This window comes from Sciurus carolinensis, chromosome 14 (assembly GCF_902686445.1).
Source record: "Sciurus carolinensis chromosome 14, mSciCar1.2, whole genome shotgun sequence".
In the NCBI taxonomy this organism is placed as follows: domain Eukaryota; kingdom Metazoa; phylum Chordata; class Mammalia; order Rodentia; family Sciuridae; genus Sciurus; species Sciurus carolinensis.
Window position 1 is genome coordinate 39,476,140 of NC_062226.1, and position 55,968 is coordinate 39,532,107.

General features: G+C 37.5%; 3 protein-coding genes and 1 pseudogene across 3 annotated transcripts; 3 read left to right on the forward strand and 1 right to left on the reverse strand.

The window, feature by feature from the left end:
- The first annotated feature begins 15,610 nt into the window (after window positions 1–15,610).
- Window positions 15,611–18,061, forward strand: LOC124964093 (26S proteasome non-ATPase regulatory subunit 7-like; annotated as a pseudogene).
- Window positions 18,062–23,044: 4,983 nt separating this feature from the next.
- Window positions 23,045–34,980, forward strand: Ndufb6 (NADH:ubiquinone oxidoreductase subunit B6). Its single transcript, XM_047524820.1, has 4 exons — window positions 23,045–23,329; window positions 25,220–25,312; window positions 31,614–31,658; window positions 34,802–34,980. Exons 1-4 carry the CDS (start codon window positions 23,150–23,152, stop codon window positions 34,868–34,870), a joined length of 387 nt encoding a protein of 128 aa, XP_047380776.1. The 5' UTR covers window positions 23,045–23,149; the 3' UTR covers window positions 34,871–34,980.
- A 529-nt stretch (window positions 34,981–35,509) lies between these two features.
- On the reverse strand, window positions 35,510–36,233 carry Smim27 (small integral membrane protein 27). The gene is made up of 2 exons (XM_047524821.1): window positions 36,069–36,233; window positions 35,510–35,736 (listed from the first exon to the last, which is right to left on the reverse strand). Exons 1-2 carry the CDS (start codon window positions 36,111–36,113, stop codon window positions 35,623–35,625), a joined length of 159 nt encoding a protein of 52 aa, XP_047380777.1. The 5' UTR covers window positions 36,114–36,233; the 3' UTR covers window positions 35,510–35,622.
- Topors (TOP1 binding arginine/serine rich protein, E3 ubiquitin ligase) lies at window positions 35,919–45,985 on the forward strand. Its single transcript, XM_047524818.1, has 3 exons — window positions 35,919–36,114; window positions 37,553–37,747; window positions 42,837–45,985. Exons 1-3 carry the CDS (start codon window positions 36,112–36,114, stop codon window positions 45,753–45,755), a joined length of 3,117 nt encoding a protein of 1,038 aa, XP_047380774.1. The 5' UTR covers window positions 35,919–36,111; the 3' UTR covers window positions 45,756–45,985.
- The last annotated feature ends 9,983 nt before the right edge of the window (window positions 45,986–55,968 follow it).

Here is a 55,968-nt window from a genome sequence, read left to right on the forward strand (position 1 = left end):
TTGCTACTCTGATGTGTCCAGTAGGTCTAATTAAGGGGTCAGTGCTCAATCCCAGACTTTCTTCCCTCATCTCTCTATGCCTTCCTCCAAAGTAGTGTCATCCATAAGTGACTTCAGTGATTATAACTATGCATATGATCCACAAATTTATATCTTACATACAGACTTCTCTTCCAAATTCATCTCACTCTACCTACTAAATATTCCTTTTTGAAACAACATTCAAGAACTCCTTTAAATCTTCATAAAAATATGGTATAAGCACTTTTATTATTCTCATTTTAAAAACTAGAAAACTGATGCTCAGAAAAGCAAAATATATTGTGTACATACACAAAACTGATTAATCTTGAAGGAAATCTCGACATAGGAATCTGCCGTTAAATCTTATGCTTTTATCCCTCGTGTCATTACTGCCTCTTAAATATTTTTATCAGAGAAACTGAGATTGCTTGCTTGACATACTAATAGTACTATTAATAATAATATTATTATTGTTAAGAAATGAAACAAATATATTTTAATATGAATAAACCCATATTCTGGACAATTCTAAAACTTGCAGCATAACAGAACCTTAGGGTTCGATGGGATCATAGAGGTCATTGAACCCATCCATCTTTCTTTTTTACTTGACTATGGAGCCTACTGGAAGTCATAGATATTTGTTGTTGTTTGTGTTTATTTTGAAAGATAATATTCTTATTTTTCAAAGATAATATTCTTATTTTCATTTGGATGGGCTAATACCACTTTTTCTGAGCAATGGGTAAATAAAATGAGTCACGTAAATTTTTTTCAGCTCTGTCTCACCTGTATCTAATGACCTACATCTGTGATTTTTTTTTTTTACTTTTAACTTTGTGAACAATTAATACAGCACTTTCCCATGTCCCCCTTCTGTTTTGAGTTATGGCTCTCTCACTTACTTGACAATGTCTTTTTGATGTTAAGAACCATTTTAAATTACACAGGTCAAATACTAATATTTTTGACCTCTTCCAAATTGGTCTTCAGGTATTTCCCATTCCAGGGATTGGTACCACCCCTGGTCCAGTTGTGCTAGTCAGAAACTTAGGAGTCATTCTCTATCCACCTCTCTCTCACCTCCCACATCCAACTACCTCACTGCCTGGCCTATTTGCCTTCAAATTAGCTCTTGACTGTGTTCTTGTCTCTCCATTTTCACTGCCACCACTTTAGTCAAAGCTACCATTTAACTTACGCCAAATAACTAACTGATCCTTGTGTGTCCATTTCTTCCTCCTTCCAAATTGTGCTCTCCAGAGCAGAATTGTCTTTTTGACATACAGATACAGTTATGTTGCCATGTGCTTGACATACATGATGGTTTTCCATTGTTCTTGAAATAATCTGCTAGGACACTGAGGTCGGACCTGGCACTGAGCCCCCGCAGCCCGCCCCCACACCGAGGATGGAGGTCAGTAACTGAGCCTGCCCACCTGCCCCCCTCCTGCTGAGGGACACTGTGCCCACCTCTGTGTTGACTCCATGCACCCTTGCTGGAGCTCCCCAGCTTCTTTGGAGGCTGGTGTAGGCATTTTGAATTATTCCTGAGGGCGTGGCCATCATCATTGGAAGGGCGGCTCCCTTCCTGAGACGCCTACAGGAGACTGGAGGCCCTTTGACAGGTACCTCTATTTATTCACTTACATCCTACACCTGTCCCCATCCTCTTGTTCACAACTAGAAATACTGTAAATAGTAATCGAACTCATCCTGTTCATTACAATAATGTTGAAGTTTTTATAGGGGCTATCTGGTTCAGGGCTACCTATTCTCTATATTGGGTGCTACTGGTATTGATCTCCCCTTCAAAGGAGAGGTAGTGGAAAATCGCAGGGTCATAATAAGCCTGCAAGGGGGGAACTTCAGTATCTCTGATCTTCACTGCAAGAGGGGAATATATAGAAACAATATGAAAAAAACAGGGGAAGAAAGTGTCCCTAACAAACCAAGATGCTATTGTGATAGAATCCAATGACAGCATGGCAGTAGAAATGACAGAAAAAGAGTTTAGAATCTGCATAAGTAAAATGATCTCTGAAGCAAAAGATGAGATCAGAGAGCAAATGCAGGCAATACATGACCTTTCCAGTAAACAGTTAAAAGAGCAAATGCAGGAAGCAAAAGAACACTTCAATAAAGAGATAGAGATTCTGAAAAAAAACAAACAGAAATACTTGAAATGAAAGAAACAATAAACCAAATTAAAAACTCAATAGAAAGTATCACCAACAGAATAGATCTTGTGGAAGACAGAATCTCAGAGAATGAAGACAAAATATTTAATCTTGAAAATAAAGTTGAACAAACTGAGAAGATGTTAAGAAGTCATGAATGGAACTGCCAAGAATTATGGGACATCATGAAAAGACCAAATTTAAGAATTATTGGGATTGGGAAGGCACAGAGACACAAACCAAAGGCACGAACAACCTGTTCAACAAAATAATATCAGAAAATTTCCCAAACCTGAAAAATGAAATGGAAAATCAAATACAAGAGGCTTACAGAACACCAGGTGCACAAAATTACAACAGTTCCACACCAAGATGCATTATAATGAAAATACCTAACATACAAAATAAAGATAGGATTTTAAAGGCTGTGAGAGAAAAGCATCAGATTACATATAATGGGAAACCAATATGGATATCAGCAGATTTCTCAGCCCACACTCTAAAAGCAAGAAGGACCTGGAACAATATATTTCAAGCTCTGAAAGAACATGGGTGCCAACCAAGAATCCTATACCCAGCAAAACTAACCTTCAGATTTGATGATGAAATAAAATTCTTTCCATGATAAACAAAAGTTAAATGATTTTACAAATAGAAAGCCTGCCCTACAGAACATTCTCAGCAAAATATTTTGTGAAGAGGAAGTGAAAAGCAACAATACAAGTCAGCAAAGGGAGGAACTACCCTAAAGAAAAATCCACTCAAAGGAGAAACCAAGTCAAGTTAAAAACCAAAAATAAGCCAAAATGACCAGGAATACAAATCATATTACATTAATAACCCTGAATGTCAATGGCCTAAACTCAATAATCAAAATACATAGACTGGCAGATTGGATTAAAAAGAAAGACCCAACAATATGCTGCCTTTAAGAGACTCATCTCAGAAAAAGACATCCACAGACTAAAGGTGAAAGGATGGGGAAAAACATACCATGCACATGGACCCAGTAAAAAAAGCAGGGGTCTCCATCCTCATGTCAGATAAAGTTGAATTCAAGCCTAAGTTAGTCAGAAGGGATAAAGAAGGACATCTCATACTGCTTAAAGGAAGCATAAAACAGCATGATATAACAATTTTAAATATTTATGCCCCAAACAATGGAGCATCTATGTATATCAAACAAACCCTTCTCAATTTTAAGAATCAAATAGACCAAAACACATTAATAGTGGGGGACTTTAACACAGCACTCTCACCACTGGATAGATCCTCCAAACCAAAACTGGACAAAGAAACTGTGGAACTAAATAAAGCAATCAATGATATAAACTTAATGGATATTTACAGAGTATTTCATCCATCATCGAGCGAATATACTTTCTTCTCAGCAGCTCATAGATCCTTCTCCAAAATAGACCATATGCTATGCCACAAAGAAGCCATTAGTAAATAAAAAAATAGAGATACTACCTTGTATCCTATCAGACCATAATGGAATGCAATTAGAAATCAATGATAAAATAACAAACAAAAACTACTCATACACCTGGAGACTAAATAATATGCTATTGAATGATGCAATGATAACAGAAGACATCAGGGAAGAAATAAAAAAATTCTTAGAGGTAAATGAGAACGATGACACAACATATCAAAACCTCTGGGACACTCTGACAGCAGTACTAAGAGAAAGGTCATTGCATTGAGCTCATACATTAAAAAAATAAAAAGTCAACAACCAAATGACCTAACATTACACCTCAAAGCCCTAGAAAAAGAAGAACAGATCAACAACAAAAATAGTAGAAGACAGGAAATAATTAAAATCAGAGCTGAAATCAATGAAATTGAAATGAGAAACAATTCAAAAAATTCACAAAACGAAAATTGTTTCTTTGAAAAAGTAAACAAAATTGATAAACCCCTAGCCACATAACAAAGAGGAGAGAGAAAACGCAAATTACTAGAATTCGTGATGAAAGAGGAAAGATCACGACAGACACCATTGAAATACATAACATAATTAGAAGTTACTTTGAAAATCTATACTCCACCAAAATAGAAAATATCAAAGACATTGACAAATTTTTAGAGACATATGATCCTCCCAAACTGGATCAGGAAGATGTACACAATCTAAACCGATCAATTTCAAGCACTGAAATAGAAGAAGCCATCAAAAGTCTATCAACCAAGAAAATCCCAGGACCAGATGGATTCTCAGTCGAATTCTACAAGACCTTTAAAGAAGAACTGATACCAATACTCCTCAAAGTATTCCAGGAAATAGAAAAGGAGGGAACCCTTCCAAATTCATTCTATGAGGCTAGTATCACTCTGATAGCAAAACCAGACAAAGACACGTCAAGGAAAGAAAACTTTAGACCAATATCCCTGATGAACATAGATGCAAAAATCCTTAACAAAATACTGGCAAATTGCGTACAAAAATATATTAAAAAGATAGTGCACCATGATCAGGTGGGGTTTATTCCAGAGATGCAAGGTTGGTTCAATATCCAGAAATCAATAAATGTAATTCATCACATCAATAGGCTTAAAATTAACAATCATGATTATTTCAATAGGTGCAGAGAAAGTGTTTGATAAAATACAGCACCCCTTCATGCTTAAAACACTATAAAAAATAGGAATAGTAGGAACATACCTCAACATTGTAAAGGCTATCTGTGCTAACCCCACAACCAACATCATTCTTAATGGAGATAAACTGAAAACATTCCCTCTAAAAACTGGAAAAAGACAGGGATGTCCTCTTTCACCACTTCTATTCAACATTGTCCTTGAAACACTTGCCAGAGCAATTAGACAGAACAAACAAATTAAAGGGATACAAATAGGAAAAGAAGAACTAAAGCTGTCACTATTTGCTGATGACATTGATCCTATATTTAGAAGATCCAAAAACTCCACTAGAAAACTTCTAGAACTGATAAATGAATTCAGCAAAGTAGCAGGATATAAAATCAATATATGTAAATCCATTGCTTATCTATTCATAAGTGATGAATCCTCTGAAAGAGAAATTAGGAAAACCACTCCATTCACAATAGACTCAAAAAAAAAAAAAAAAAAAAAAAAAAACCTTGGGAATTAATGTAACAAAAGAGGTGAAAGACCTCTACAATGAAAACTACAGAACACTAAAGAAAGAAATTGAAGAAAACCTTCGAAGATGGAAAGATCTCCCATGTTCTTGGATAGGCCGAATTAACATTGTCAAAATGGCCATTCTACCAAAGGCGCTATACAGATTCAATGCAATTCCAATTAAAATCCCAAAGACATTCTTCATAGAAATAGAGAAAGCCATCATGAACTTCATCTGGAAGAACAAGGGACCTCGAATAGACAAAAATTCCTGAGTTAAAAAAGTGAAGCAGGAGGTATCACAATACCAGACATTAAACTATATACTACAGAGCAATAATAACAAAAACTGCATGGTATTGGCACCAAAATAGACAGGCAGACCAATGGTACAGAATAGAAGACACAGAGACAAAACCACATAAATACAGTCACTTCATACTAGACAAAGGAGCCAAAAACATACAGTGGAGAAAAGATAGCCTGTTCAACAAATGGTGCTGGCAAAACTGGAATTCCATATGCAGTAAAATTAAATTAAACCTCTATCACTCATCCTGCACAAAACTCAACTCAAAATGGATTAAGGACATAGGAATTAGATCAGAGACCCTGCACCTAATAGAAGACAAAGTAGGCCCGAATCTTCATCATGTTGGCTTAGGATCAGACTTCCTCAACAAGATTCTCAAAGCATAAGAAATCAAAGCAAGAATCAATAAATGGAATGGACTCAAACTAAAAAGCTTTTTCTCAGCAAAGGATACAATCAAGAATGTGAAGAGAGCGCCTACAGAATGGGAGAAAATCTTTTCCACATGCACTTCAGATAGAGCACTTACCCCCAAAATTTATAAAGAACTTATAAAACTTTACACCAAAAATACAAAGAACCCCATCAATAAATGGGCCAAGGAACTAGACAGACACTTTACAGAAGAAGACATACAGGCAATTAATAAATAAATGAAAAAGTGTTCAACATCTCTAGTGATTAGAGAAATGTAATTAAAACAACTCTAAGATTCCATCTTACTCTAATTAGAATGGCTATTATCAAGAACACAAACAATGATGGATGTTGGGGTGGATGTGGGGAAAAAGGCACAATTTTACATTGCTGGTAGAGTTCCAAATTTGTGTAACCACTCTGGAAAGCAGTGTGGAGAATCCTCAGAAAACTTGGAATAGACCCACCTTTTGACCCAGTTATCCCACTCTTCGGTTTATACCCAAAGGACTTAAAATCAGCATACTACAGAAACACAGCCACATCGATGTTTATAGCAGCTCAGTTCATAATAACTAGATTGTGGAACCAACCTAGATACCCTTCAACAGAGGAATGAATAAAGAAACTGTGGTATATATACACAATGGAATATTATTCAGCCATAAAGAAGAATATATGGCATTTGCAAATAAATGGATGGAATTAGAGAATATCATGTTAAGTGAAATAAGCCAATCCCAAAAAACCAAAGGCTGAATGTTTTCCCTGATAAGTGGAGAAAGATATATAACGGGGGGGCGGTGGGGGGAGAGAAGAATGGGGAAGCTTTAGATTATGTAGAAGGAAATGAAAGGGAGGGAGGTATAAAAAATGGTGGAATGACATAAATCTAAGGCATTTTTATACATAAGTGATGAATCTTCAGAAAGAGAAATTAGGAAAACTACCCCATTCACAATAGCATCGAAAAAAATAAAATACTTGGGAATCAATTTAACCAAAGAGGTAAAAGATCTCTACAATGAAAACTACAAAACATTGAAGAAAGAAATTGAGGAAGACCTTAGAAGATGGAAAGATCTCCCATGTTCTTGGATAGGCAGAATTAATATTGTCAAAATGGTCATACTACCAAAAGTGCTATACAGATTCAATGCAATTCCAATTAAAATCCCAATGACGTACCTTACAGAAATAGAGCAAGAAATTATGAAATTCATCTGGAAGAATAAAAAACCCAGAATAGCTAAAGCAATCCTTGGCAGAAAGAGTGAAGCAGGGGGTATCGCAATACCAGATCTTCAACTCTACTATAAAGCAATAGTAACAAAAACGGCATGGTATTGGTACCAAAATAGAAAGGTAGATCAATGGTACAGAATAGAGGACTAGACAAAGGGGTCAAAAATATGCAATGGAGAAAAGATAGCCTCTTCAACAAATGGTGCTGGGAGAATTGGAAATCCATATGCAACAGAATGAAACTAAACCCATATCTCTCACCATGCACGAAACTAAACTCAAAATGGATTAAGGACCTCGGAATCAGACCAGAGACCATGCATCTTATAGAAGAAAAAGTAGGTCCAGAGCTTCAACATGTCAGCTTAGGACCAGACTTCCTCAACAGGACTCCCATAGCACAAGAAATAAAAGCAAGAATCAATAACTGGGATAGATTCAAACTAAAAAGTTTTCTCTCAGCAAAGGAAACTATCAGCAATGCAAAGAAAGAGCCTACAGAGTAGGAGAAAATCTTTGCCAATCATACTTCAGATAGAGCACTAATCTCCAGAATCTATAAAGAACTCAAAAAACTCTACACCAAGAAGGCAAATAATCCAATCGACAAATGGGCTAAGGAAATGAATAGACACTTCACAGAAGAAGATGTACAAGCAATCAACAAACATATGGAAAAATGTTCAACATCTCTAGTAATAATAGAAATGCAAATCAAAACCATCCTAAGATTCCATCTCACCCCAATTAGAATGGCGATTATCAAGAATACAAGCAACAATAGGTGTTGGCGAGGATGTGGGGAGAAAGGTACACTCATACATTGCTGGTGGGGCTGCAAATTAGTGCAGCCACTCTGGAAAGCAGTGTGGAGACTCCTTAGAAAACTTGGAATGGAACCACCATTTGACCCAGCTATCCCACTCCTTGGCCTATCAAAGGACTTAAAATCAGCATACTACAGAGATACAGCCACATCAATGTTCATAGCTGCTCAGTTCGCAATAGCCAGATTGTGGAACCAACCTAGATGTCCTTCAATTGATGAATGGATAAAGAAACTGTGGTATATATATACAATGGAATATTACTCAGCCATAAAGAATGATAAAATTATGGCATTTGCAGGCAAATGGATGAAATTGGAGAATATCATGCTAAATGAGATAAGCCAATCTCAAAAAACCAAAGGACGAATGATATCGCTAATAAGAGGACGATGACACATAATGGGGGGTGGGAGGGGTTAGTGTTAGGGTTAGAGTTAGGTTTAGGGAGGGGGGCAAGAATGGAGGAAGGAAGGACTGTATAGAGGGAAAAGAGGGGTGGGAGGAGTGGGGGGAAGGGAAAAAATAACAGAATGAATCAAACAACATTACCCTATGTAAATTTATGATTACACAAATGGTATGCCTTTACGCCATGTACAAACAGAGAAACAACATGTATCCCATTTGTTTACAATAAAAAAAATGGTGGAATGAGACAGACATCATTACCCTATTTACATGTATGATTACATGAATGGTATGAATCTACATCGTGTACAACCATAGAAACGAAATGATGTACCCCGTTTGTGTATAATGAATCAAAATGCAGTCTGTAAAAAATTAAAAGATAAATAATCTGGCTAGTTATTTATGATTTACTTTTATATCTTTTCAAAGAACCAGTGGTTGGTTTCATTGGTTTTTCTGTATATTTCCTCTTTCATTGATTTCTGTTCTTAACTTTTTTTCCTTTACTTATTTTATGTTTCATTTGCTGATGCTTTTTTAGTTTCTTAAAGTGGAAGTTAAATCCTTGATTTGAGGTCCTCCTCTACCTTCTTCTTTTTTCAACACTATCATTTAATTTGTAACTTTCCCTTTGAGCCCTGTTTTTACTGTATCCCACAAAGTTCAATTTGTTTTGCTTTTATTTTACTATCAGCTAAGAATATTTTCTAATTTTTGTATGATTTCTTCTTTGACCAGTGAGAATGTAGATGTGTGCTGCCTAATATCCAACTAGTTGAGTATTTTCCAGTGTCTCTTTTCTGTTGTTAATCAGTTTAGTTTTGTTGTGGTTAAACAACATATTTATATTATTTTAATTTTCTTAAATTTGGAGCTTAGTTTTGTTACCAAGAATATGGTCATCTTGGTGAATGTTCTGCAAGAATTTGAGAAGAATGTGTCTTCTATTGCTATTGTGTGGTATGTACTATAAATATCAATTAGATTAATTAAGTTGGTAGTGTTATTTAATCTCCTATGTTCTTACTTATTTTTTGCTTCTTATTCTATCAATTACTGACAAGAGAATTTTGAAGTCTCTAAATTGTAGATTCATCTGTTTTTTCTTTTTATTTCTATGAATTTTTTCTTTATACATCAGAAGCTGTTATTATATACATACACAATTATCATTACCAGTGTCCCTCTTTGTCCCAGGTAGTGTTCCTTGTTCTGAAATGTACTTTGTCTGAAAATATTAATGTTTGCATGATATATCTTTTTTATCCTTTCAGTTTTAACCTATCTGCATCTTTATATTCATGATATATTATAATGTCTCTGACACCAATTTCACATCTTGATATTGTTCCCAAGTCACTGATACTGTATTTGTCTCCTTTTCTCAGTCTTTTCTTTCTGTGCTGTTCACTTAGGATAGTTTCTATTGTTCTTCCTCAAGTTCACTAATGTTTATTCTACAGTATTTAAGCTGCACTAATATCAATAATTGTATTATTCATTTCAGAGGTCATATTCTTATTTTACAAGGGTTCCATGGATCTCTTTCTTGTTATTCATTTCTCTGCTGATCATACTCATGTTTTTCTCTAACTCCTTGAATATATGGGGCATGTTTATAATAGCTTTTTAAACTACGCTTGTCTAGTAATCCCTGTATCTGTCCTTTCTCTTTATCTCCATTGATTGACCTTTTCCCTTAGTATTTTGCATGCCTAGCCTAGGGGTGTACTTATTTCTTGAACACTTTTTTCCAAACTCAAGATTTTTTCTCTTACACATGTCCAGATCATTACTCAGCTGAAGACTTCAGAGCTCTCTCTATGTATTCCCCTCCTCTCTCAGAGAAATTCTAGCTACTTTGACCTCCTCAAACTTCACTATATATCTCCTTAACTTAGTGGAACTTGCTTGCTCTGTTTAGGATTTCTTTTCATGTACTGCAACCTAGAAATTTTCTCTAGCAGAGGACTGGGACAGTTGTGGAGTTTACCTCATTTATTTACTTTATGTCTAAGATCACAGTCCCACATTGCCTATTCTCCAGTATCTTATAATCATTGCTTCATATAGTGTGTCTGATTTTCTAGTTGTTTAAGAAGGAAAGGTAAATCCTATCCCTGACATTTCATCATAGCCAGAGGTGGAATTATATACACATTAGCCCAGCCAACCCTAATCCTTTGACTCTAGGCTCCTTACTTTAACTCCCTACCCAGGCAAAAGCACATAGAATTGTGCAATTTTTCTTTGGTCTGTGTTTTAGTGGATAAGAAAGTATATGGCCTTCCATACATTTGGAATTGGGATGGAAAGTATTTTTCCAACATATTATCCAAGATAATTCAGATGACCATAATACTGGTGGGAAGTATCATATCCTGAGTATAGGGCTCTAATTTGTCATTTACAATTGTGAGTGTGATTAGAACTATTCAGTAAGGTTCAGTGTAGTGTGGGGGCTCCATTTAAAATACAAGAAGAATCCGGAGGGATGGTAGGAGTGGAGGTTCTTGTGTTGGCTTCCTTTGTTTCTGGGAATAAACCAATGTTACTACTATCACACTTATTGGAGGGATGATCAGTGCAGAAGTGATTGGAGGTCTCACCATTGATCTCCTTTGAGTAGGAACAAGGAAGCAAAGATAAAGTAGGGTCCACAATCTAGTTCCTTGACTTTCTTTACCTGTACTCACATGAACTCCTTTTATGCTTTGAGAGCCAACACCTGATACCAAAAAATGGCAATATTAATGGGTGCTGGATAGAAAAGAGACAGTAGTGCCCTCTGTTTTGTCTCATCAGCAATTCTGTAATTGCCTTACAATGGCAAACACCAGGATCTGGGTACTAAATACGGAGTTTAAAACTTTTTTTATTATAATCATCTCATATCATCTCATTTCCGTTTCAGAGAATATTTTAATTGGGTGGTTTGGACTTATTTGGAGTTGTCAGAATTCACATAACGTAGCAGAATAACCTTAGGGATTTTATAATGTGTGTCTCAAAATAGAGCTGGGAAAAATAGAGGTAGAATCTATGTTGGCTTTAAAATCCACTTGGAGCAAGGGAAAATTACAGCTTGGTCTGCTTTCTGAACTCTTAGAAGACTACTGCTGATTCTGCATTTTGGGGAATGACATTTCTGCGCAGTTTTTTCATTTTAAATGATTTGTTCAAATCAAAATACTCTCTGTTAAGAAAACTTTGAGCTAAATGATTTTACCGAAACATTTTCCATGTCGTATTAAAAGATGAAATTTGCCACATCAATAGTATTTTAGGAAACACAGCTACAATTGGTAATGAAGTGCCCTAAATACTTGAAAAAGTCTGAGTTGCAGTTCATCAGAAAGCAGCTTATCTCCAGCTTTGTAATGTTTTAAAACAGGGCCATCTAGTGGAATTTCCCTAACTGTGAAACCATGAGCAAACCTAAGACCTACTTTTGAGTCTTTAAAATAGCATTCTAATCCCTCTAAACCCAACATAACTGTCCCTGATACAAATAAGCCTTCTCATAAATAAACATATTTCCACTCAAATTCCTGCACTAATGGGGTAATACCACGTTCTGTGGGTTCACATTCAATTAAGTTTCCAGAAGTTCTAATTTGTTCAGTTTTCCCCCCTTCTATGAAAACAGTCTTTCTAGTCTGCCTCCTATCATTATCACCCCTTCAACTATGAAATATCATTGATGTATTAAGGCGTGTCTACATAAGACAGGAGAATTGCAAGTTTGAGGTCAGCCTCAGCAATTTAGTGAGACCCTAAGCAACTTAGTAAGACCTTGTCTCAAAAAATAAAAAGGGCTTGGGATGTGACTCGGTGGTTTAGCATCCTTGTTTCAATACCTGGTACTCCCCTCCCCCAGAAAAAAAAAGTATACGATAAAGGATTCAGATGTTACAGAAGTAACTGAACTATATATGACCCATCAAATACATGGTTGGCATCCTGTGAGGTGTGTTTCCATAGGCTGGAGAGCACATTCCTCTGAGGAAGAGTATATGTAAATCTCCCCATAACTAATAGAGATGGAGACTTTGCTCACCAAATTCCTTTTATTATCTTTCTGGAAACAGCTAAATTCCCTTTCCCAGCATCCCCTGCAGTTACACAGGGTCTTGTGATGGAGTTCTGGCAAATGGAATATTGGTAGAAGTGTTACATATTCCTTGCAGTCCTGGCTCCTGAAATGTCCTGCATCATCAAAATTTCTTTGTCCCTCCCCTGCCCCCATGTGGTGTGTTATCATTACCCAGGCAAATCATGGGAGCCCCTGGTGGCCTGGGTTTGATGACTTCCATCAGCCTACAATGAACTGGGTTGTGGATGTGAAATGCACTTTATCATTTTATGCCAACAAGATTTTGGAGTTGTTTGTTAATTACCCTGATGAACACAGGAGAGAAGAAACTACAAGAAAGGAAAGAGGATGACATGAAGAGGAGGCGATACTTTCAGAGAGATGTGTGAACATACTCTTTTCTGCACATTTCAGAATAAGCACGTGATGGGTAAATATTGAAAATCTCCAGCAGAATGGAGGAAATAGAACCCACAAAGTGCTTTCCAACTGAGTTCAAGCTTGTGGAGTCAGAAATACAGGCTGTGAATGGAGAGGATGAAGCTTAGATGGAGAGGCTTCCCACAGCTCTAGCCATGGTGGGCGCAGTGTGAAAGTGTCTACAGGATGGGAAATTTGGGAACAAGCTCTTGTCAGTTTTAGCCACCAGACATTTACTGGTGTTATATCTTCTTGCATGCTGATTAAACTTTTAAATAAACTCCTTCCAGATGCTCTGCAGGATATGTTGTGTGCCTGTTTCCATGTAATAAATGTTCAGGCATATTCCCAACGTTCAAAGTAGGATATTTTCACTGTAGCCACTGCAGAAGCCAGACTTGGCACAGGTTTAACACATAAGGAGGCCTTTAGATGGGCAGAAAAAAACCCACAAAATCACTGTGCCACAGGTAAAATCGTATTGGCAGAGAGGAAGGAGGCAAGCATGACTGGGGGAAGAAGGCAAAGAGAGGAGAGAATGAGGTGACATTACAGGATCAAGAGGCTGTTGGTTGTGTAGTGTAAGATTGGGGTAGGGGAAGAGGGGGACATTGAACAGTATATAAGGCAGAACAATAAGAGCCTTGAAAACCATCACTGAAATTTGGATTTAGAACTATAAGCCAAAGCTCTCAGATCAATCAAATCAATAGACCAGCTGGGCTCATTCAGTCATTTGTTCTGGTAGCTGCTGTCATTTAGTTTTCCCCAATGGCACACTCATGGACGTTTCTAGATGGGGGGTACCTTGATCCTAACTCTGAGGTCAGAGATAATGGAAAGCACTTGTCTTTCGTACATATTCTTGCTCCTTCTCTGCCTGATAACAATGTCTCATCCTTCTGAACCCTAGTTCTATGATGTCTTCTCAGTCCCAAAGCCTCACCTGGGTGGTTGGTCACTCCCTCCCCGTGCAGTCACAGTACTAGATATGCCTTGAAATCTCCTGCTTACTGAAAGTATTTATTACTTATCTGCTTTCCACATTATATTGTGTATTCCTTGGGGTGGGGACTATTTAACTCCATATCTGAACACTGAGGACAAGGTCTGCTATCTGGTAAGTAGCAGAATAATATATGATGGATGCATGAATGGATAAGTGAATGAAGAGTACATAGTTTCATTCTCTTAAAAAAAAAGAAAGGTTAGCGTTTCATTCACATTCACCAGAACTGTTATATACACTTACTTATCTATATTTGTCCTCCTTTATTAGATAATAAGAACCCTTGAGTCTTGTTCGTAAGTTTATTCTCAGCATAGTTCAGTGTCTAGCATATGTAAAATGTGAAGCCAAATGGTTACTGAATGAATGAATGGACAAATGGTTCCTGCTATAAGCACTCACAGATTACTAGGATTTGATTTGATGATATGAGATCTTGGAAGGAAGTGTGATAAATGAAAGCCTATATTAGGTGATTAGATTGTTGCTAGAAAAGTGCTTACATATCCATACATGGTAAGATGCAAACTTAAAAATAGAAGTATGGTAGGATTTGGATTATGATTATAATATATCATTTGAGATAAAGAAGTTATGGAGAACTTTGCACTAACTATAGGAATGTTAGGGTATTGATATCAAAACTTTTCTTTCCTGAATAAGATAAATCAAATTGAGCCCATTATAATTAGTCTCTTCCTTCTCTAAGTAGACTTGTGAATAAATAGGCCAATGAAAAGTGAGACATTGTTTCTGATGTAGTACACTTGGGGGACACTTGGACCAGGGAGGAGCCTGCTTCCATCTGATAGACAGGAGTAGCGTGATGAGCCCACCAGGGGCAGGGACTATTGTGGGGTACATTCCACTAGATCATATGATACTTTGAGATCCAAGGTGACCTTGTGATTCCCATCTTCCAGCAAATGAAGTCACTGATCTTGCATTTATATCCAGCCGTATCCAAGACCAAAAGAACATGCTGGATATATGGTTTCTTTTCATTCTGGACTCACTAAAAATAAATAAATAAATAAACAAGTCTCTTTTCTCTACCCCCCTTTTAAGGTCCTAGTATTAAAAGCATTTCCCATTTGCTCATGAGTGCCTTGGGAGGAAGAGAAACAGACCGCTTCTTCTTACCTTGACTTCTCTAAAAAAATTTAAGAGTCAACAAAAACAAAGGCTCAAAAGGTTATAATGAGCACTACTAAAATATCTTCATGAAAATACTTTATAAACTGGAAAGTTTCGTGTCAATAATAGATACTATAATTAAGGTTTATCCACAAAATATCTGTACATTGTTTTCCCTGAATAAATATCTGTATAATCAGTGCAGAAAATGTTCCTTCCCTCCAGATATAGATATAAAATTCAAGTAACATTCAATGAACTGAGCAATGTTAATAAGCATTGGTATAATTTTTGGTGAAAATAATATTAAGGAAAGGATTTTATCTAGATTTGTGACTCCACTCTCCATTTTCTTCATTTCAATCTAGACATGCTCCAAATTTTCCAGGTGGATAAAAAATGACCATAGTGGTCATGGTGTTACCTGAAATAGGTATAGTTTATCCATGCAAGTGTAAGTGTGTGTGTAAGAGTGTGTGTGTGTTTGTGTGTGTGTGTGTGTGTGTGTTTGTAGAGGAAGAGAGAGAGAGAACATGAGCAAAGAAGCAGGGAGAAGAACAGCCTTAGGTTTATGACCACTGCATCATCATGCTAATGAAATGCCTAAGTACAGATAAGAGAACAAAGAAGCCTTTCAAAAATTTTTATTACTCATATCATTACAGAAACCCATGCATCCTTTGAAGCAGGTGTGTGGAGATCAAAGATAAATTATGAGCCGCAAAGAATATAATATTATTTCAGAATCACAAACAGAAGACAGCTGCATTTATACAATGAAGGGTTTTGTAACATTAATTAAATTTTTTGAACAATACATTTCATTCTTGTTGCTGGGGATTGAACCCAGGGTCTTGTGCTTGTGAGGCAAGCACTCTACTAACTGAGTTATATCCCAAGCCCCCAATACATTTCCTGCTTACTAACAATAAGAACTTTAAGACCCCTATGTCATATCTAAATAAAAAGTGAAGGCAAAGTTTGTCAACTATTATGTAAATCTGCATCACAATCAGTGGAGACAATTCAGATCCTCCTCCTTCTCCCTCCAAAAGCCACTGCTCACCCAAGAAAGTCAACTAAAACTAAGGAAAAAGACAGAATTGTCAAAGGGGTGGGGTGTGAAGAAAAGAAAAGAGGAAGGAAAGAAAAATTATCCTTCTGGAAGATTAAAGAACATTTGGGGTTTAAACAGTTTATCCTTGGTGTCTTGTGAGGTATTCATTCTATGAAATGTGACATACCAGGCTGAAATGAAAGAATGATCTTGTGTGTGTGTGTGTGTGTGTGTGTGTGTGTGTTTTACTGGAGATTGAACCCACGACCTCACATATGTTAGGCAAATACTCCATGACAGACCTACATCCCCAGTCCTTTTTAAAAATTTTATTTTAAGACAGGGTCTCACTAAGTTATACAGGTGGTTTTCAAATTTGCAAGTCCTCCTACCTCGGCCTCCTAAGTAGCTGGGATTACAGGTGTGAGCCACTGCAGTTGGCAGCCTCTGACATTTAGGAATACCAGATCATTCCTCAAAATACTAGAAGCAAATATAATAAAATAAAAATAAAATTATCATATGATCCAGCAACCCACTTCTGAGTACATATCCAAAGGAAATGAAATCAGTATGTCAACAAACAGCCTGCACTCTAATGTTCATTGCAATATTATTTACAATAACCAAGATACAAAATCAGCCTGAGTGTCCATCAATGAATGAATGGACAAAGAAAATCCATAAGTTTATATACACAATGAAATCCTATACGGCCTTAAAAAAGAAGGAAGTCTTATCTGTGGCAACATGGATGAACCTGGAAGACCTAATGCTAAGTGAAATAAGCCAGGCACAGAAAGACAAATACTGTACAGTCTCACGTGTGGAATCTTAAAAAGTTGATTTTCAATAGTTCAAAATTATACCTTTGCTTCTATATTCACACACATCAAGTTACATATAAACTTGCTATGAATAGTTTGTTTCAATTATGAAACTAGAATTAACTTACACATTAATTGTACATAAAGCACAAACAAAATTAAAGTAATGGATATGTTTTAATAAAACAAAAACAATGGAAAGAAACCTTTGGGCCCTTTGTTTTATTGTGTATTGCCTTGATTTTTAACAAGCTAGAACATTAATTGAATCATTGAACATAAATGATTCTGTGTCACAGGCCCTAAACTACGTAAGAATGACATTGCCATCAATGAACTCATGGAAAGATACTGCCCTAACACAGTATTGGTCATTATTGATGTGAAGCCAAAGGACCTGGGGCTGCCCACAGAAGCACATATTTCAGTGGAAGAAGTTCACGATGATGGAACTCCAACCTCGAAAACATTTGAGCATGTGACCAGTGAAATTGCAGCAGAAGCAGCTGAGGAAGTTGGGGTCAAACACTTGTTATAAGACATCAAAGACACCACAGTGAGCACTCTTTCCCAGCGGATCACAAATCAGGTCCATGGTTCGAAGGGATGAACTCCGAGCTTCTGGATATCAGGAGCTACCTGGAAAAAGTAGCCACCGGCAAGTTGCCCATCAACCACCAGGTCATCTACCAGCTGCAGGACGTCTTCAACCTGCTGCCTGACGTCATCCTGCAGGAGTCTGTCAAGGCCTCTTACCTGAAGACTAACGACCAGATGGTGGTGGTGTACCTGGCCTCACTGATCTGCTCCGTGGTTGCCCTGCACAACCTCATCAGCAACAAGATCGCCAACCGGGATGCCAAGAAGAAAGAAGGGCAGGAAAAGGAAGAGAGTGGAAAGGATAGGAAAGATGACAAAGAGAAGGATAAAGATAAGGAAAAGAGTCTTGTGAAGAAAGAAGAGAAAACGGAGAAAAAGTAACATGTAGCTTTTTAAATTTGTAAATTAAAATCTTATAAACTAAATCAGTGTGCCACTAGAGGGTTCTTTTTCACATTCAGTGCTTGTTAAAAAGCTGTCCTGATGAGAGCTCTCTGCCTCCGATCGTTCTTGCTGTGGCATTACATGATGTAGATGACAGAGGGACTGATCTCCAACTCAGACTGCAGCCTCAGCTGCTGTGCGCTGGGGATTGTGATAGCTCAGGCTTCAGATTGTGTGAGAAAAGTGAAAAGACAACAACATAACATTTTTGGTACTCTTCATTCTTTAGGGAATTAAAGGAATGTCCAGAGAAATTATTTTTTTTTCAGTTATTTGGCTTAAGCAGCGTTTAAAGAGAAGACATCATAAAGGCTCTTACAAGAGAGAAAGGGAACTTTGATGTGGAACTCCCATCTCAATTCCTGGTGGCAGACTCAGTCTGGTGGCTAGATTCTGCGCTAAGATCAGTCTTCTGTTCAAACTACCTGAAATCCATGGTCTCAGTCTCCTGTTGGTCCCAATGAGTACACTGCCAGGAGCCAAACCAAGCTCCCTACTGGTTTTATAAACATAACTGGAAGTATAGACCCTTACTGAACACATCCAAAGTTTTAGAGGTAAGTTGACTGACAAAAGACACTCTTCCAATGCATCTCCTGGCCCTGTCTTTCCTGGTCCACTAAGCTTTAGATTCTTCCCAGTTTTGTGGACTGGTTATTGAGTCCTTACGTAAAACCAGTTTCATTGTATTTATAATTTTTCAGCAACCTAGAGTGTCCTCTTGTGGCAATGTCTAGCAATCTTCCAGGTGAGTCTACACTTTCCAGGCTTGTTAAGCTGAATGTTCTTTCACTGATTTATTTTCATTCAACTCAGCTTTGTGAGTTTCACAGCATTAGGTAAATGGGAAAGGGTGGCAGTAGCCTATGGTATAAGACTATATCTTTCTAAACAATAATGATTTCATTTATTTCTCTTTTTTTTTCAAACGTAGAAGTGGTAGGGAGTTGGGGAGTGTAGTAATTTCCCAGAGTAAGCCAGAATGCTGATCCAAATTCAAGAAATTATTAGATGTGCTAAATTCCACTCACAAAGGAAACACTATATGGGTTATCAAATGCCTCATTGGAAACTTAAATATGGTCCTTCCTAGGATGGCAAAGCACTCAGGGACTGACTTTCACTTGAGGATCAGTTGTTTGGGTCTCATCATAACAGAGTGGAGGGTTCTAGCCTCAGTAGGATGCAAAAATTTTAGAATGTCACTGTCATGAGACAGAATTCAGATTAATAATTGCTTAACATAGTTTACTTGATACTTCAAGCCATACATATAATTTTTTATTTGAAAGAATTTCAAATAAATACAAAACTGTACATGAAAGGAGAATATAACAAGCTCCCATTTCTTATCAAACAGCTTCAGCAATTGCTAACTCATTACTAATCTTATTTCCTCCATTCCTCCTTCCTCCCTTCACAATTATTTCGAAGTAAAATCTATATCCTTTCACCTATAAATATTATAGAATGTATCTTTAAAATACCAGAACTCCAATTTAAGATATAACCACAATAACATCACATACAAAAATAAAACAATAATCTTTTAATAAAATAGGTAGTATTCATATTTCCCTGTCTCTTTTATTTTCTGTGCCTCTTTTTTCCCCCTCAATATATTTTTGTTTAATAAACAGAGTCACTGGCAAGCAGTCCCTACAGTCCAGATTTATCTACCTGTACCGTTTTGGTGGTGTGTAAGAAGCACCTGTCTGGTATGATTTAGACACGTAATCCGACTCAGGTTCAATTTGTTGGCAAGGTTACTTCACTGGCAGTGAGGCGGCATTCCTCAAAGGGGAGCACTTCCTTTCTTTTTGAGACCTGTACAGCTATTGAATGATCACTGCAGGGATGAACTAAGGAGTGTAAAATGGTGATGATTCTAATTGACACATCTTCTTCTTTTATTAGTTCTTTAATGACTCTGAAGAAATTTTTTTTCATCAGCCACTTTGTTACTTTAAGGTACAATTTGTATAGAGTGGCTAGGAAAAAATGCTTGATGTTTTTCTGATTTCAAAATAATAAGTTGGTTCCCTAAAGTCATCCAAAAGTAACAAAAAAAACCCTATTTTGAATTGACATATGTGCCCATATTTGATATTTTTAAATTCACTGAAGTCATTTATTGGTGCTCAAAAAATTTCATCCTTTTTTGATCTGTGGGAACCTATTCAAGTTGGCTTCTGAACCCTTTGGCATGACCCTACTAGTCTTTAAAAACTTCAACTTCCCTACTTTCTGGTATGGCAAGAAGTTCCTGACTTATTTTTTGTTTCCTCACCAAGACCTGAAATCCCTGTTTCTCTAAGTCAGTGGTTCTCAAAGTATGTTGTGGGGAGCCCCTGGAGTACCTGTGATCCTGTTATGGGAGCTTTGAGGTCAAAATTATTTTCATGAAAATACAGAGATGCTAGTTTCCTGTTTAAACCTTCATTCTCTCACAAATTTTCAAGGAATATTCCAGAGAATATTCTTGTGTGAAAATTCTCACAAATTTTCAAGGAATATCATAGTGTATGATATTATGATTGAATACAGAAGTAGTTATAGAAATTATGCTGTAATTTATTGATAGACATTAAAAGCATTTACAAACATGTGAAACAACCAAATTCCTCTTACTAAATAACTTTTACTGGGCACATTGTTATTTTAATATGGTTTAATTTAATACAGCATTAGATATAATCCACATAAATAAAAGTTCTTTGGAGTTTTCAACAGATGTTTAAGAGTCTGGAGCAACACATTTGTGAACGGCAGGTTCAAAGAGTCTTTTCTTCACCATTTGACCCAGTTATCCCACTCCTTGGCCTATACCCAAAGAACTTAAAATCAGCATATTACAGAGATACAACCACATCAATGTTCATAGCTGCTCAGTTCACAATAGCCAGATTGTGGAACCAACCTAGATGTCCTTCAATTGATGAATGGATAAAGAAACTGTGGTATATATATACAATGGAATATTACTCAGCCATAAAGAATGATAAAATTATGGCATTTGCAGGCAAATGGATGAAATTGGAGAATATCATGCTAAGTGAGATAAGCCAATCTCAAAAAACCAAAGGACGAATGATATCGCTAATAAGTGGATGATGACACATAATGGGGGGTGGGAGGGGTTAGTGTTAGGGTTAGAGTTAGGGTTAGGGAGGGGGCAAGAATGGAGGAAGGAAGGACTGTATAGAGGGAAAAGAGGGGTGGGAGGGGTGGGGGGGAAGGGAAAAAATAACAGAATGAATCAAACAACATTACCCTATGTAAATTTATGATTACACAAATGGTATGCCTTTACGCCATGTACAAACAGAGAAACAACATGTATCCCATTTGTTTACAATTAAAAAAAAAAGAGTCTTTTCTTTTGGATGGTAAATGGTAACACTGGGGGTGGAGCTCTGTAATACAGTGCTTGCTTAGCACACCTGAAGTCCCCTCTAGGCACTAGAGATGCTTTTGGTTATGGTGTCAGCCATTTTTGAAAGTCATTATCAACAGGCAGAGTTAAGACAAAATGATGTCTATTTTAAAAGACAATACATCATAAGTTCATGCTGTTTCTGCCTATTCAGAATTCAGTACTATAGGGTTTTTACATATTATATGACGTATGTATTCATCTCCTTTCTCCCATACTAAAAATGACAGTTCTTTACAACAATAACATAAATTTATTTTCAGTGTCATGTTAACAATACCAAGACCACTGCCAACAATGTGATTGTTTAAAACAGTATAAAATATCTATCTCTATATATATGTTTATTGCAGTTCTTTTGTTGTTGAAGTTTGTCCCTTTATGGAGGTACAGTAACTGATGCTTTAAAATTTTTTTGGAATTGTGTCTTTAAGATTATGTCACATTTAGATCAGTAAGACCAATGTGTTTTATTTTACATTTGATTTTTAGGGTCTGCCTTTTGTAAATTTAATTTTGTTTTATAATGACGTGAAATATTTACTTGGCTTTAAGATCAAAATTTATGGATTAAGATACATTCAGAGAAGTGTAGTTTCCATTCCTGACTCTTATTCTACTCCTTTCCTCTCCCTATAGGTAACATTGTTTAAAATATCAGTTGTTTTCATTTCCATTATTTAAAAATTTTAAGTAATATGTATATACGTATGTGTGTATGTAGTGTGTGTATACATAAATATATATATTCCCCTCCAGTATTATCACCACCCATACTATATATACTTCTCTCCACTTTGCCTTTTTCACTTAATAATATATTCTGGAAATCGCTTCATAGCGGTGTATTGCACTCTTCCTTATTACTTTTTACTACTGCCAGTAGCACTTCAGTACCTCGTGGCACAATTTTATTCAACCAGTCCTCTATCAAGGAATTTGTATTGTGCTATTATAAATCGTGCTATAGTGAGTGGTCATGCTAACCAATTCATATTTTTACCACGATATCTTTGGGATTGCTGGATCAGAGTGAAGACGCTTATAAAATCCTATCAGATATTAAGCTACTCTTTTTACTACCCGCTGTACAGGTGGAAGAACAGTCAAGAGAGAGCAGCCCAAGGTCCCTTTACCAGTTACTAATACGGCTGAGAGTTGAACTTGGATGTAACTTTCTGCACTCTCTAGGTCTTGGAGAAAGGAATTCTAAGGTAGGAGAGAAAAGCACAGAATTTTGCATCTGGACACCATTCACTGAAACACATACGCTCATCCTTCCGGCTCGCGGGACACTGTTTTTCCTTATCAGTCCTCTGACCTCTCATACTTTCTTTACCATCCTCCCATCTAATCCCTAACTCAGGGATCCGCCCCTCGGCCTCGGCCGGTCGCCCCTTTAGAGGGGGCGGGGGGGCGGTGTTGCGCATGCGCACACATGGCTTTCCTGCTGGGACCAGGTTGTGACGTCAATACCGCGCGCCCTTCCCAGGCGTCCTCACAAGGTCGCTTTCAGGAGCGGGAGCGCGCGTGACCAGACCTTGTTTCGGGGGCGCGCTGCGTCCTTTTGCTTTTTTACCTGCGGCGACATGACGGGGTACACGCCAGATGAGAAACTGCGTCTACAGCAGCTGCGAGAGCTGAGACGACGATGGCTGAAGGACCAGGAGCTGAGCCCCCGGGAGCCTGTCCTACCCCCCAAGAGGATGTGGCCTATGGAGGCTTTCTGGAATAAGTTTTTGCAGGACAGGGCCCCTTGGAAGAATATGGTGAGTTATGTACCTCCCCCGTCCCTATAGGTACAGCCCGCTGAGGCCACACCAAGGACTGACACTGTTCTGAGCCAGCGAGTCTTGGTAGTTCCCCGAGGGAGAACCAGGTCTAGAGTCTCAGGTTTAGCGAGGGCACTACCTCTAGAGGCCTGGGCTGGGATCAGGGGGCTACGAGCATGTATATAGCCTTGGGAGAATCATGCCCTTCTGCTGTCAAGTATAGTGAGGAGGCGGCGAATCTTAGGTTTTTATAGGACGCTGCACGTGTGGTTCTTTCGACCTAGAAATCTTTCGGAATGACAGCCAAGGATTCACTGATGTTAAGATTCTGTGATTTTAATATTTGAACATATTTGTCTGCCTTTTAAGGTTGAGGTTATAGGCTAAGACTGCACCCAAATACTAGAAGGCACAATGACCCCCGGGCTGGTAGTACAGCCTTATATGATTGTATAAAAAGACACGGTCCAGTTGGTAGCTTAGTGAGTCATATTCGAAAGCCACCTTTCTAAATCAAAACTATGTACTTGTAACACACCGTTTATTATTATATTTCTGGACTTCACTAGGCAGAAAATTACTCATTTAAAGACTGATCTTTATTTTCAGTATTTTCTTGAAGTCTGTTAATTAAATAATATCGATTATGTGATATTTTTAGAAGTCTTTAAAAACACTATGTCAGAATTGCTTTCAGTTAGGTAAAGCACTGGCTAAATAATAGTAATAATACTAATAAGCAGCATTGGGTGCTTGTTATGTGTGTGCCTGGTGCTCTGCTGAGGGTTTTTTTCATTTTTTTTAAACATGTTATTTCTTTACTCTTATAGGATAGAAACTGTTCCTAATCCTCATTTTAAATATGAGGAAACTGAGGCCTACAAAAATTCAATGATTTACCTGTGGTCACAGAGCTAAGAATTAAAGGAGTTGTAATCCACATGTATCTGCCATCTTACTCTGCTACAAAGTTTAGTGCAACAGTATTGGTGTAAATTTTTCTGAGAAAGTGATATATTTATAGTGGTAAAATTCAACTGTTTAGTTCATACCTTTGCACACTCTTTGTATTCCTGACATTATGTACTGATTTTAGTAGTCACTGGTTGAAAGGTGCTATCTTACCCATCAGCCGGTGATTTAAGGAAGTAATCATTTGTTTGAATTCCATCTTTGCTTACTTTGAGTGAATCATTTCTTCTATAATCATATCTTGTATAATGCTTTAGATAATACTTTAGATTGTCCTTTCCTTGAAAGGATAGATGTGTTTCAAACTGGCTGCCATTGAATAATTGATTTCAGTTTTCTTTTGTCTTTGTTTTACAACAGTACGTCAGAAGGCATCTCATACTGAGTTTGGAACACTCCTATCTCAGTATGTAAAATGTTCTTTTTCCAGCATTAGTATGCTCAAGGTTGCCTTACGCCTAGAATAATGCAAGTAGTATTGATTGTAGGTATTAAAATTGATAGATTAGGGAGGTGACTTAACCTGAAAAATTCTGTAGTTTGATTACTCTGGTTAAATCTATTAAAATTATTCTTTCACTATTTATGCACTGTTTTACCTTTAACAAACACAATATTTTTAGAAATCGTTAAAAAACTATATCTATAAATGTCTTATTATATTCTTGTAAAATGCTACTTGTCTTAAGCCTGGACTCTAGATAATCCTGTAGCAGGCCTACATTTAGTAAAAATATTTGAGTGGGCAAGATTAGCTGCAGACTATAATTAATTATACCCCATTTAGAAATTTGTATAATAGTCATGACATTATTATACCAGTGACTGTGTGTGTGTGTGTGTGTGTGTGTGTGTTTTAAACCACAAACATAAAATGGATATGTGTTTATTTTGTGTACTTTTTTTTCTCCTCAGATCTATAAGGTATACCGGAACAGTATCTTTGCTGTTACTCATTTACTTATACCCACCTGGATTGTTCATTATTATGTCAAATATCATGTATCTGTAAGTATGTTTTAAGTATATACTTTTCAGAATTTATTATTAATATTATGCAAAACAATCCCCTATGTGGGTTTGCTGTACTCCTAATTTATATAGTAGAAATAATCTGCCACTTAATAGCTGATTTTGAAGTACTTTGAATCCTTTTAATTAAAAGGTTTAATGAAATTTGTAAGTAATTAAGTATGATTTTTCAAAAAAATTAGTCTTTAGCTGGGCAGAGTGATGAAAGCCTGTAATCCCAGCAACTCTGGAGGCTGAGGCAGGATTGCAAATTCAAGGCCAGCTGGGGCAATTTAGCAAGACCTTGTCTCAAAATAAAAGGGCTGGGTGTAAGTTCAGTGGTAGAGATCCTCTCGGTTCAATCCCCAGTATGAAGGGGTATGTGTGGGGGGGTGTTATTCTACAACTTGAAATGCATTTGCTGGTTAGAAATAGTGTTTAAATGATTAGAGTGTAGCTGCCTAATGAAAACTGAGAATCCTGAGCAGGAGGGGAAAAGATAATTTCTGCTCCTTGTTTTGAGCATGGATCTAATGTAAAATTAAAAAATAGGCAAAGGTTATCTTTGTCATCATCCCATTTTCATTTCCTTTATTTTTGTCTGATTTTTCATAATTTTCTTTCTTTAGAATCCAGAATAGCCAAAAGCTTGAGCTTTTTAAGTGAAAGATCTTGCATGGGCTGATTGAATGGAGTTGGTTGCCATATTTCAAAGGATAGGGATAGCACAGTCAGGTGCATGGTATTGGATCAAGGCAGGGTGAGGAGGGGATGTAATTTCTGGCATGGCATGGAAAGGGGAGCAATAGTGGCTGCCCATTGTGGAATGTTGGAACACAATCAGTGAGGAGAGCATTCTTGTAACTGAGTGAGGGGTTATATCCTAAGTGGATTGTTGGGGAGAATTCCGAGCACAGCTCTTTGGGGAGTAGCAGTGACAACAACCTGATGTAGGAGATTGGAACTTTAGAGAGGATGGAGGATGTCTGGAGGAAAGGTGGGATGGAGCAGTGATGGTTGTGGCAACCCAGAGTAAGAGGTAAGAACCCAATGAGGTGAAAAGGTTATAATATTGGGGGTGTGTTGGTGGTAACAGAAGATTTGTGACCTATAGGATGATTCATCAAATAAGTAAACATGTTGATAATAGAACTCAGGATTCTCACTGTAGGAAGGAGAAGTTACATATATGAAAAGAGAAAAGTTTGTACTACAGTGGAATTGGAAATATTGGTATGAACTCATCGCTTTTACTGTGTATTCATAAACAGATATAGAAATAAATATGGATATAAAGGTGTGTATGTATGTGTGTGTTTTCATTTCCTAGCTCTGTCTACTGAGAAGGCTTAACTAACATCCCTTAGTTATTAGGATGCCTACAACCAGGTCATATTTGCTAAATACATTTCCCTATTGAAAAGCTGTAGAGCTCCTTGGAGAAATGACTGATTCCATGGCCAGAGCAGGGAAAGTACAAAATGAATTTGGAACATCTGGTTGAGCCAGAAAGTAAAGAAGTGCTCAAAGAATGATGGGGATATATGAAAAGAACAGAGTCAAGTCAAAAGGACTCTTCCTTGAACAATTTGAGCATCAAAATAAATAAATAATAATAGGATCATCTGAATAAATAAAATGAAAATCTGTGAGTCCATACTCATATAAACAAACTAATTAATGGATAGAAGAGAAAGATTTTTGTATAATAGATTGCTAAATAATAAATGGATAAGGAATGATAGAAAAGTCACCTTTAGGAATCATAGTGATATTTGTTCAGCCAAGGAACACCAAAGGATGTTAAAATTAATCCTCAAAATACATTTGTTACAAAGGAAAAAAGAATAACTGTAGTGGAGAAATCTGGCAGGCAACACCTTACCATTGTTAGTTATGTGAGAGACTGAAATGTGATAATAGAAAGGATGTGATAGAAGAAAACGCCATCAATTTTGGGATATTCCTATCAAAAGTACATAATCTGAATTCAGTCATGAGGAAAGAAAATAAACTGAAATTGAGGGACTCTTCTCCATAATTATTGCTTGTTTCCTTCAAAAGTGTCAAGGTCATGAGACCTTGAATATCTGGTCTCATGATTATCTGAAGAATTGTTTAAGATTGAAGAAGATTAAAGAGACTGTCAGCTAAATGGAATTCTTTATTAATGGGTGTAATCTCCTTAGTCAAAAGAACAAAGGTGGCACTGGCAGTCAGATTTTAAAGGTTGAGCCTACACAATCAGTGGAGAACAGGTCATGTAAGAGAGCTTTTCTGAGAAGTCCTAACAATTATTGAGAAAATAATTGAAATTGGATGGGTTCTTTAGACCAGACAGATGAAGTGATGTATTCATGTCAATTTCCTGATCTTGATGGTTGTATTGTAATTATTTTAAGAATATTGTCTTTGTTTGTAGGCAATATACAATAGAGTTACTAACCAGTCAGGCAGTTTACTATAAAGTGATTCAAGAAAAAATTTTTGTCATTCTTGCAACTTTTCTTAAGTTTAAAGTTATTTCAAAATAAAATCAAAAGATAGGAACTGCCTAACAAGTTTTGTATAATCCTGTTGAGATTTGCTTTCTCTTAACCTGTTGAAAGAGGTATGAAACAAATAAGGAAAACTAAGGTTCTCCAAAAATCATCTCTAACATGACTTGTTCACTGTTGATTTTATAGACTTTTATTCTAATTGCTGATGTCATCTTTGTTCTTTTCACTAAGGAAGTTATGTTCCTTAATAACATAAGGATCTTAGTGCTTAGTATGTCTTCTTCCTTTATTGCTAAAGAAAAAATATATAAGAGTTAATTCCTGACTTTAAGGAATGTGTATAATGTTAGACAGTACATATAATTTGGGTAAGAGTATGGAAGAGAAAAGTTATTCCAGATAGAAGGAAAGATACGGAGTCAGTAATGAGCATGGTCAAATGTCCCCAAGACTGAGGAGATGAGTAGAATGGAAGGTTTCGGTTGATTTGGTAGGCAGGGATCAATTCATGGGAGGTCTTAAAAACTTGACAGAAGAGGTTGATTTGTATGTAATAGACTTTGGGAAGCTCTCAATTTTTAAATGGGAGAGTGACTTGATGAATGTGAGGAAAATATAGAAAAACTTTGATATCTACGGTGAATTGAAGGGAAGAAAGTCTGACATCAGGTAGATTAGCTGGAGCTTGTTGCAGTTTAGTAGGTGTTAGGTGATGAGAATATGATTAGTGTGAAAACAGCAGGAATGAAAAAGAAGTGAAGCCAGGAGACATTTTTGAAGGAAGAAACCCCTGAAATTGGCAGCTGATTGAGTTGAATATAAGACCAAAGTTAAAAGTCCTTATGATTGTAAAACTTCTAGCCTTCGAGTTTATAAGTGGAGTATCTAGAAGAGAGGGCTTTCTGGTGATGGGAAGAAAGTTACTTTGTTTAGGATCATGTTCTGCCATAGCTGTTTCTGGAGATGTCCAAGGGGACATGGCCTGTCTTGTGTTAAAACATGAGATTAGTTGGGGCTGGTAAACCAACATAAAATCTTTATGCAACCAATAAAGGGAGATAACAATTTATATCTCCACAGGTCAGAAAATAGTTTATATTTCTATCGTTGAAGGGTTTTTAAATGTTTTATGTTTATCTATAAATCCATAGACCATTTCATATCATTATACATCTATTTCATTTATTTTTTTCACTATTTTAGCATGGAAGACCTTAGAAGAGAAATATATTACTTTATGATGTTTTTCTAACATCCAAAAGTGACTTTTATATACAGAAAGAACTAGTTATAGTTATGAGGAATATAATTTAATATTTGTTAGTTTTAAATTTTAAAAATATTTTTTCTTAGTTATTTTAAAATTCACTTAAAATTCTGTTAAATTGTTTATACATCTAATAAAATAAGAACAGTCTGCTTTCTTTGTTCTTAACATCTTTGGATTAATTGGTATTGAACTCTCCTAAAACAATTCCACTTAAAAACATAATCAAGGGGCTGAGGTTGTGGCTTAGTGGTAGAGTGTTTGGCTCTCATGTGTGAGGCACTGGGTTCAATCCTCAGCACCACATAAAACAAATAAACATATGTTAACAAAAACAATCAAATTCTCTTATAGGCTTTAACTGCTTTTATAGATTTTATATATTCAATTTTATTATTTTTTTATTTTTTTTTAATTTTTGGTGGTGCTGGGGATTGAACCCAGGGCCTCATGCTTGTGAGGCAAGTCCTCTACCAACTGAGCTATATCCCCAGCCCTCAATTTTATTTTTAAAGGGTAAACTCATGACCTTAAGAAGCAAATTTTTTAAAATTTATAATCACAAGTCTAAATTAGTTATGCATTTTAATTAGAATCTTAAACCTAATTAATCTGTTACACCCTTTAATAGCCACATTATCTTACACATTAAAGCACACTAATTAACAGGATATGTGGATTGTCCCAGTGTTTTCAGAACTTTTAAAAGTTGGCATTTATTTATGCTTTGTGTGTAGTATATTTTATGTATCTATTACCAAATCTAGGATTGAAAAGATACTTATCTTCTAGGAGAAGCAAGTTTAACAAGCTGCAGTTACTGGGTTGATAATACAGTACATTAATATGGTTACTTATCGAAGAGATTAACACAGTTTATATTTTTCTTAGCCAGTGTTAGGCATTTAGTTAAGCATTTTGTACCGGTAAGGGCCCCTTATTCTTTCTCTTGATTTGGGTAATCAATAAGATTATAGCCAGTTTTCTTCAGCTAATATTTTGCTGCCTAACTGAATTCTATATCTCTCTGAAAAAAATTCAGTGTCTTCTTGCCTTTGGCCACAGTTCTTAATAAAGATATTTTTGTTTTCATATGTATTCTCTCATACTCCAGTTCCCCATGTCTTATATCCATGTCTTATGTCATGCCCAATAACAGTTAAATATTTTGGTGGTGTATCTTATACGATGTACCTGCTTATAAGTACATTTATTCAACACTTAGCTGCAGCTGTGTGCAAGGCACTGTTTTATTTTTAATTTATTTGTTTATTTTGGTACCAGGGATTGATCCCAGGGGTGTTTAACCACTGAGCCACACCCCCAGCCCTTTTTTTTATATTTATTTAGAGACAGGACCTGGCTAAGTTATTGTGGCTGGCTTTGAACTTGTTATCCTCCTGCCTCAGCCTCCCAAGCCTTGGGATTACAGGCCTTTGCCCCGGCCCCCAGCAAGGCACTGTTTTAAACACAGGGATACAGCAGTGAACAAAGCAGATTGCATACCTGCCATCACTAAATGCTTATTCTAGTTTGGGAGACTGATAGTAAATCCATGAACAAAGAAGCACGTAATGAAAGTTACAGGGGGTTTTGAGTCTCTATAATAAAAATTAGGCAGGGTAAAAGACTACAGAACGATGGGAGAGAGGAAAGAAGGGGGTGAGGAATAAAATTCAGTGGTAGAGTGGTTGCCTAGCATGCATGAGGCTGTGCGTTCAATCCCTAGTACAAAAAACAAAAAAACGGGCCACTGTTTTCATTAGACCTCTTTGAGGAGGTTATATTTGAAAACAAACAACTGAAATGAGGTCGTGGGCCAAGCAGATATGTAGAAGAACATTTCACATAGAGTAAGCAATAAGTACAAAGGCTCTGAGGCATAAGCAGTCTTGACTGATTACTCTAATAGCTGGAGAGCCACTGTAGCTACAGTACAGTGAGGGAGGGAGAGGGTGGTAAAAGATCATACAGGTAGCCAAGGGCTGGTTCATGTAGAGTCTCAGAGATCACAGAAATGACTTTGCTTTTTTCTCTAAGAATTATGAAACTAAGCAGAGATATGGTACATCTTTAAAGGGTCAGTCTGCCTGCATTGTTGAGGGCACATAGTGGAAGCAGGAATGTTAGTAGGTGCTGTTGAAATAGTCCAGGTGAAAAAAATAATGGAAGCTTGAACAAGGGTGGTAGTACCAGAGGTGATGAGAAGCAATTGGATTTAAGGTACATTACTGAGGTGTAAACAACAGGGTTTGCTGAGAGGTCAAGGTTATTGGCCTTTGGAGTGAGAAGTGCCATTTACTAAGATAGGGAACATGGGGAGGAAGTTTGGGACAGGTAAGTTGAGTGTTGGGACTGGTTAAATTTGAGATGCCTATTGATAGCTAAGTAGAGATGTTGAATGAAAAGTTGAATGTATGTTTGAGTCTAAAGTTTTGTGAAAGTGTGGAGTTTAAGTTAAAATTTGGGATATGATCTATTTTATTTTTAGAACTCTTAACACCATAATTACATAGTACTTTCATTGCAGGCAAAACCATATGCCATTGTTGCAAGGAAGCCCAGAATATTCCCAGTAAGTCTCTAAACTCTGATTTTTCTTTTATTCATTATTTGTGCGCCACTCCCAGTGATCATTAGACTAAACCATTCCTTTCCTCTGGCAGTTTTAAAGTGTCCGTTTTCTGTGTGTGTGTGTGTGTGTGTGTGTGTGTGTGTGTGTGTGTTATTTTTTTTTAATATGGAGCAGAATGAGGTAGCAACTACAGTTGAAAATGGGAAGTGGACACACTAATTTTCAACATTGTTTTATGACCTTGATCTTCCTAAAGCGAGTTGAAGGTACCAACAGGTTTTCACTGGTACTCTTTCATGTTTGATAAGGGACTTAGGGCACAAGGCTGAGCAGGCATCTAAGCACAGTGACAGTAATTGCATTTCTAATTTTTCACTCTAACTTTCTAGTGTTTTTTGCCTCATATTTAAGGTTTGACCTGAAGCTTTCTGATTTTAAATCCATTAGTGTGTTTTAAATTTATGCTATTAATATTTAAGCCTCAATGCTAATTTAAAATATTTCAGGAGCTAGAATTTTAAGTCAGTGGTAGAGTGCTTGCCTAGAATATGTGATGACCTGGGTTTGATTCTCCACTGCCACCAAAAAGAGGAAGAATTTTCAAAAATGAGTTAATTCAACATTAAGAGATTACTTAGTAGTCAGCTAGTATTTTTACCTGGCAGTTGGTGAGGTTATTGTTTAGTATAGGAAAATACATGCTATGTTCATGTCTATTTCTAGTGAACAGATAATGAATAAACTGTCATTAACTGTAAATTCTGTAATTATGAAACACAAAACTCATTGACATATTTCATAATAAATCATTATCTATCACATCAAGGGAATTTAAGGGAAAACCACCACAATTGGAACTTTGCTTTAGGAAATGAGAGGATTTCTTTTCTTATTTTCTCACACATATTTGATATGTGTTAGGGCCTATGTTGTTTCAAAAATAGTAAAATGTCTTGCTGCTTTCATCAGTTGGGTAAGTTATATTTATTTATTCTTACATTCATGTATGTTTGCTTATTTTTTGTTTTGCCATTCCTTTTCAAAAAGGTGGGCTGTCTTCAGAAGACCACATCAGTGATTCTGTAGCATTTCTTGTATTTGTTTTTCTGTTTTCCTTCACTGTGGTTCTTTACTGTTTCTACACTATTGACTCCTTTAAGAATCTTCCTTTTTGAGAACCTGAAGATTGCCTAATTGTACATGTTTTAGAATAGAATAGGTAGTAGCAACTTTGCAAATCTTTGGCTTAACAAAGTAGTTTATTGTCATCACAGATGAGTATGGACCAGGCAATCCTCCTTTCTCAGAGCTCTACCTCTGGAAAGAGATGTCCAAGATTGTGGTAGGGGAAGACAGCATTGGATGTCTCAGGGGATGATCTTAAAAGAAAGTTTCGAGTAGCTTACATCACTTCTCAAATCCTATAGGCCAGACTCATTCCCATTGTTCCAATATCTATGTGGTTTCTTATTTTATTATTAATTTTGTTATTTCCCTGACTCTCATACATAGTGGAATCTTTGCCACAGTCCATCCTTACAGTCATCAAAATAGCTTTTTACTTTCTTCTCCAGGTACATAAAACATACTCAGTCCCTCCCCTATGGAGAAATCCCAAAGTCCCATTCCATCACAGTAAACAGCACAAATGCATGATCTCTAGTTAATTCTCAGAAGTATCTGTCAGGTTCAGATGTGAGTTCTCTTGATTTGAGGATCAGTGAACTAAAAAGGCAAGTTAACTGTATTCCTTTCCTGCCCTAACCACACCAATTGTTCAGAGGTGGAATGTGGATAGCACAGCAGTCACTGGGCATGGCAGTTTTGAAATTTTAGTGGTCAAATGCTGTTAAAGACTCCTAGCCCCTTTGTGTGAAGTTACTTGAATGGGCACTGATCGTTTCCTAGAAGAAACTCTTTTGTCCACTTTTTTCCTGGTCCCTGGCTCTAGTCACAGGGTTCTTTATTATCAACCTAGATGATCATCTATAAATGGATATTGGGAAGCAAACCCTCCTTCGAAGTCTTATAGCCTTCAAAATATGCCTTCTGCTCGCAGGTTTTTTTTTAAAATAAAACCAGAGGTGGTTTTATTTTCAAATCATAGGCTTTTGTAGTCTGTATGTTTGGCATCTTTGACCATCCTTTTCCCTTAACATTCAGCAAGCAAAGAAAAATACCTGGTAGACATCTCATCTGTTTGCTTCTATGTGGAGCCCATCTGAAACAGACTGGTTCAAAGGCTACCTTTACTTCACTCTAATCTTTGCCATAAGACTGAATTTTTCTGCTTACTAAGTTTTAGTGGGCTTCTTGCTCAAAATCTGTTAACTATTGCTATTTAGGAATTCTGAAGCAATCTGATTTTCTAGTAATACAAGATCCTGAATTTTCAGATTCTCTCCTTTTATTTCTCCTCTCAGATCAGCCACTTCTTTCCCAAACTCGTATTTCTTGAAGTATATTCCCAAGGCAGCCAGTAGTACACACACACACACACATATACATATGTATTTTTTTTTCTGAAAACAGCTGCTTCTCCTAGAACCTCAAGTTCATTAATCATTTTGCTTCGAAGTTATTATAGGAGATGTTTTACTAAGTAGTTTGCTGCTCTTTTTAGCTTTGGTACCAGACGGCCAAACCAGTGTTCTGTGGTTTGACTTCCATTACAGCAGCATTAAATGACATCAAGGCCCTAATTTTTTGTACTACTGTGGTAATTGTCTTTGTTAATTGTTTTCAAAACTTACAGTGGCTTAAACATAAAACTAGTTTGTTTCTTCATCAGATAACAGTTCTGAGCAGCACCAGCTCAGGAAATGACAGGGTGGGAGTGGGGATGGGACAGTTCTACTCTACTCAGTCACTTGGGAACTGTCAGACTGACAGAGAATCTGTTCTTAAACATATGCCTGAAACTGATGCTAAGTAATTTGCTTAAAATTATACAGCTTGTCCATCGAGGTTTCAAGATTCTTAATACTTGGTTCTCCCTTCAAAGCCCATGGTCTTTGACCAGTTAAAATGAATGCAAGAGCTCTACTAGCTTTTTCATGCAAGTTCTGACCAACATGGAATACAGTAGAACTACCACTTCTGCAGGCATGATTTTTCTACTAAATGCTTCTTTATTTTCCTAGGGTGATACAATTCTGGAGACTGGAGAAGTAATTCCACCAATGAAAGAATTTCCTGATCAACATCACTGAAGATTACTTAAAACTTTCAAAGGTTTATGAGCCCAAGTTTGTTCCTATTGCCATATTTACTGAATATACTTCCTGGAAAAGTAATAAAGTTTATTCTCAGAAAAGTGTCATATTTCTTGTCAAACATTGTACAACCTTCGATTCTTTGAATAATTGAACAGTAAGTAAAAACCAGAAATGCCAAACAAATAATCTGGGCAACACCTACTTTTTCTGGCCATTTTTGACTTGAGAAACAGGATGTAGGAAGTATTTAGCCACATGATTTTTGTTCTTACATAATTTTTACTCCAGTTTGGTGTGAGGGTATGCAAGAGAGTTAAATATTGCAATAAGCAAATAGACAAATTCCACAATTTGTTTTAGAGATTTAAATTTTTTTTTGTAGTTGTAGATGGAGAGCATGCCTTTCTTTTATTTTTATGTGATGCTAAGGATAGAACCTAGTGCCTCACACGTGCTAATAAGCAAGCGCTCTGCTACTGAGCTACAGCCCCAGCCCCTAGAGGTATTTTTGAAAAAATATTTTAGAAACTAGATTGAAAAACTTGGCATTCCATCTCTGATTGAACACTCAAAATCGGTAAGTTCTGTTTGAAAAATTAGCCTATTTGTACTTATAAAGGACTATACAAAAATAAATTTGGGAAGTCTGTATTGTGAATTTTACTTTTAAATCTACATAGGTGACAGATAAGCATAAAGAAAGTATCGTATTTGCAGAGAATTAAATCCAGAAGAATTACAAATTTTCATTCATCCCCGAAGATTTTGTCTGGGTATTCCTTCCTTAGCTGTCGTCGAGCAGCTACTGTTGATGCATAAATGACATATCCCCAGGACAGTAAAACGACTGCAAGCAGCAACTAAAAAATTAAAATAAAAAATCAAGAAGAAGTAAAAGCAAAATATCTATGTAAATGGGTTCCTGCTCCCTTCAAGTTACCACGTACCCGGTGAAAACGAGAAATATAGTAACAGTCTAATAAATGGGAGTTGTCGGCGAGTACACCCAGCAGCTCTTACGTAAGAAGCGGAAGATCGTGTCCTCCAGGAAGAGGCGGAGTCGAGTTGAGGGAGTGCAACGCTTAATTCAGGAATGGGTTTTAGAGTTTCTGAGCGCTGAAGAAATAGGGGACCTTCCTCCCGCGGGCCCAAGAAGTCTACGCTGTGGGGCCCCGCCAGACACCGGACCTACCGCTGAATAAATCCAGTCCAGGGTGCGGCGACTCACTGGCTTCATGGTAAGGAGGCGGCGGTCGTCAACGGGAATGCGCGGAAGCCTCAGGCTCTGGAGAAACCTCCCGGGCGGTGGCTGCCGAAGCCAGCAGCCATCTTACAACCGGGCGCGAATGCCAGCCCACGCGGCTCTAGGAGCGCTTCCTATGCGTCCAACTGTCCTCTTCCGCCCGGACTTGGGGCGCGGTCACGTGACCGGGGGCCTTGCCCGCCTTTCAGCGAGGGGGGTGAAATAAAGAGAAAAATCTGTTTAAAATTGCTTTTCTGCTGCCTAGAGATAGGCTTGCTGCATCTGATTTCCTTTACAGATGTAGTGCATTATTGATGCAGAATAACGTGCCTTGTGCGCATTTAAAAGTTTGAGAAATGATCCATGTTTTAAATGTTACACCGGCGTCTAACGCTGGAAGAATTAACGTTCCCCCCTTTGTTACCAAATAATCGGTCGTATGTTCGTCTTTGACATAACCAGAAAAAGCACCATTTTATTTAACTGACGAATGGTTGGCATCCTTCTTAACTGAAGCCTCTAAGAAAGAAGTTTTAGAGAATGCACAAGTTTGTTGATTTTAGTGGTATTTCTAAGAAGAAATACGTGGTATGTGTTACCGGCATAGTGTACTAACAAATCCACAAGTGTGTGTTTAGCGTTTGTTGTGAGCTTAGGATCGCATCATGTGTGAGCTATTAAACCCAAACTACGGCAGTTTGGCACGAGAGAGTCCTAAGTTTAGTTCTAGAATGTCGGGGACGCTAGCGTTTGAGGCCCGAGGGGTAGAATTTGGCAGTGAGCCGCTTTAGGCTCAGGCGTTCTTTCACGATATAGCTTAGATACCGTTTTAACAGAATTTTAATCCAGATTTCGGGGAGCGGGAAAGGCGAACCAGTTCTTTGAAAGAAAAATGTTGTTTGGGTAAGAGTTCGGGTAAGTGTGTTTCCCCAAACTGCAGATCGAGATTTCTGAAGACTTTTGGTTGGGCTGTGGTTGTGAATCTCCTTCGAATTCCGGTCTTACTTCCCATTTGAGCAATCAGAGGTGGAACACCAGTTCCTTTATACACAGTGGAGATAATTTTAATAACTTCTCCCAGAGTTCGGTGGAGTTTAGATGTTATCGAGGTAGTTATTGTGAGTTCTGGGTAATCTGGGAGCGAACATTAGTTTTGTGACCCAGTAACCTGGAGCGATTTATCAATCATAAGAGTGGTTACGGATCTGTGCCTCGCAGGGTCGTGTTGCTCTTCAGGGGATCCGAGCCATGGGGGAAGGGCTGCGTCTTGTGGCAAATGCGCTAAGCCCCGCCCTCAGTGCCGGCGCCTATCTACTGCGCATGCGTTGCGAAAGCTGCTGCTGTGTTTTGACGCGCCGGGGGGTTGGGGGAGTGGGTCTCGCTTTCGGCCCCGCCCCCAAGCTGCCTTTGGTGATGAGCATTTTACGTCACAGGGGTCGCAGCAGCCGCCGGGGTCTCCGCTGTCTCGCGAGGAGGGTGAAGCGCCCCCGCCTGCTCCCGCTCCGGAGGGTAGGCGGAGAAGTCGCCGGGTACGCCTTCGCGGATCCTGCCGTCACCGACCTAGCTTCTTGGGCCGTCGGGAGCTTGCCTCGAGCGCCCCAGCCGGGCCTGCGCCGGCATCTTCCGAGGTGAGCCGGATCGGGAACAATGGGGCGCGGGGGTCGGAAGGGCTGGGCGAGCTGGCGCTCCCGACTGGAGCGAGGCCCAGGCACGAGGGGCTGCGGCCTCGGGCCCCTTAGGCCGTCTGGGTCTCGGCAGGGTAGGGGTCCTGGCAGGCGACTCCTGCTGCGCACCTGTGGATTGGTGCGGGTGGGCGGGTGAGGGTTGCGTTTCCAAGTAGCGCTCCCGAGGGGCGCGAGCTTAGCCGTGTACTGGAAAGAGCTTTGACTCTGGGGAAAAACAAACAACCGCTGAGACTGAATCGTGGCTTTGCCACTGGTAGGGAGTGTGACCTTGGCTAGGTCCCCAAACCCCAGAACCTGTCTGTATAATGGGAATAACAGTGTTTTAGATCGTGGTGGTTATGTAATACACATGGTGGTATGTTCGATCCTGGCCAGCGGCAGTTCTCAACCTAAGGAAGCCACTCGGGGTGACTATTGGAGTTGTCTGTGCAGTGTTACACATTCTGGGCTGGGCTTGTCTGCCTGTGATTTCGTCAACAATCCAGTTAGTTGCAGCTTTCCTCATTCGCAGACTAGAAGGGGGCAGTGCTGAGATGAGGTGCATAGTGATTTCAGAGGAAAACTGAATAGAATTTATGGCAGGTCATTTTCCTGGTTATTTAAGATAAATTAAGAAGCAACTCCCCAGGACTTAAGCTGATAATGGTAAGTCTCTTTTGCTTTGGAGGGCCTTTGTTTTTAGTTCATGAAATGCGAAGCTCTACAGTCGACCACAGTTGTGCTTATCTGGAATGAGTGTCTTTAGAGGGGAAAGGTTTCTCAAGCATTTCTTTTTTACTGCTGGAATTGAAATTAAATTTGGTAAGGTATGATTTTGTATCCCCTTTTGAAATTGGTGATTACAGTGCAGTTCAGAGAGGTGCAGTGTGTGTGTGTGTGTGTGTGTGTGTGTGTGTGTTTTAAGGTAACAAGGAATAGGACTGAGATTGTTCTTAATACTTTGAATGTCTTTCTAGTTCGTCTACTTGTGAATCTTCTTGACTGCTTTGCCTAAATAGATTAAGTATATTATGATGATTAATTATTATAGACTGTCCTCTGAGCCCTTATCGGTTATGAGTACTTACCAGTTACAAAAATTAACTTTTATTTTCACATAACATAGGGGAACAGTGTTGAGTTCTTTCTGTGTATGGAGCATTGTGCTAAGTGTTTACAGGGAATATATCCCTTCAGGCAAACTGTTACTGTTACTTAGCCACTTTAGAATTGAGAAAATTTGAGGTTTTGAGAAATAACTTCTCCATGTCACAAGTAAGAAGTGGTTGTGATTTTCAGCATTGACAAGTGCATTTGAATTAGCATCATTTACTCAAATGTAATCATATTCGTAAGTTTTACATCCAGTGATTATTTAAGGAATGCTCTAGAAGTTGACTTTATAGATTCTAACCTCCCAGTTCTTTTATTTCCTCCATCTGTTTTCACCAGGTATGTTGTTATGCCTGTTGATGATCCTCAATTTCCCCAAATTGTAACATGAAGGGTTCTTATCCTTTTTAGGACTAGGACTAGTAAGCAGATTTAAAGATTTGATGAAGGAAAGGTTTTGCTTAATCAGTTCATCCTAAAGATGAGAACTTTATTTTGGATTTAGGACTCTCTTGAGGAAGTTGCACCAGAAGAACTGATTAATCTTCTCTGTGGGGAAATTAATTTGCATTCCTAATTCCTAAAGTGCTAGGGTAGAGAAACCTTTACCCAGGTGTTTTCTAGAACCTGCAGCTCTAAATGTGTTTACTATCAGGTTCATCTTCACAACCTAAATGTGGAAACTGTCCTGCAAAATTCCATTCTTAATCTATCTCCTAGCCATACCAGTTTTATGCCTTAATTTGTATTTAACAACTTTTTTGAGCTATAACTTACATTCCATCATAAGTTTTACTGTTTATATAATTTAGTGGTTTTTAGTTTATTTTACAGAGTTGTGCTGCCATCACCATAACCAGAAGGAAACCTCATTACTAGCACTCATCTACTCTGCATCTTATAGATTTGTCTATTCTGGACATTTCATATAAACGATATGATCCAATATGAGGTTTTTTTGTGGCTGATTTTTTTTTTTCATTTGACATAACAAAAAGTTTATCCATTTTGTACAATGTATCAGTATTTCATTACTTTTTATTGCCAAATAATCCATTTTACATATAAACCACATTTATATTAATCCAATCCAGTTTATGTCTAATGCTGCTGTAAATATTCACATGAAAAGTTTTGTTTGGACATGTGTTATTTCTCTTGGGTAAATATCTGGATGTGGAATTCTTGGGTCGTATGTGATTCTACTTTATTTTTATTTTAAAAAACATTTTAGGGCTGGGGAGATAGCTCAGTCGGTAGAGTTCTTGCCTTGCAAGCACGAGGCCCTGGGTTCGATCCCCAGCACCACAAAAAAAAAAAAAAAAAAAAAAAAAAAATTTTAATTTCAGTGATAATTTGGAAGAGATAATTATCAACAGATTTGAAGTGATTCAAATATGACATTTGTTCTGCTTTGTCAAAATCTGATATTTCTGATGAATACCATTCTTCGTAGCTAAAGATATTCATATTTAGAAATATAAGAGAGAACTCTTAAGTTACTCTTTTTACCTGTGGTGGAGGACTTTGTCGGTCAATCTTTAGCCTTATGCTATCAAAGTGGTTGATAGGCTTATAAAAACTAGAGAAGAACAGACTTTAAGATTTCCTTTTTGTGAAAAATCAAACTTTAAGATTTTGTTCTATTTGAATTTCAAGTTTACTTCCTAGTAATTTCTTCTAGGAAGTAGCAATTTTTCCTGGGCAGCAATTTTTATATGAACAAGAAATGTCTAGCTGAAGTACTAAAATTCCTCCTTCCAAAGAAACAAATTAAGATAAAATGTATTGAATGGAAATTCATCAACCTTTTTTTCCAAATATAATAATCTCTTTCTTACCCAGGGGTAAAACTGTAGAATTAATATGAATTTCTTTGGTTTACAGAGCTAGTTTTAGGTGAAACCTGGTCTTTAGCCCAGGTCATATGATAACCTTTTTTAGTTATTCCTTTTTTATCTTTGGTTCCTTTCCTATTCTTGCCTTTTCCTTCCCTCTAACCCATATGCAATATCTCTGATCCTACATGTTTTTATCCCCCTCCCCCAGAATGGGTGGATTAGAAAAGCATTATAAGTAGAGGGAAATGCTGAGAAATATATTCAATAAAAAGTTTAGGGCTGGGGAGATAGCTCAGCTGGTAGAGTGCTTGCCTCGAAAGCACCAGGCCCTGAGTTCGATCCCCAGTACCGCAAAAAAAAAAAAAAAAGTTTAGAGTGTAAGTACTACCGACAAGGGCTGGGGATATAGCTCAGTGGTGGAGCACTTACCTAGTATAGTGAGGCCCTAGGTTTGATCCCCAGCACTGCAAATAAAGAAAATAATTGGACAAAGACAATTAGTATTACATATATAATTGTTTTTTTTCCAGACCTGGTAAATATTGAAGAATAGTGGTGATTTTTGCATTTTCAGTCCAGAAAATATTTAGACATATTTGAACCCTTGAAGGAACATTTATTCATTATTAATTGATTATCTATTAAGTTATGATTCTGGGAAAGCATATATGCCGTAGATGGTCAAATTTAATTTGAAAAACCTGTGGTGGAATTTTTCACTGATTCAGGTGTTTGTTGTGAACTTTTTTCTTCTGTGTGTTTTTGTTTTCTTATAGTTGTTAGGGCCAGTGAGTTTATTATTTAGAAAATCACAGTTCTGCTATTTAAGTGACTTAGCATTTGACCAGTGATGGAACTTGCTCTGATAGAGAAGATAGGAGAATATGAATAATAGGCCCAGGGAAACATGAAGAAATTAATATTTAACATATGAAAAATAAGTACAGAATTTAGCAAAACAAGATTTATAGATAACAAGTTCGAAGTATATAGCAAATTAAATTTCAGACTGGCAAATCTATTTTATAACTTGTGAGTTGATATAAACTGATGAATTTAAAGAAAACAAAAAAAATCTTTAAGATCCTAGTGATCCCTGTGGGCAAAGATAATAGGAAAGGGGACTGCAAACATGATTTCAGGATACTTCACAGTAGTTTGACTTTTGGATTAAAAAAGGAAGGAAGGGTTCTTAGAAAGGAATCAGTGATTAAGTGAACATAATAGTGTAGTAACAATAGTGTCAAAATAGTAATGATAATAACTGCAGCTAATGTTTACTTAGCAGTTACTGTGATCCAGGTACTGCTTGAGTGCTTTTTATATTTATTTCACTTAAAGATTATTTTTTAGAGAATCTTTCACTGAAGATCATAGAATTGGTTTAAACAGGTAAACTTATGTAAATTATTTCACTGAAGCTGTTTTAGAAAAGTACATACACGGTATTATCACAAATAAAATAAATGAGTAGTATATAATGTTAGGGGCATGTGTATCTGAAAGCTGTAAAACCATACATAAAAATGACATCAGCTTGAGGCTGTGGTGTTTTTACTCTTATTTTCCAGAGAGGGAAAAGAGAGGAAGATAAGGGACATTTTAAAACATTCTGGAATAACTTGATTTTAAAAGATGTTAGTTAAATCTGGGTGGTCGATACTTGAATACTTGTTTTATTTTTTTCTTTTCATATATGTCAGATATTTCTCAAAATATTTTTTAAAAAGGTAATAGAATGTTACATGATATTTTTGAGCACATACTATATACCGGGCCCCTTTTCTGATGACTTTTTACATCTTTACAAACCTGTGAGGCAAATTCTGTTTTCCCTGACCTACAGATGATATTAAAGCATAGAGATAGTAACACTGATAGTGTAGTGTGTACCAGGATTTAATCCTAGGAAATCTGAGTTTTTAGAGCTTGTACTTTAAGCACTGTAGTATTATGCTGCACTTCCTCCTTGTAATAAAAAAGCCACTCACGTATTTTCATGAAAGTATGTTCCAAGGTTTTTGTTTTTGGTTTTGTTCAGATTTTTTTAGTTATTCCTCTTTTATCTGGTTACTGATATATTTCTTTCCCTTTTACAGATAATGGCATCAGCTGCTAAAGAATTTAAAATGGACAACTTTTCACCTAAAGCTGGCACTAGCAAATTGCAACAGACAGTACCAGCTGATGCATCTCCTGATTCTAAGTGTCCTATATGCTTGGATAGATTTGATAATGTGTCTTACTTAGATCGCTGTTTGCACAAGTTCTGTTTTCGCTGTGTACAGGAGTGGTCAAAAAACAAAGCTGAATGTCCACTTTGTAAACAGCCCTTTGATTCTATTTTTCATTCTGTGAGGGCAGAAGATGACTTCAAGGAGTATGTCCTAAGGCCTTCATATAATGGTTCTTTCGCCACCCCTGAAGTTCGACGATTTCGCTACCGTACAACAATGACAAGGGAAAGAAATGCTTCTGTTTATTCACCTAGTAGTGCCATGAATAGAAGAACAACAACTCCACCAGATAGCGGAGTGCTGTTTGAAGGGTTAGGCATTTCAACAAGACCTAGAGATGTTGAAATTCCTCAATTTATGAGACAGATTACAATAAGGAGGCCCGATGAAAGATCTTTGCGGAAAATTCAGGAACAAGATATTATTAATTTTAGACGAACTCTCTATCGTGCTGGTGCTCGAGTTAGAAATATAGAAGATGGTGGCCGCTATCGGGATATTTCAGCTGAATTTTTCCGTAGAAATCCAGCTTGTCTTCACAGGTTAGTCCCTTGGTTAAAACGTGAACTTACAGTTCTTTTTGGAGCGCATGGATCTTTAGTGAATATTGTCCAGCACATCATCATGAGTAATGTTACTCGCTATGACTTAGAGAGTCAGGCATTTGTGTCTGATTTAAGACCATTTTTACTTAATCGAACTGAGCATTTTATACATGAATTTATCAGTTTTGCTCGATCTCCTTTTAACATGGCAGCTTTTGACCAACATGCTAATTATGACTGTCCTGCTCCATCATATGAAGAAGGTAGCCATTCTGATTCTTCAGTCATAACAATATCTCCAGATGAGACTGAGACCCAAGAGCTGGATATTAATGTAGCCACTGTTAGTCAGGCACCTTGGGATGATGAAACTCCAGGACCATCTTACTCAAGCTCAGAGCAGGTACATGTTTCCATGTCTTCCCTTTTAAATACTTCTGACAGTTCAGATGAAGAACTTGTCACAGGAGGAGCCACTTCTCAGATACAAGGAGTACAAACCAATGAAGACCTAAATAATGACAGTGATTCCTCTTCAGATAATTGTGTCATTGTTGGGTTTGTTAAACCGCTAGCAGAGAGGACCCCAGAACTTGTTGAACTGTCTTCTGATTCCGAGGAGTTAGGCTCTTATGAGAAAATAGAAACGGTGAAGACACAAGAACAAGAGCACTCTTACAGTACAGGTGATAGTGATATTAGTAGATGTTCATCTCCACACTCTCTTCTTGAAAAAGATGAGCAAATGAATAAAGGTCGTTGTGATTCTGGTACAAGAATCAAATCAAGGAAGGACGAGAAACAATCTACATCATTGTCATCTCCTAGAGACCTGAGCTCATCTGTGAGAGGAGACAGAGTATACTCCCCATATAACCATAGACACAGAAAGAGGGGAAGATCCAGAAGTTCAGATTCACGTTCCCAGAGTAGAAGTGGGCACGATCAGAGGAATCATAGAAAGCATCATGGGAAGAAAAGAATGAAGAGCAAAAGATCCAGAAGCAGGGAGAGTAGCAGACCTAGAGGAAGAAGAGACAAAAAGAGATCAAGAACAAGAGATAGCAGTTGGTCAAGAAGAAGCCAGACTCTTTCTCTTAGTAGTGAAAGCACAAGCAGATCAAGATCTCGTAGCAGTGATCGTGGTAAAAGAAGATCACGGAGCAGAAATAGAGATCGCTACTATTTAAGAAATAATTATGGAAGCAGATATAAGTGGGAGTATACCTATTACAGTAGAAACAAGGACAGGGATGGTTATGAATCATCTTACAGAAGGAAGACTCTGTCCAGAGCCCATTATTCTAGACAATCTTCAAGTCCAGAATTTAGAATTCAGTCCTTTTCTGAAAGAACAAATGCTAGGAAAAAGAATAATCACAGCGAAAGAAAGTATTATTATTATGAAAGGCACAGATCGAGGAGCCTGTCTAGTAATCGGTCAAGGACTGCCTCGACAGGGCCTGAGCGGGTGAGAAATGAAAAGCCTGGTGGGAAACGAAAATATAAAACACGGCATTTGGAGGGTACTAATGAAGTGGCTCAACCATCTCGTGAATTTGCTTCTAAAGTAAAGGACAGTCATTTCCAAAAATCTTCATCAAAATTGGATGGAAATTACAAAAATGAGAGTGACAGCTTTTCAGACAGCCGATCATCAGAGAGAGAAACAAAACCCAAGAAAAGAAAGAGGAGAACCCGGAGTTTAAGTGTAGAGATAGTTTATGAAGGGAAAGCTACCGATACATCTAAACATCATAAAAAGAAAAAGAAGAAGCACAAGAAGAAGCATAAGAAACATCATGGAGATAATACTTCACGTTCCCCAGTTGTTATTACCATTGACAGTGACAGTGATAAAGATTCTGAAGTGAAAGCAGATATGGAATGTGACAATAACTGTCAAGACCCTTTACAAAATGAGTTTTTGGCTCCTTCCTTGGAACCATTTGAAACTAAAGACGTAGTCACAATAGAAGATGAATTTGGTGTCCTGGACAAGGAGTGTGATATCACCACACTTACCAACAACTTGAATGATGCCAATAAGACTGTGGATAATATTCCACCCCAGCCAACTTCAGTTGGGCAAACTCTTGATGTAAGAGAAGAGAGCACCTTTGCCTCTGATTTGGAGAACCAGCCCAGTAGTGTTGTATCTATTCAAACTGAGCCATCAAGGCAATTGCCATCTCCACGGACATCATTAATGTCATTGTCTCTTCATAGAGACTGATATGTCTTAAAACTGCCAAAGCATCTCATCGATGGAAATAGAAAGGAACATTGTCATCTATTGCAATCTATTTAAAGATGACTTGGTGAAAACTCTTCCCTGTTAAAATATTTTAAGTGATTTTTTTTTTTGTTAATTTGTAAAAATCATTATTTGTTCAAAAAGTATGTATGTCCCACCCTCAGAGATATGCACTTTTAAGTAAAGAAAATGATATTGCTAGTGGTTTATTTAAAACTTTGGATCCTTTTTAAATAAAAAATGTAAATTTTAGAAGTTATTTCATAAAGCCATATGGTATTGACATATTTTTGAGGTAGTCAATGAGTATTTTTGAATTTTTTTTTTTTCGAGAGTTATTCTGGAAATGTGTTATAAGTTAGAGAATCTCTTTGGACAGTCTTTATTTTTCCTCTTAAAAATTTGTATGATTCAAAACATTTCTTCAGGCTAAATTGAAGCATTTTAATCTGCAATTTATCTTGACTTCTGCCAAAAGAAAAATTTAGTATTTCCTTTATATACTTGTTTATCTGGACTGCCAGTAAAGCGTGTATTCAACAAAAGAAAAAAAATAAAATAGTAACACTTTAAAACAATTCAGAAATTTTCCTAAGCAATATTGTTTTTTTTTAAAGATACATATTTTATTGGAGTCAAAATCATGAAAACAGATGATCAGCATTTATATATGTCTCAGTTTCAATGATGATTTTAGTTATTTAGTCTGATTTTGAGTATCTTCCTTTTCATCTTCAACAGAATGCAGTTTTGGAGCACTTAGCTTATTAGAAACAAAAGAACTCTTACCAAACTTTGTGTTATTTTTATCTTGTTTTAGAAAAGATAAAACTGCTCTCCATCTAGCCTAATGTAAGATTGCTAGAGAACAGCAGAGCTCAAATTAAATCTAAATTGAGCCTTGCTCTACTCCATCCATTCTTCATTGGAAATTGGAATGTCTGCTGTGTGGCAGGTCTGATTAGGTTTTAGTTGTAGAGCAAAGCAGCCTTTGTGGGACTTAAGATTGTTGAATTAAGATAATATATTTGTAAATATAACATTACAAATTACAACAATTTCTCTGAAGAGAAAGTATAATTTCCTTTTAAGTATGTAATAGGGTCCTTATCTCAGATGGAATTGATGGTTGAGTTGGAATCCAGAAAACAAGTAGACACTGAGAGTAGTTTATGTTAACAAAGGAAAAGCAATCCAAAGACAGGAGGGGGGCAGCCGACCATATCCAAGAACTAAAAGAAGGCTGAGTTAGCCAAAGGATAGTGTGGGCGCAGGTTTTGTAGACCGTGTTTAGAATTTGTTTATTCTAAAGGGCATGGAAAAATGGTTTAAAGTCAGAAGAATCTAAGTTGAGTTTTTAGTAAACTCAATCACTGATAAATAATGGGAAAACTCTCAAACTTTGAAATTATAAAATTACTCTGTAGTTAGGTCTTTAAGCTTAAAATGCTCATCTTTGATTCCTTTTTCAGCCTTCTCATCTAATCACCAAATATCTACTGATATTTCTGTTGTGTCTCTATCAACCCAGTCTCAGCAGCAGAGATTTCTCACCAGTTCTGCTATAGCGTGTCTCCCTGCATCTTCTGTTGCTCCATACCCACCCATTTCCCCCATCTATTCTTGAGGCATCATTTAAAAGATCTTTGAAATTTTTTTGGTTTTCATTGCCCTACTGAAAATCCTTAAGTAAATCCCCATTATTCTGAGGATATTAAAAGCAGAAAAAAAAATTCAGTAACGATGGTCTATAAATCTCTGCTTGATCAGGCTCTGATCTATCCCTCTTTAGTGTTTCTCTGACCACCTTCCTTACTCAAGCCACACTATCCTGTTGCAGATCTATGGAGGTGCTGTGCCTTGGTACATCAGAACTTTCATACGTGGCGTGTATCTCCTGCTGGGACTAAACTCCATCCTGGTGTACCCCTTACCCATTTCCCATTGAATTAAGTGCTGGAAATTTTAAAATAGGCTAAGACTGCATTCTACTTTCAGGAAGCTTCGCTATAAACTTCAACCTAATAGCATATTCTTTTCATTTGAATTTGGTATCCATTATTTTATCTCAGGTTTTTAGTAGTTTTTGTGACTGAATTTCATTTTGATTGGTGTAAGAGAAATGCAACCAAGCCTTTTGTGCTTGCTCACTAACGATGGGTTCACAACATAAAAACTTGTTACTACTTCCTTGTCTTAATTTCTGCTTCCTCAGCTCTTTGCGCTAGCCAGTCTGTAGTAATAAAGAGCAAGCAGTGTGTACAAAGGTGTGGGGAAGAGAAGAACTTGTTGAGAATTCTTCCTGTAGGAAGAGTAATTGCAGTCCTCTGTCATTTTGGGAGTGGACAGTACTGAGCCTGTTAGTACCACATTTCTGAACTTGAAAAGTTTTTCAGAAGGTGCTTTTTGGTTGCTGGAACCCAAATTTGATCTTGTTTAGACTGGGATTGAAATTTATGTTCCCCTCCCCTCAGTAGGATCCAATCCAGGATTTTATTTTTTGTCTTCCTTAATCTGACATAGTTCTTCTAGCCTTTGTCTTTCATAACATTGACACTAGATTTTACAGAATGTCCCTTAACTTCTGATTTTCTTTATGATTACATTCAGATCATGTATTTGGGGCTAGAATACTACATACATGATATTGTTATCTGTCAAATCTCATCTGGAGGCACCTGTTTGTACCTTATGGTGATATTTATTCTGATCATGTGGTTAGGTTGTTCAGTATCTCCATTGTGTAGTCACATTTTTTTCCTTTGTAATTAATTTGTGGGGAGATGCTTTGAAGTCATGTAAGCATCCCTATTGCCCATAAACTTACCCTGCCTAAATTTTATTATCTGTTGATGCTTCTTGCCTGAATCAGTTTTTTTTTTTTTTTTTTTTTTTTTACTGTGATGGTTATAAAATAGTGATTTTTCTAACTTCATGTTTTGGTTTATACTTACTTTTTCTGTAAGTAGTTTTTTATCTGGTGTGGACCCATGGATCCTTATTTTATAAAATGAATTGCATTCATTATTTTGTTCTTATGTATTTGTTTTATGGGGGGGGTACTGGGGATTGAACACTCGACCACTGAGCCACATCCCTAGCCTTATTTTGTATTTTATTTAGACAGGGTTTGACTGAGTTGCTTACTGCCTCGCTTTTGCCAAAGCTGGCTTTGAGCTCAGAATCATCCAGCCTCAGCCTCCCCAGCTACTGGGCATGCACCACCACACCTGCTATCCTTCCTTATTTTAATGCTCAAATTTTCCCATAGCCAGTGAGATCATCTTCAAACTGGCTTCTGTGTCCTTTAAATCCATCATCTTTTAAGTATTCTGTTTTCTAGTATAACAAGAATGTTCCAGTCTCAAGCATTTCTCTAGGGAACTTTAGGGACACTCTGCTTTTATCCATTACTTGTGGACATAGAACATATTATAGTTCAGCTCTGAGGACAATCCTGTTTCTCAAGTTTATTCGGGAAGCTTCACTATAATTCCTACATACTGTTAGCAGTGATCAATTTAGATTAACAGGAACCTTACCCTCCTTAAAATGTACCTTCTTGCTTGTTCAGAAAAGTGTCCCAAATCTCTTTGACTTTTAAGGTCGTTTAAAGTTTGTTTTTTTTTTAACTTTTACCTCTATTCTTCCTTGATTTTACTGTGTTCATTTCCACCTCTGAACCATTGTTCATTCTCCTGTAAGCACCTGAAAATTACTGTCTCACTAGCCATCCAGCACTTTTCAAGAAATTTCCTTATATTGCATCTCCCTAAATTCTTCCTTCTAAAATCATCTAACACTTCTCTGCAGTACTTGTTTTTTTCCTAACCATATATTAGTTTGTGTTGTTAAAACTATTTCATAAAACCTTATGTAAAAACGTACTAGGCATTGCACAATAGAAGCTGGGAATTATGAAGTGATTGTAAGATAAGACCCTGGCCTCACTGATGGGTTCGGGTACAGAAAAGTGCTACAAGCACCAGTGGTCCGATCTATAAAGTGCATTCGAGTTCAACATCATGAACCAGGTCTGCCCAGAGGCACAGGAAAGGCTAAACCAACAAGGTAGCATCTGATCTTGAATTCAAGGAGACATTATAAGTCATACAGCTGGCAGAGAAGGGATTTGACATTCCAGCTTGGTTGAGAGTTCTGCACAGATTTGTGACTAGGTGATGTAGTTGGGAGAGTACAATATTTTTAAAGAAGTACTGGAAAGTGAAGTGTGATAAGATGTGATATGAGACTTGAAAGTTGGTAGTCTGAATAAAGTATTGAGTACCTGTGAAGAGTTCATTTGATTCTGTAAGAAGGAAGAACTTGGGGCAAAGTATCATGAAATGTTATTTTGTGTGTTGAGAAATAGTAATAAGGGAGTTGAAGTTAGAAGTATGAAGAAATGAGATTATATCCACCTCGTCTATTTGAGGAAGTCAGTCATGAGAGCAATTTCAGTAGAATAGAGCAAGTTTATTTTATGGGAAGGATGCAGAGGTGAGGAAGTGGAGTGTTGAGGAAAGACAACTATTCCTGGAGACCTGGCTAAGAAAGGAAGAGTATAGAGTTAAAACTAGAGGAGTATAAGATAAAAGGAGGGTTCTGTTGTTTTAAGTTTTAAGTGGGAGAGAGAGCTTTTAGAAAGGACCCCTGGAGCAGGACATGTTGAAAATGAGCAGTAAAGGATGAAGCAAAAGCTCTGGAAAGACATCCAAAACGTGTGAATGAAGTAATGGCTAGAAGCAGAGGCAAGTCATAGTCTAAAATGGCAGAAGCATGTGAAAATGGACAAAGATTTGTGGCTAGATGTGTTAAGGTTAGGTAGTGCATGCCATAGAACCCCCATGAAATAGGAAGAATGCCATTTGAAAATAAAAGGTGTCAGGAGGAGGATGGGGCTTAAGAAAAGAAAAATGCCTACCCCTTGAAGGGCATGGGGACAGGGTTAAGACTTGTTGATTGAGGCATCTCCTCTGATGGATATTTAAATGGTGGGAAACAGATTTGTGATTTCTTCTTGTCCTGGTAGGTAGTATTCACTGCTGGGAGTAGAAGCAGAAATTAATAATGTATAGTTCTCATTCCATATTCATACTGAGATGGCTTTATCTGTAAAAGTTCTGCTGGATACAGCAGTAAAAACATGGGCAAGGGAGTTGTGAGGAATACTGTTGAGAGCAGCTGATCCTGTTGATGCATCCTGGTGTCAGGGCAGCATAGGGCAGGCGGTGAAGCTAAGAGGTAACCTGTAATCTTGGAGAACGGGGAAATATCAAGGGATCTGCTTTCCAGTGAGATTCAAGTAGGTATAAGGGCAGGAATAAGAAGACAAAATGTTTTAGAGTGCCTCACTCTAGGCATGGTCAGAATTGTATAGCAGAAATGAAATGGGTGGAGATGAAGGTGATTGGAATTGAAGGTAATGATCTGCAAGGTGGTTAAGTGTCCTCTAAACGAAGACACAATTGGTGATGGCAAGAGAGGAGGGAGAAAATGTGTCCCAGGTATTATATCTTGTCCTTCAAACTGTATATTTGTTTCTTTACAGTAGTTGACATATGCACACAGGAGATAATTAAAACTTGGTAATAATAAAGATTATTTCATCATCCTGGGCTTTTAGTTAATACTTGAACCACATAGATAATGGAAAACAGCAAGCAGGATTTGGTTATCTTAAAAAGTACAGTAAGCGCCAGGCATGGTGGTACATACCTGTAATCCCCAGCAGTTTAGGAGGGTGGGGCAGGAGGATTGTAAATTCAAAGCCAGTCTCAGCAATTTAGGGAGACCTTAAGTAACTTAATGAGACCCTGCCTCAAAATAATAAAAAGGGCTAGGGGATGTGGCTTAGTGGCTAAGTGCCTCTGGAGTCAATCCCTAGTACCTATGGGGGGGCTACTTAAAAAAAAAAAGTTGGCTGTTATATAATGTCACGAAAATTTGTAAATTCTTTCCTACTTTCCCTACAGGGATATTGGGGGATAGTAAATACCATTGGATCTGACTAAGAAAACCAAGAGACAAGATAAATGGAATTGAAGTTATGCTAAGATTTGAGTCTGAATTGCTCTCTGTAGAATCTGCATCTGTGATTGTTTCAGAAAGTTGGATGATATATTTTCATATACACACAAGGGGGCAAAACAAAGCACATTATGGTATTTGCCTGGGGGAGGCTGCTTATCTACATGATCTTCATTTTAAATAGGTAAACATATCTCCTAGGAAGAGGCTCTTTGCTTTTCTATCTGTAAAATGTATTTGCTCATCAAATACATTTAATCCAAGTACATATAATCCAAGACTATGGTAAATCCTACGGATATAAAGGGTGGACCAACAGGAATTTTATTTGTGGTACTGGAGATTGAACCCAGGGCCTTGCACATGCAAGTGGTCTACCACTGAGCTACGTCCCAAGCCCACTAAAAGTAATTTTAAAGGTATGAGTGGAACAATTAGATTTGTTCTTAAGAAATAAATAGCATTAATGTAGAAGTTTGGAACCAGGAAAGCCTTGCTAAAAGACAACCTTTTTGAAGTAGTTCAAACTGGAAGTCAGAAGAGCCTGTGACAATAGAGATCCAGAGAAAAAGATGGATTCAAGAGATTTCTGAGGTAAACTAGACAAGACTTGGGCAACATTTAGTTGGAGACGAACTGTGAGAAAGAGTTAGTCTAGGATGACCAGATGACCTGTGAGAGTTTGGTGCATGAAGATATCAATATCCGAGGTAGGAAATATGGAATAGGGATGGTTTGGAAAGGAAAATGGGTTCAGTTTGAGATTCAGTTGCCTTAACCTGTGTTGTCCAATATAGTAACTACTATTGAGCAGTTGAAATATGCCTTGTAAAACTGACAAACTGAATTTTAAATTTTATTTAGTTTGAATTTAAATAGCCACACAAGACCAGGTGTGGTGGTGCACACCTGTATTCCCAGCTACTTGGGAGGCTGAGGCAGGGGGATCCCAAGTTCAAAGCCAGTCTCAGCAACTTAGGGAGATCTTATCTCTAAGGTCTCCAAAAAATGGAAAAAACAAACAAACTCAGTGTTTCATATTTGCTAGAAACCTGCCTGTCTGGTTGCTCTTGACTAGCACTCAGGTGTCCTTAGATAAGTGCAGATCTTCTGATCTTAGGTGGCCTCAACTAGCACTACTGGTCTCTCCATGTTTTCTCATCTTTGAGTGATTAGCCTGAGCTGGATCACAGGAGTCCCAGAGGGGGAGAGAAGTGTACAGGTCCCCTGAAACCTAGGCTCAGAATAGACAACACCTTCCCGTCTACCTTCAATTGCTTATAGCAAAGTCCTAAGGTGAGAATAGATTCAAGGGGAGGGGGGGAAGCCTTCATTGCTTATGGGAAGGATGTACAAAGTTACTTTGTAAAAAGGTATAAATATTGGAAAACTGAAGAATTACTTTCATGATGGGCCACAGCATACATCATCTCTCCACTCAATTCTCTTCCTCTAGGTCTCTGGTTCTCAAACATTAGCTTGAATCAGTCAACTGATGGGTTTTTGAAATATATATTATTGTCGGTCTCCACCTCTGGAGTTTCTTGTTAAGAGATCAGGTGCCCAGAATTTACTTTTCCAACAAGTTTCCAGGTGGTTTTGATGATGCTGGCTTATAGTCTACCATTTGAGAAGTCTTCTAAATGAATCCCTGAATATTTGAATTTCACTTACCCTAACTTTAGAAGGAATTTCAATTTTGGAGTTTTCCTTTTACCTTATTTTTCAATGACTTTCTTCCCAGAGTGAGGTCTGTTGACCAGCAGCATCAGCATCAGTAGGCCCTTAGAAATGTGGAGTCTCAGGATATGGATATGAATCTGTACTTTAACAGATGTGCAGGTGATTTTTGTACACATTAATGCTTGAGAAACACTGCCTATGGATCATTCTTCTCAGCAAGCTAGCATGTATATTTTTAATGTCTTCCTCCCATGTTGCCTGCCCTTCACTGTTACCATGTTAATGACATCACACCCCTCATGCAACTGCTCAGGCTAAACAAATTGGAGTTCTGTCAGACTCCTCTCTTGTATCCTACACATCTGACTCACCAATAAATTGTATGGGGTTTTAGGATTACATATCCTGCAAATTCACCATGACCATTACTACCTATAATCCTTGTCCAAAATGCCACATCTCTCACTTGGACTAGTGCAAATGCTTCTTATCCAGTCGTCTTATACCCTTGTCCCCCTGAGTTTGTTTTTCCTCTAGTCACCACAGTGATCCTTGAAAAACAGGAGTCAGATCATGTTATTACTCCTCTCAAAATCCTGCAATGGTTTCCCATTATATTTAGGATTAAAACCAAAGTCCTCATCACATTCTGTAAAGCCATTGTAACTAGCCTTGGTCACTTCTTTTCCCCCAATCCATTCCACTCTAGAAATCCTGTCTACCTCTTTTTCTTTTTCAGGACCAGTTTCCTCCTACCTTTGGGCCTTGTACTTCTGTTCTTTGTAAGTAAAATGCTCTTTGCCCAAAAGACTTGCTTTACCTCTTCATTAGGTCTTCTCTGACCAACTTATCTAAGCAGCCTCCATTACTGCTCACTGAACTTATTACTATCTAACAGCTACCTGTCTCCCACACTAGAATGCAGTAAGCTCTAAACCCCTCTCCATGTTAGTTATGGTTGTACCATTCTCCAACCAGATACCTGAATGTATACTTTATTTTTTCCTCTTTCTTTCCATCCTATCACTAAAGTATATCTCAATTCACTGCTTATAGTCCCCACTGCCACTGTTCTTATCTAGGTCCTCATCATATTTTACTTGAGTAACCTTCCAACTGATCTCATTCTGTATAGAAGCCAGAGAGGTCTTTTGAAACATGTGGTCTGATTCTGTCTTGCTTACCCCTGCAATGCGTTCCCATTGGACTTCATTCCTTACTTTAAAGACCCTGTTTATCTTTTCATCTCTTCTGCATACCATTTATTCCATGTTCTCAAAGTTCCAGATACAGATGTCTTTTTTTTTTTTTGAGTAGCCTATCCCATCTCATTCTTAAGGGTTCAGTTAAAATGTGTCCTGCTCAGAAACGTATTCCTTTACCACTGTATCAGAATAGTTTTTTCCATATTACTTCACATTTGGCAGTTACTTAAGTAGATGTGTTTTAACATCTTTATTGTCTTCATCTCACAAAAGAGACTCTTTTTCATTTATCTCTGTATGTTATGTGCTTTTCACAGTACCTGACATATGGTAGATACTCTGTAAATGAGTTGAATAAATTAATGCCTAAGTTAAGAGGGGGTCTGAGACCTACCATTCTGTGACACCCCCCTTCTTTCTCAGCCTTTGTCAAATTTTACCTATGAATCTGCCTAATGATTTCATTTTGGGGCTTCAGTTCTTTCAGATATATATTATAAGTGATTTTTAATAAATTCATTGTCATCCAAGTGTATGTTATTTCACACTGGGAGCATAGAAGGAGACATGTCCTTTTTAAATGAAATTTGGGGTCCGATTTCTTTTCCTCAGTTAAAAATTCACACCCAGGTAGTGGCTTGTATGAGATAACAGTTATAAACATGGACGAACCATAAAGAACAACTACATTTAAGTTACTGAAGAAAAATAAAAAAGCAGAAATTAGAGAGAATTTGGCTCTTGAAATACGGGAATTGCACTGTATGAGAATAATTTATTTAGCTTTTCATCTGAGGTCCCTCCCCATCTAGATGGAGACTAGAATGCAAGCAGAAAACTGCAGTCATTGTCAGAAGATGAACCCTGGAACAGCCTGAGCAACCAGATTTTGAGGGAGAACTATCAGAACGAAAGGTGGAAGGAGAGTCCTAAAATTTATATGTAAAAGGTTCACTCAGATATTTATCTGACCCCAAAAGGTCTGTAGGGAAGATTGCCAGGAATCCCCATAAACAATAGTTGGACAGGGAAAAACTCAGCAGATAACATCAGCTGCCATCACATGGGAGACAGATTCTTGGGAGGATGAGTCCCTAGAGAGACTGAGAAATATGTAGGCTTTTCATTGAAACCCCTGCAGGGTCACACCTTAGCAGGGAAGACCATGACCCAGGACAACTTGGATTAAGGCCAAAACTGAGGGTTTGGAGGCTCCGTGGTAGAGCACTTGTCTAGCACATGCATGACCCTAGGTTTGACTCCCAGCACCTCCT

Bases quoted from the DNA above. Each gene is read 5' to 3' on its own strand.
- Topors (XM_047524818.1), top strand. The intron at 37,748-42,836 runs GTGAGCCGGATC...TCCCTTTTACAG, and splicing joins CTGCGCCGGCATCTTCCGAG to ATAATGGCATCAGCTGCTAA.
- Ndufb6 (XM_047524820.1), top strand. From the start codon at position 23,150: ATGACGGGGTACACGCCAGATGAGAAACTGCGTCTACAGCAGCTGCGA. The intron at 23,330-25,219 runs GTGAGTTATGTA...TTTTCTCCTCAG, and splicing joins GGGCCCCTTGGAAGAATATG to ATCTATAAGGTATACCGGAA. The intron at 25,313-31,613 runs GTAAGTATGTTT...CTTTCATTGCAG, and splicing joins ATGTCAAATATCATGTATCT to GCAAAACCATATGCCATTGT.
- Smim27 (XM_047524821.1), bottom strand. From the start codon at position 36,113: ATGAAGCCAGTGAGTCGCCGCACCCTGGACTGGATTTATTCAGCG. The intron at 35,737-36,068 runs GTAGGTCCGGTG...TTAATTTTTTAG, and splicing joins TGGACTGGATTTATTCAGCG to TTGCTGCTTGCAGTCGTTTT.